Raw genomic sequence first — 72089 nt, 5'->3', positions numbered from 1 at the left:
TGATGCGTTTGTCTACTTCCTCAGGTTTTGTCATATTATATTCTCTGACGCAAATGTGAGGATTTGAGTAGTTATTTTAAAAGAAACGAATACAAAAGAAAGCGAATGCAAAAGCAAGAATAAATCGACTAGCTAGACCGCAGGGTGGTCGTAGACTAGGGCTTTCTTCATATGCTTCTTTTTTGCCAAGACGCGAATCTTTCTTTAGCTCATTCCGAGTAGGAGATATCAATAAGAAAAGCGAATTGAGTTCCTGAGCACAAATGGAGGAGGTATTTCTTCAAATAGCTTATATAAGCTATTACTCGAATGAACTAAAGGCTCTAGAAGAAATTTTACAGATAATGAAGGCTTCCCAAATGTAGGGGAAGATCCTTCTTGAAAAAGGGGCAGACTTGCTACTGGTGAGAGGCTGAAATCTAAAGTAATGGTTGGACCGATCAGGTGCCCAAGTTGTGAAAGAGAGGGGAAGATTAAATCTTCTCCATATCCTATTCTAGAAAGGGAAAAATCCATTTGGGCTAAGTAACAAAATAATTTTCTTTGAGGTGATAGTAACTTACTATAAATAAAATAAAGAGAAAAACTGTGCCAAATATGACTTCGTCCTATGGAAGGTCTGGAGTTTGCGGCCCTACTTGGGGCCCCATTTCTTTCCACAAGAAGGCCTTATATATATATATATAAATTCATCTCTCATTTTTTACCACATTTAAAGTGGGAGGCATGACCCTTGAAGGTGTAGGCATATAGAGACCAATTTTAGGCATGATCCATTTAAAGTTTGTTGTCATGTAGCCTGTTTAAGGCATGCTTAGCTCGATTATAGCCAAGCTTGACCGAGCAAATATAAAAAATACTATGCCCCTCACAATGAAAGCCCGATTAATTAAACGGGTGGACTCGGTGCAAGGTGTGGATTTGGTGAAGCCCGGTTGAGCCCAACCGAGGCCAATCCGTTGTCACCCCAGGTGGTGACTTCCTATTTCCATCATTTCCAAGAGAAGGATAAAATATTCTTTCTGAGTGGTTGGGATGAAAATCCAATATTCTCACAACATGCATAAAATAGATCAACAAAGTTACATTACTATAAATTTCAAAATAAAAGTGACATAGTTTAATAAATTTTATTCAACCAATAATTTGAGAAAGATGTATTGCCTTGTGGGCATGGACTTTATTTTAGAGGATTTTGTCGTGAAAACTCAATATGCGCACGTACAAAATCATGATTTTGGGTCTAAAATGCAACAAAAAAGCGAGGCACTCACCATGGTTGTGCTGTACTTCATTACTTTTCATATACACGTGGACCTCTGAACATTATACTCTACAATTTATCAATTAAAAATGTTACATTTTCAAATCCACGCACTGAATTCAAAAGCTAGATTACATGATAGAGTGCCTATATTATTAACATCCCCATCCCAAAAAGAAGTCCCTTTGTTCAATAATGATGCATCTAAAGATCATACTAGGTACTCCATTCATACAAATTCTAAAAAAATAAGGCGCCAAAATGGTTTTTGTAGGTTTTGTAGTATTGGCAATTATTAAGTCTTAGTAATATCTAACATACATAAAATGCTTGCATAGTAATCTCCTACTAATTGGTAACGACCCAAGAGTGAACTTCTCAACATTTATTGGACAAAATTCAATGACTTATTCGACATGGCTTTTATATCTTCTCCTTTTCTTTTTAGGGAAAAGGTTTTTAAGCTGCTAGGTATTTAACACTAACATATATAAATATATGTGTCTTTATCTCTCCTCTTTACATATATAATGATCTCGCTGCCCTTCAATGTATGATATCATTTTACCGCAGATCATTGGTGCCTCAATGTCACTTGCTCAGAGATCCCTCTCCGTTCATTCTATTATGCAAATGTGGTAGAGGCAATATTTTGAGACACTGCCCATATTTCACTAAAACAGGTAAATTTCTCAGATTCTAGTCACTTGTTTTTTCTAACATTCCTTAGACTTAAACAAGCTTGTCATGAACAATTTTGGTGGCTTGGTCACCATCCGGTAGAACAAGATTCAAAACATGATTTGAAGACTTCGCTGTATAGATTCTGTATGAATAACCAATGCAATAAATTGAAAATATTTTCTACCCAAAAAAAAAAAAAAAAAAGGATTTGCTAAGATTTTGTATATATATATATATAGTACTTTATTGGTAAGACCAATTTGTAAATAAATCCAAGTATTAAATGCGCATATACTATCAGCTTTCTTATATAAAGCCCATAGATTCAGCACTCTATGGCCTACTATTAGGTGGAAGAATTTTGGTAAGTGCCAAATGAATGATTTTTGTTATCTTTGTTTTTAGGTATATAGTTCTTTCATAACACTTTTTAGAATATTTGATAAATTCTCTTGGTCATTCCAGATGTAGGTTGGAGATGTTCTACTGCATATGGTTGGACACAAAGATCACTGTTCATGGCATTTCACTCTATTTTAATGGGAAGATGAAGAACCACTACGAATCATGTGCTCCATGTTTAGCCAAAGGAATGGTGTAGGTATGGTGACAAGCAAGAGGAGACAGATAGTCTTTTGGAAGGTTTGTCTGAGATCACTCCATCTCTTGGCTCCATATGCTTGGCAATAACAATTGCCTAAAGCAGTTTGTGCAGTTGTGGTGAGAAAGGTGCGTAAAGCCCACGTTCATCAGGAGGTCTCGAGTTCGAGTCTCTATGTTATTACCTTCCTCTCCCTCGATGACCTATGAACAGCATGGAGATGACTGATCTAGAGTACAAAAGAAGGCTTGTCAATATTATGGGATATACGATCTTTGTTAGAGATGTTAGCTCTTCTTTAACTGCTGCTTCACCACCCCGAAAGAGAAGAAGACAGGATTGCTCTGAGGAGTCTGGTTTGCCAACAAATTGAATTTTCCAAATGTGTTTTGGAAGTGGATGCCTAATAATAGAACATGTTCAGAGAAGTAACTTGTCTATGTAATATCACAAAGTGATGCATGGTAGAATTATGAAATCATGTGCAGGATTTGGTTGTCCTAGTGCTCCCTCTTAGACTAGGAATAGAGTTGGTACTTGAAGCAGGGTTTGCAGCAACATTGATGAGGCTTAAGTGGCTTCCTAAAGAACTTGGAATGAAAAAGGCACCTGAAGGTATCTACTATTTGCAATTTGGGATTTTTCTTCCTTACAAAGACCATTCTCCATTGGTCTAAAGGAAATGTGTAAATGTAAATAATTAAGTTATCAATGTAATAATGGAACACATACATGGCTAAAAAATATGTCCTCTCTATTCAACGGTTGGAATAGACATATCATTTGTCAACGTAGCAGAATAGATATTTGGTCACATTTGAAATAATACATCTTAATTTGCAATAATAATAATAATGATTCACCTAATTAATATCATTAAGGTAAAACAATCAACGTGTAAAACCCTTAAATAAAATGGAGGAACGATTTAATTCTTCTCTATTGTGTCTATTGTATGTAGTTTCATTTAGCCTTTTGGAATCCCTTCCTAGGTGGAGACCATAATCAAATATTCAAATTGATCGAAAGTATTAATAATTGATCAATTATTGGATTTGATTTACTACAACACATACGATTAATTGTCTTAAATTACAATAACACAAACATGGCCTTGGATATTTTCACCTCTCTTAATATAATCTAATAATAATCCTAGTGGCCCACTTGTTGGTCTCTGTTTGGCCAGAGTGGATTTTAGGCTGGGTAAGGAGAGAAGGCGGAGGCTGCTTCAAGGTGGAAGTGGTTTTGTGATTGCACTCTTTGATCATGTTCTTGAGATCTTCCTCAATGGTTGTGAGAGAGCTTAGCAGATAGGTCGGCAAACCTGGGGTGTCCCTTCCACCATGCCAGACACGCAACCCAACAATTCCATTAGGATCTGTCATGGAATTGGTCAAGGCTGATATCGATCTGATACTGATTCGGATAACCTGAATTATACTATATCGAACAGATGTACCCCTGTTTTTAATAAAAATCAGTTTTTATTATATATTGCCATTGGGCCTTACCTGTGTATAAGGATCGGATTGGTTAGTATCAGGGATTGATCAAGGCCGCTATGATCCGAGTTTTAGAATTTGGGGGACGTGTTACGCTCCAAAAGGGGAGAAAAAAGAATTGGCTATGAAAATTATTTTTCCAAGTTGAAATAGCATTTGCATTACTAATTTAACAGGGATAGATAAGCTTCTTCATGAATTACATCTCAAACATCATAATCAAAAGCCACACCCAACATAGAGATCGCATTGTCAAAATAGGCAACAACTGTTTCAGTTTTACAAGGACCTTATTTGATCCAAATTTAGGGCGGTTTAAGATCAGCAGCAAGAAAGATGGCGGATGTGTTAGGATTTTTATGTGGACTTAACTGATATTGATTGATCCATTGGTCCCAAGCAATTATAGGCCCACCCTGATTAAGAAACTCCTAGCCCAATCCATTGTGGGAATGAATTAGGGTTTTAGGGATTTTATTATAAATAGAAGTTAAGAGTCCCTGGAACCGTTATTTTAACACCTTCATGGTTTTGGAAGCACGGACTCCCTCGTAGGAATAGTGGATGTGAGATTATTCCAAGGGTGAAAGGCTGCAAAAGATCTTCATGACTGGGACTCCATTATGTAGTTCTTTGTTATAATCTTCATGGGACTAATCTTCAAGCACATGGGAGAGAGTTACATGATCAATACTTACGGGACTTCTAAACTTACACACTAGTATTCTTCTACTCCAATTGATTATCATGTATGGGGTAAATTTATATGTTTGTGTGTTCTTGATTTAGAGACTACACCTATGGTTAATCTTTTATGATTGATTTATGATACTTGTATTCTAATATCAATGGGGTTATTCATATGATTCTATGGTAAAGAATCCCCAACAATTGGTATTAGAACCAACCCCTATGATACTAGAATCAAGAAAAATTGATTTTGTATAGGGTTTTGGTTCCAAATCGTGGCAGTCATAATTTTACCATTATTTAAAGTCTCGGATCAAAAAAATTTCTTCACTAAAGTTGTAGAGTATAAAAAGACAGTCGTGGCGGTATGCCGCACATCGTCAGATTCCATTGGACTCTTCGGCACGTGCTGTCGAAAACCGACAGTCGGAGGAGAGAAAATAATTTTTTTTTTCAAAAACAAAATAATATTGTACAGTTATTAATGTCTATTACTTTTCTTTGAGTTTTTTATTCACAAGTTCCTATGATGTTGAATTGGTTAGTAGGTTCTTTTCTAACCTATGGGTTTAAGGTTCAAGTTTTGTTGAGAGCAAAAATTAAATAAAATTTATTTTTGACATGAATATGAATATCTCAACTTGGTTAGGGTTTTCGAGTTGGACTGGGTTGAATATCTAATGGATTGGTTCAACCCATTGGTTAATCCATAGACCTAGTGGTCGTATTCACTAACCTAGTCAAAGTTTGACCATTGACTTTTGATCTGACCCACTGACCCATATTTTGACCCATGGACCCGGATTTTTGACCTACTTGATTGAACGGTTTGGTTCATCTCGTTTGGGTTGTTCGATTGGGTTTGGTTCAAACCTAAAAGTTAAAAACCAAATTTCTGGTAACATGCTTTAAATGGCTCATACGGGCAAATGGTAAGGAATTTTTCACCCTGATTTTTTACGTTGAGTCCAGTTTTTCGTACTCTTCATTTTGATATATTATTAGCCTAGTTTTGATCAAATTTTATAATCTATTTTGTGAAAATTAAAAGTATGGGTGTTTTGTGATTCTTATTCATATTCCTCTTAATTGTAAGAAATAAAAGAAAAACCAACCCATATATTACTTGTGTATCAGCATGTGAACTTGTTTATTGACTAGTGATAGACCATGCCTTTATTTACATATTTTTTTTGTTCATGCTTAAACAATCCCACTTTTAGCTATCGGAATGAATTTGTAGACTATTGCAGTGAGGTTGGATGGAATCCATCAAAGTGGTAAAATTCAGTCTTATTGCAATAGAATACAAATCAAAGGTCTTCTTTATTTGAAAAGACATAGAAGGCTAGTTGGTGGAAAAGTTGCTAATGTTCACCCAAAGGTGACATTATCAAAGGGAAGTCAAAGTTAAAGCAAGTAAAAATAGAATAGGGATTTCTCAACCTAGAGGATGTTATCCATCCAAAGATAGCAGTATTTTTTGAAAGTTAGAAGAAGTCTCGCAGTAATAGCAGAAACTTGAGTGGACCAGTATGTTTCAGACCCAAAGGTTGTGAATGTAGTTTCGGTTGACACTCTTAAAGTAATTGATAATTGAACATTATAATGTTTATTTTGCTAATAATTACATGCGTGTTCTTTTATATGTAAAATGATATTTAGTTTATCTTTAAATAACTAACAAATTTAAGCTGCCAGGTGTAGTTGCAAGCTATTACAGTGGAATAGATGGAACCCACAAAAATGGTAAAATCAAGATTACTACAATAGGTTTGCAACTCAAAGGTTTTGCTTTTTTTCAAAGACAAAGAAAATTGTTGGTAGGAATTAGGTAATGCTTGCCTAAATGTGACATTATCAAAGATAAGCATAAATGCAAGTGTACTATAGACAGAGATTAACCTAGAAGTTTCTATTCATCCAAAGCTGATAGTAATTTTTGAAGTTGAAGAGCTCCCACAGTCATTGCAGTTTTTGAGTAGACCGGTGCATTCCAGACCCAAATGTTGAGAATGTAGTTCGGTTGACACACTGGTTATGTTTAATGGTTAGTGATGTAATATTGGTTTTAATTATATTGATGTTACATGCATTAATTATATATTAAATGGATTATTCTTCCTTTGCATTGAACCATTAAACTGAGTGTTTTTAAAAGTGGCTTAAGAATATAGAGGTCTACATATGCCTCAAAGACCTAGTTTTCTATACTAGGAAAACCAGATCAATAGTTTGGTATTATGCTTTTAAAACAATGATTTTTGCCTTGAAAGGTATTGGACAGTTGAACAATGACAATAGGGTGGATAAGTGTTTCATGATTATGACCATAGGTTATATGTTCATTTAATGTGTTATTTTTGTATTCTGATTGGATCAATTCGGATTGTTTGGGTTGGATTAATATCGATTTTGATCAATCCAATACCAAGTTCTCAAACACTGCCATTGTTCTTTGAAAACTTATTTCTGAACATTAATTGATAAAAATGTTTGACTTTTTTTTTTTGTTTTTGGTCTTATGTGAACAAGTTTTTATGTATGTCACATGTAACAAATTGTGCTATTTAATAAATGGATTAATTTGTGATTGGTTGAACTAAGTGGAGAGATAGAATTATAGACCTTAAACTGTTTTATATAGCTCGACTAGTGGGAGGATAAATTCAATATACTAAGTTGCTAGTGAGAGGATAAATTTAGTGTAATATATTGTTTTTTATGCAAAAGAATTATTTTGAGTATTGTATTGATTTATTATTATTATGATATTAAAAAATTATTTATGGCTGAAATATATAGTAAATTCATATTCATGTCATTTTGTACTTGTATGTTTTGTTTGCAATATCCTTTGATGAATAAATATGTTAGAATTAAACTGGGTGTGAGCTTCAGCATATTTTATGCTGCACAATATATTTCTAAGAAGCTATGAAAGGATTAGTTGGAATCAAAAAAAGTGGCACATCCTATTCTTTCATATTTTTTTCAAGCGTAGCAAAGTTGGTGACATTTGCCCAAAGGTGATGTCACCCAAGTTAAAGAAAATACATGTATGGGAAGGATTATAACTTAGAGGTGTCTAAGCCCATAGGTGACAAAAATAATTGTATTTTCACAGTAAATTTAGATTTGCAAGAGGACCAGTGCATTTTTAGCCCAAAGGATAGGAACGAAGTTACGGTTCTGACTCTTCTATAGTTTATTTGCTCGTTGAACATATTATATTTTCTAGCCCTATTATTTGGTGTGCATGTTTCATACCTGAGATTTTTGGGTTACTTGATCTAGTTTTAGCTCTCAGGGAACCCAAACAGGTGTTGTTGCTGATTAAAGCACAACCGAAGGGAAATATGAATAATTTTGTTACCCTATTAAGTTTATAATGATTTTGAAGTAATTTTAGAATGATTTTATCTTAAATCCTATTTTCTAAATTATTTATGTACATTTATGCTTCATTTGTTTGTGCTGTCCCTAGTTGTATAAGAAACACATTAAAGCATACACTTCTGTACATATATTCATCTCAAATGTGGAAAATATGATAGGAATGAGTGAAACCCACCAAAATGGTACATTCAGTTCAATTGTGTGTTTCCCAAGATAAATGTGACATTTGCCCAAAGGTGATGTCACTCAAGTTTATCGACATAGTGTTCAAGAGCCATGTTTCTTAACATTGGTGTTATTGAGATTTTGGTATGCTTGGTTAGTGGGAGTTTTATGATCTCATTTAACCAAAGATATCATGGTGGCAAAAGCCAAAGTTTAAAGGTTGTGTCTGCTAAGGTTTATTGGCAGTTCTTAGCGAAAGTAATTGATGATAAGTCAAGGTAATTGATGGTATTTCATCAGGATTCGTGATATATGGCAGTATTTAGCTAAAGTTTGTGTTTTATGATGGTATTTAACCTAAATCCATGGAAGTAGCAGTTAGCCATGGCGGTATGCCAATGTAAGAAAAGGGCAGTTTGCCTAAGTGTTGATTAATATCGAAGTTTTCTACCTGTGAGGTTTTCAAGGTAGGCTGATCTTTAGATCAGGAAAGGACCTATAAGGAAATGTATATTTCATGTGATCACAGGTATGATATCAATTCTTTATATATATATATATATATATGTTTCCAGGTGATTTGGATTGATAGTTTTCTATTGTTTGTAACATTAGATAGTTATATGCCGTATATTGAGGTGTATTTTCTACTATTGTTCAACAGTAGAGATTATTGATTGAATCAAAGTTTGTTTGAGTGGTGTTCAGTCTTGGGATAATTTGGCCAGGTGTCAATGGAAAGACATCAGTATCCGTGTAGCCTAAGTGGGAGATTGTTAGGATTTTTATGTGAGCTTAATTGATACTGATTGATCCATTGGGCCCAAGCAATTAGAGACCCACTCTGATTAGGAAACTCCTAGCCCAATCCATTTTGGGAATAAGTTAGGGTTTTAGGGATTCTATTATAAATAGTAGATAAAGGTCCCTACAGCTGTTACTTTAACACCTTCATAGTTTTGGAAGCACGGACTCCCCCACAGGAATAGTGCATGTGATAGTATTCCAAAGGTGAAAGGCTTAGAAGATCTTAGCGGCTAGGATTCCATTGTGTAGTTCTTTGTTACAATCTTCATGAGACTAATCTTCAAGCACATGGGAGAGAGTTACGTGATCAATACTTATGGGACTTCTAAACTTACACACAGGTATTCTTATACTCCAATTGATTATCATGTATGGGGTAAATTTATATGTTTGTGTATTCTTGGTTTAGGGACTACATCCATGGTTAATCTTTTATGATTGATTTATGATTCTTGTATTCTAACATCAATGGGGTTATTCATATGATTCTATGGTAAAGAATCCCCAACAGGATGCACTACGAACAAGAAAAATATGAAGTACATAGAGATACTCAAGAAACCATACAAAGAAGCTTGGACCATTAGGCTAGTGCTTATTGCATCAAATTTATGGTGGGAAAGGAATAACAGGCCATTCAAAAACAAGTGCAGATCTACAAACCAGACTTTTGTTATGGTGAAGAATGATATCCAGTTGTGTGAGGTTGATACCAAAGGAATGATCAAAACGGTGGGAGACGTAAATTGTTGTAGAAAGCCAATGCTTGAAGATTGAGACTAGTCAATCGAGGCCAATGCTCGAGGTTCACTGGTAAAAGCCTCAAGGTACCTAGGTCAAACTGAATGTTGATGGCAGCTCTATCGCAAAACCCGGAGTGTGTAGGTGAGATTCTAAGGAATAATAAAGGGCGAATCGTTCTCACTTTTTCCATTTATTTAGGGATACGTCCCATTTATGAAGCAGTGATGAGATGGATTTTTCGAGCAAAGGAGGTAAAATGTCATAGCCCTGTGGATTGAGTCTGATTCAGCAGCTGTAGTTATGGAAATCCAGACAAAATAGTATTCCATGATCTGTGCTTCAGAAATGGATATATGTTCAACCCTTTTTAACTCATTGAATGGAAAGTTTTGTACTGCTATAGGGAAGCAAACCCTATTGCAAACTACTTGGCTAAGAAGACATAAAAAATAAGAAGATCAAAGGAAAATGCAGCCCTTCCTCTGCACATTTCAGAGGAGGGTGCTAGGGACGCCATGTCCAGGCCAAGATTTAGGTTCCGCTAGGGCTGGTCCCCCAGCTTATGGCCATGCTGAAGGTGGGGAGATCCTCCGATTTCTAGTGGCTCTCACGTGTGTTTCTGCTTGCATTTTTTTTTCTGGTTCGATTTGATGTCATTTGTTTCTTGTATTTTGCTTTTTCCCTTTAGCAAAAAAAAAAAAACTCAATCATACAATGGTACGTTGTCTAGCAAGAGGTTCAAAATCTCTCCAAGCCCAGTTACTGAAATAGGAACATAATAGCGATTCCATAGTCTCATTCTCTTATATCATCTCTAATTTTTTAAGGTAAGACTAGCTTTAGTCCGCAGAATAGTTGGAGCTTGAGATGGGTGAAAATGCGGCTGCAAACGTGCAACTATCCCATAGTTGCTCATTTTGCAGCCACATTTTTAGCAAACTGAAGCTTTAAACTCCAACTATCATTCAGTTGCTCATTTTGGAGCCGCAATTTTAGCAAACTGAAGCTTCAAACTGCAACTATCCTCTACTTGCTCATTTGCTGCCACGGTTTCAACAAATGGAAGCTTCAAGCTCTAACTATCCTCCACATGTTCATTCACTTTTATTTATCCCATGTAAAATCACAAGCCTGGGTGGCATGACATGCCATCTGCCTTACTGTGAAATGGTGGGGACCGAAGACTAAATAAATAGATCCTGCCATGGAGATTATTGTGATGAAAAAAATCACCGTAACAGGTTAGTTTTTAACTATCTAATCTTATGGCTATTAAGAATGGATATTCCTTAGAACAGTTGAAATCATAGTTTTTTGGCTAAAGATTCAGAAAAATTCATAAAAAGGAATCAAGCCATTACACAAAACCCCAGCTGAACATTATCCACCTTCGACATTGCCATCAGTTGAAAATTGTACTTAAACTTTCCTTTTCCATGCAACTCAATGATAAAAACACACTTCTTCGGATTATTAATTGATTCTGATTTTTCCCCCTTTATAATCTATTAAATATATAGGATCCACCTATTAGTGGATCTTTGTGATTTTGATACAGGGCATGAGGTATATTATGGGTGCTCTTGGAATAGTCGGTCTGGCCCTGAACCAACATGCATCAGTCTCAGAGGTCTTAACGAGGTTACGTTCCAGAAAGAAAAAAGATAAGACGAAAAGCCTGCCATTAGAGTATGGAATTTCGCCAAGCCATTTATATATAAGTTTGAGATGGAAGAGGATCTGGAAGCCGAAAGAATGGCTGAGGGCCAACTCCTTCATGTGGCTTGTTGCTCATGGCAGACTTGCTATTGGTAAGAGGCTGAAATCTGGGAATGGGACCTGAACTGTTGTGCTCTTCTATAGCTTCTTCTACGTATGCTCCTTAACTTCTGGAATTGAGAAAAACAACTTTCAAAGCCCGCGGAAGAACTGATCGCTAAAAACTATATAGTTATCTACTAGCCATGTTTTGTTTATGTGAGAATGTCGTAGGCTTTACTGAAGATGAAGGGGGTGGGTTGGGTGCTTGTGGGCCCCTCTGCAGTAAGTTCTTGTTGGAACCCCACCCCCGTTTGTCGAGGGGTTGAAATCGTCTGCAATTCCGATCTCGTACAATTCCGTGCAATACCACCTTCAGGGGGTGACACGTGTATTGATACCAATACAATGGTCCAGATCTGGTACAACTAATAAAACATTAAATCATTGAAGAGACATTTAAATCAGATCTGGACCATTGCATTGGTATCAATACACATGTCACCCCCTGAAGGTGGTATTGCATGGAATTGTACGAGATCGGAATTGCAGACGATTTTTTTCCGTTTGTCGAGAGGAGGCTAGGCTGTGTTTCCCCAGCTATCGGCTAGTGGTGGCCCCCCAACTCATGGTTTGAGGTAGGGGTACCAAAAACTAGTCCCACCGACAAAACCGATTGAAAAAACATAAATCAAACCAAATCGATTCTTATTGGATTGATTTTGGCTGAGGTATGTTGAGATTGGTTGAAAATTGGATGTGACACCCAAGAATACAACAAGATACTAGACCTGCCTGGGAGATCGGTGAAGTATCCCCACCAACATACGACAAGTACTGGGAGATCGGTGAGGGTGTGTAAACTTAGTCCCACATCGCCTAAAGAGAGATTACTGGGCTAGTTAATAACTTCTAACCTCCTTAACATGGCACAACACATTTTAAAGCCTTGAGACCAATGGGTCAAAGGGACCTTACAAAAGGCATTACAACAGATCCCACCATAGTGGGGACACTATGTCGAAAGGGGGAAGATTGAATATGACAAGTATCAGACCCATCTGAAAGACCGATGAGGTGTCCCCACCAAGTAATTTAAGGTGTTTTCACTAGATCTTTCATCATTACAAGTTATGAACCCAAGATTTCATTATGGGTTCAATCTCGATAATAAACCGATCTAAATCGGTATCAACCCGATATTGAAAAATCGAAATAAATCAAAACTAAACCAGATCAAAATCGAAATTGGGAAAAATTGAAGTTCCTTAATGGAGTGGTTTTGGTTTCCTTCATTCCTAGAAAAATTGAAGTTCCTTAATGGAGTGCTGATCATTCAACACCCCATGTTTGAGGTATCAAACACAGATCGGATGTATAGGAAATTAAGATCAATATCGACATAGGCTGATCCCAATACTTAGCTATAATGTGTGTGTGTGTGTGAGAGAGAGAGAGAGAGAGAGAGAGAGAGAGAGAGAGAGAGAGAGAGAGAGAGAGAGAGAGAGAGAGTATTGGATAATTTGCAAGGAAGGGTAAATTTTTAAGAACTTAAGGTATTATTACAAAGCATTACCAATTGGTAAATTAATTTTCTATATGTAAATAAATCATTATATTACTTTAGATATCTCAATTTTTGTTTTAGGGATGATTTGATTATGTTGGAAAGAAATAGATCTATTATTCTTAAGAGTTCAAATATATAAGATTTGATTTGATTTGATTTTTTTAGTTAATCGATGCAAAGATTTGCAAAGATTTTGTGAATATTTCTTAATTAGTGAAATCAAATCTATTAATAAATTCAATTATTTAATGTGGCCTTTATTTGAGTTTTCTTGTATAAACATTGTCATATCCTTTATGTTTTATCATGTTTTGGTATTGTGTTGATTTCAGTACTACTCTAAAATCAATAAGTGGTTCATTCTATTTTAGGAACAATAGTTAAGTAAATTACTGAATAATGATTGTTTGTATAAATCTATTATCTCAAGTATCATGCTATTCGTGGTAAGCGATATCAATTCAACCTCTTCAGTAGAAACAAAGATATAGATAAGTTCCTACATTATTTTTAGGAGTTTATAACTACATTTTAGGTAAGTTTTGATATGTTTAGTAAGAAATTAATATATTCTTGCTAAGAGATATCAATTAGATGTCCTAATTAAGAAAATGTAAGCAAAGAAAATTTAGTATTATGCTTAGATATCTAAATATCTATTTTAGGCATAATTTGATTTGTGTAAGAAGTTATCAAACCATTTTCTATAATACATTATAGGTCAATTTCTGTCAAATCATTAATTTTTAAAAGTACCATCTCTTAGTTATTCCAATGCCTATTCGAGTTTTCAAAACATCAATTTACAATTTTCTCATTGAAATCATTCTATTTGTTTTTATAGTAGTAGTTATGGATATTATATGATTTATCTGTGATTTAAGTGTTTAGAATTATTTTTCAACTTGTAAATTCACTTTGCTCAAAATTTATGTATAAGTGAACATCTTCTTCTATCTTTTTCTTTTATTTCTGTATAATTATAGTTACAATTTTTTTTTTTGTTTTAAAAAAAAAATTAGATGTTTTTCTATATATTTGTAAATAACTATAATTTGTCGTTTGAATTTTTAATGTTATATACATAAATTAGAATCCAAGAAAATGAATAGGGCCATTGAGATTCAAATTGAATTTTAGTGTATTAATTCAGTCATCTTAAATAATATTCAATTGTTGCCATAGATGTATGCCCACTTAAGAACATGAGTAAAAGAATTTGATCCATTAATGGATATGAATCAAGTTAATGGTTTTAGAGTAAAGCCTTAGAAATTGGTTTCGACAATATATAGCGCTACATTAGATTATAACCTTCCCTTTTGCTTATATCTGATTTTTATGAATACAAAAATAGGAAGATCAACCAAATGAGTTCATTCGAATAACCTTTTTTTTTTTGGATACAATATCTACGAGAGCTGTTAATCTAAAATTAATACCAAGGCTCTGATATAAATGGTTGGTTCAAGATAACCACTTATAGGGTTTAATCAATGGTATTCGAAAATTCGAACCTAACTCGCTTATTTCCTTTAACCCACTCGTTGGTGTCATACGCACTTAACCACATAACTACACATAAAAAATATTGTAACGCCCATGCTTCATTAATCTTGAAACAATATTATCCTCTTTGGCCCGTAGGATTCAAGACTTTAAAATGCATTGTGCCATGTTAAAGAGGCTAGAGGTTATTAATTAGCCCAATAACCTCCCCTAGGCAATGTGGAACTAAAGTTTGTACACCCTCATCCATCTTCCAAACCATTTGGTATTTCTCATATTCCTGGTGGAAACAACTCATAGATCTCCTAGGCGGGTTTAGTACACTTGTCATATTCTTGGGTGTCACGTTCTTAATCCCCACCTTTGCATAGAGTGTCCCCACTGGGGCCCCACACGCTGTCGAGGTACGCTCTGATATTATTTGTATCACCTTGACCACATTAACCTTAGCACAATATTGTCTTTTTTGGCCCATGGACTTTAAGACTTTAAAATATGTTATGCCATATTAAAGGTACTCGAGGTTATCAACTAGCCCAATAGCCTCCCCCTAGTCGATGTGGGACTACAATGCACACCTTCACCAATCTCCCAAACCCCTTAGTGTGGGGACACTTCACCGATTTCTCAGGTGATTAGCACACTTGTCGTATTCTTGGGTGTAACAAACACTGGATGGCTATCACTAGCCATATATATAATACATCCTCTACAAAGCGTCTTGCAGTAGATAATATAATATACAAAGTACTTGTTCACATATGGTTTAACAGTGTGCTTACATCCATAATGAAAATAATCTTTTGGGCTACAACAAATGGTATAACGCATAATATGGGTTTGTGTTGCACCTACAACACATGAACACACTAAACCTTAGATTTGTGTTGCTGCTACGATATGGTAGCACCGACCCCTAACTATCAAGCATCCACTTGATAGCTCAAGATTACAAGATTATGAGATTATATGAAATGCCCCAAGCTCATAAGACTATAAATCCCATTCAATGGTTTATACGTAGTGACTCCAGCAATATAACAAACACATCCTACAATTAAATATATTACATGACATTTTTTTAATGATTATTGATCATTATTTTTTTTTACTAAAGGGTTATAAGATATATAAGAAAAATAAAATAAAATAAACTACAAGATTATGTTTGGGCATTCTTAGACGAATACACTGATGAGGAGAAAGAACATCCCACTTTTGGCATTACTAGTAGCAGGAAAGCCCTCAACTCCAAAACAAATGACCTATAGAAATGAAACTTGGTCTATCCTCTATCCAAAGCATCCCATGCTACCTCATCTTGTAAGTGATATATGGAACATAGACATTTAAGGAGGATAACCCAAACTTTGTTGTCTTTTTTTTTCCCCAAATTATCTACAATCAGATAAGCTTCCTTGAAATAGTGAGTAATTTTCCATTCAATGGAAGACAAAAGAAGGATAAATCACTATCCAATCCTAGTAAATTAACCATGGAATGGATTGTAATTAAACACATGTCACTAGTGGCGTAAAATCAGATTCGATTAACAAACACCTAACCCCTATCTCCATTGACACATAAATTCCATTAATGCCCCAAATTTCACATGAAAATTCATTTGAAACTGAAGAAATTTATAGAAGCTGTATATTAAACAAGCCTTGTGGTCACAAAATAATCTATCGGCTCCAACCCTACTAGAATTTCCCAAGGAGAAACTTTCCTTTTTCTTAAGGTCATTAAGAATTTATCAGAAAAGAATGAACGAATTACAGTATATCCAAACCAAAGAAACAAAAACAAACTCAATTCCTACTCCACCTTCGGCATTACCATTAGGAGAGAAGGAATCAAGCCAAAAAAAATATCAACTAACAAGCTAGATCCAAAATTCAAGAAAATATGAACCTTGGCTTCCCAACGGCGTCCCATTCTATGTCGTTAACGCTAAATCTTGGAGGAGCACTCCATTCTATAGATGTACTAGTTGTTGCAACATGCTTTGCTAGACCATCTACAACCACCTTAACTTCCTGGAGGCAATGATGAATACACCAATTGATCCTATTTAGGAAATCCATGTAGAAGAGCCATATCTATTTAAAATCCATGGGGTCTTTTTCTGCATAATACACTAGACAACAACTTGCAAATCACATTCCAAATCAATCCACTTTAGATCTAAAAGCTTCGCAATACGGATTGCTCTAAAGAGCACTGCAAATTCTGCACTAAAATGCGATGTAACCTTTTGGAACGAGGCAAAGCAAACGATAGCAAAACCTAGATGATTTCACACGAACGTGCCAGCTCCTACAAGACCTGGATTGTCTAATGAACATCCATCCATGTTGATTTTATAACAACCCACTAGCGGAGAATCCCAAAATATTTCTTTAATCACTTTAGGCCTAGGAGTGGCCCTACCAATTGAAGCTACACAGACAATTATAAATTCTTCATAGAATTAATAGTCACATGGAACATAGTAGATACATCCTTCAAATCATTAATAACTACTTTAACCACTCGAGTTATGATCATTAATAACTCGAACTTTTTTCTATGGTTCCTTCCAACCAAATCTGGTAAAGACCATAAGTAATTATAATTGACTAGATTTGCGTACAAGTAGAAGTTCGAGTTTTTCTTTTCCACCAAGAAAAAAGTTCTTGAATAGAGGGAAAGCCTTCCTCCTTATATAAAAAACTAAAGAAGCTCCTTCCACACCATGTCAACTAGCAACTTTCAATATTTATTTATTTTTGCCAAATTGGATTAGGAATACTAAAAAAAAAAATTCTAAAGCAGATTGAGGAGGGCATTTCCTAATATAAAGACCCCTTCTTGGAATAAAGCAAAATCCGTAGTCAAACAAATCGTGATTTTCAACCTTGGTTGAATTTTTCTCATATCACACAACACCATTTAGGCAATTTAATGATTACATAAACCGCTGGGTAACCGTTGGAGATGCTGTCAATATTTTTTTTCACTAAAAGATCATAAAATATGTTAAAATTGAAGAAAAGTAAAATACATGATTAACTTTTGGTATTCCTAGACGAATACATTCAAAGGGAGAATGAAACCCCACCTTCAGCATTGCCATCAATAGGGAGAATCCTAATCGAATATTGATTTATCATTCAATGAATGACTGAAAAAAGGTCCACCGTCATTAATCTTTTTTTTTTTTTTTTTGCTAAAAGTTCCAAAATTTTATTAAAAAGAAAAAAAAAAGAGCAAAAGCAGTTTCAAGTCGCCACCTTCGGCATTGCCATCAGCAGGGACCTAAAACCCCATTAAAAAAGATCTAAATCAGGGTCTAGTGAATTTATCATTCACTAGCTCTACCCACATATGACCAGGCAAATTAGTATCATTCTCAGTAATTGACGTCTTAGTCGATATATTAGCAAGGTAATCAGCGATCGGGTTTGCTTCTCTATAGCAATGTGATATCTTCCTAGAGATTAAGTTTAGGAAAGGCTCTACCACATTCCAGTCCTGCATTGCGAACCAGGGAATTGTCCTTGTATGAACTGCTGTCACAATAGCCACTAAATCCAATTCAGTCCAAATTGCCCTAATATCATACTTCATGGCTTGATAAACACCCTCCATCAATCCTTGAAATTCAGCTACATAGTCTGAATTCCCAGAAAAGTCTTGAAAGATGCAACTATGTCCCCATTATGATCTCTTAGAATTCCACCTGCTCCAGCTTTCCCTGGCTTCTGAACATCCATCCACATTTAGCTTTATCCATCCCACCTGTAGTTTACACCAGAATATTTCCAGAATTGAATTTTTACGAGAAGGGTAGGCTTGCAGCCCAAGTCTTCTGCAACAAAATAAATCACCATTGACTGAACAATACCCTTCAGATTCATTTTAACCTCTTGCAGCTTTCTAAGGTCCAAATTCAAGATCTGCCTACTGGTTTGCTGGAGACCTTCAAATTTTCTTCTATTCCGCTCTCTCCAAATATTGTCTGCTATTATAATGAAACCAGCAGCCCATGAATCCTTAATCGTCAATATCATTCTCTTCCTTCCACCATTGCGCCATTTCAGATAAAGATGTCAGCCTTGGCCAAGCTATACCGAAGCAATCCATGGATCTGCACCAAATTTCCATAGAAAAACTGCAATCCATAAACATGTGATTCAGCATCTCTCTCTCTTTCCCACAAAGATAACACTTCGATGCCAATGAAACTCCTTTTTTTGCAATCATATCGTCAGTAGGCAACTTCTTATGCATTAACCTCCAGCCCAATATAGCTTGCCTTGGTTGAAGATGTGCACCCCACACAAGCAAACTCCATGGGACTTTTGGATTTCGATGCCTAATCTCATCCTAGGCAAAGAAAGTACTCAACTTCCCTGAAGTTGAGCTTCTCCAAACACACTTGTCTTCGATATCATGCTAAGGCAACTTAATTTTTTTTTCTTCATCGAAAACCTCTTTTAATATGGTAGAGTTCACTGTAGGAATTTGCCATCTACCATCCTTAATCAAGTCAGCCACCATTAGCTCACTATCACAAACAACAACTTCTATGTCAGCCCTCTCAGCAATCGACATATCTCCCACCCATCTATCCTTCCAGACCCTTGTTGACCTCCATTCCCTATTATCCATACTAACATTGTCACCTATAAAACCTAAAACAGGGTCTGCCCATAACATCCTACATCACTTCCTCTTGTAAATATAAAGGGAGAGAGACAATAAATGAAGATATACCTGATATAGCTACTTCTTTTGTCAATGAATTTGTAATTAGATTACCTTCCTGAAAACAGTGGGAAATCTTCCAACCAATCTTCTCTTCCCTCCTTATCATTTCTTTATCTTCTTTTCTTCTCATAAACCTTTGAACTCCTTCTAGGTTTTTCCTCATTCACATCTCTCAACCCCAACTCTTGATCATGCTTGAAGCTCCTGAAGAACCCTTCCAATGGCACAAATCGATGTTGGGCTTGAAGGTAATCTTCTAGGGTTCTTCTTGGATTCTCTCTTCCCATTTTATTTTTATTTAATTATTATTATTATTATTATTCTTTGATATTTTTTCACTTATTTTCATATGCCATCTCTTTCCCTTTTGTAGAGCAAACAACTTAAAATGAAAAGACACATGCCCTCATTTTTGTCATGAATTTGGGAAGTTGTGCCCTTCTACATAACTCTCTTACCTAGTATCGAAAAAACTAATTCCAGTGCCATTAGAAAGAGTTCTCAAACATCAAAATTTCTTATGTTTTGAGATTTTAAAAATTTCGAGTGGATAACATTTAAAAATCACATAAATTAAAACAAGCTTTTGAAGCCATACATGACAATTGTATTGATAGTAAATTCCTTCTTTGGAATCAGATTTACCTGATTTTTTTTTGGTAAAAAGATTTACGTGATTGTTAGTGTAATGCCCCGGTCCCATTAACCTTGCACAATATTCTCTTTTTTGGCCCATGGGTCTCTAGACTTTAAAATGCATTGTGTCATGTTAAGAAGGCTAGAGGTTATCAACTAGCCCAGTAATCACCCCCAGGCCATGTGGGCCTAAAGTTTGCACACCCTCATAGGTCTCCCAAACCCCTCGGTACTTGTTGTATTCTTTGTAGGGACATCTTACTGATCTCCTAGGCGGGTCTACTACTTACCATATTCTTGGATATCACAATCTCCCCCCTTTCAGCATAACATTCCCTGTATGGCCCCACACACTGTCGGGGTCTACTCTGATACCATTTGCAATGCCTCAGTGTGTAAGGTTAATGGGGCTAGGGCGTCATAGTTACGACATTGTAAAGTTTACTCTAGATATAGTAATTTAGTATTGAGTTTCGTCCACTTCTCTGTTAATGACAACTCAAAACTCTTATAAAGGTTATGCTCACTACCAAGATTGCAGTCTAACTCATCTACATACTCTCTCATGTAGTTCATACCATCCATGACGATTGTAGCATTTCCTTAGCTTAAGCAATCTTCTAACCCCACTGAACTATCTTCAAGCCATCTCATTGTTGATACTATTTTTTGTCACCACTCTGACACTCTCTGCTACTATCCACTACATCATATACTCCACACTACCATCACAAATGGTACTGAATGACAATAAGACTTTTTGGTGTGCCAAACATAATGACATAGGATGCATGATAAATCCTCTTGCAGGATTCTATGGTCTAGAATTATCTTTTCCATCATAAATTTTATTATTTATAATGTTTCGATGGAGTTGAACAATTTTTCTTTCAATATACATGGGAAGCGTTCATTGGTCCACATTGCAAAATAGAATCTTTTTGTATGGTATAGTCCATTAATCATTACTCCCTTATTTTCGAATATCTGAAAAAAAAATCTTCAAATTACGGCTTTGGATGGATCCAAAATGCCTAGAAAGTGAGGCAAACACCACGCTCTGACATTATCTATAGATATAAAAAACTTTGTTACTTCTCTTGTAGACTTAGATTTCTAAACAATTATAAACTATAATTTATCAATTTGATATGTTACATCTTTAAGTCATGCATTGTATTCACAAGCTATATTACATTAGAATAAATAAGCCAATAGAGGGCAAGATATAATCTTTTCGCATGGTAGTAGTCCAATGATCACTAATGTCCTTAATTCCTAATATCCGAAAATACCTTCCCAATAAAAATTTTGGATCCAAAATGCATCAAAAGCGAGGCTCACTATAGTTGTGCTATATTTCATTACTTCTTTTGTACATGTGGACTTTCAAAAATTTATAAACTAAGATTTGTCAATTAAATATGTTACATCTTCAAGTCCATGATTGAATTCTAAAGCTAGATTACATTAGAATGAATAAGATGATAGAGGGCCTATACTATTAATATCCCCTAAAAAAGGTCCTAAGTTCAATAATGATGTTTCTAATTATCATTACTAGGTACTCTAGTCATACAATTTCTAAATAAAAAAAGCGCATAATTGTTTTTTGTAGCATTTGTGGTACTTCCAATTATCAAGTCATTGCAATTGTAACGCCCTATGTTTTGTAGTGGAGATATGGAGGTTGGTCTAAGGATCATGTCCCTTAGGGTTGGATCGTGAATCAATTGAGTGATAAATAATAAGAAGAAAATTTCAAATCTATATTAAACACAACATCAAAATAATAATAGTGGAAGTCTTTTAAATTAATGTTTAAAAGTCATAAAAATCTAAAAAATTCAATAATATCACCCACAACCAATTACATCCTTTAAGAAAATTATTGCATCCATAATTTGATTCTCTAAGATAAATAAAATGATGCAGGATCAACTAAAATAATAAATGTTCTACACATCCCCATCAATCTCTTGGTTCTTGCCATTAGCCAGCATTTAATATTGCTCTTCATATGAAGAATGATTTGGGTAAGTTTCTGGGGAGAAACTCAGCAAATAAAACTGCATGCAATATCCACATGTTTGAAAACATTGGTGTAGAATGATAACTCATGCAATAATATCTTAAAATAAAATATGCAACATTTATTGCAGTTTACAAGGTCCAATTATTCTCAATCATATCATTTAATTAATTCATTTACTTTCTTTTTCAGGTGCTCCACACGCTCTATGGCTTATACATATGCCATCGCACATGTTCTTTGGCCAATGCATATCTTGACACTCACGTGGCAATTAGAAACCAAAGCCCCTTAGATGCCCCACACTCTCTGTGGCTTGTTCATACATCATCCAACATTTTTTTGATCAATGCGTATCTTGCTTTGGGGATTGTACATATGTCATCTCACACGTGCTGTGGATAATCCATATTTTGACATACAACTATGTCCATAAAAAAAGGGGGGGGTGACTCCAAGGGTAGGAGACTTAACTTGCACCACACGCTGTGTGGGCTGAATCCATAGAAATGGGCATTTAATTTCTCTAAATTCATTAACATTTAATGTTTGTCAAACATAGAATTTGAAAGTTACACTCCTATGATTCATAGAGAATTATCAAACAACCTCCAAATTACATTTGGTCTCTTCCATTAGGATATAGAGGAAACTGAAATTTAGGGAATTTGAGATTCGAGCTGAGCCGTTTAGCACCATTTCCATATGAACATGTCTGATTCCATAATTTCTCTGAACAATTGGTTCATATAACTCATGGAGCCTAATATAGAGATAACACATGTGAAGATAAAACCCTCTCAACAGTAGAATACTATGAAAACTATGGATTTACTTTAGAGTTAAAATGTTATGAGCATCATTCCCAATGTTTAACCATTAATTAAGGTCTTAATACAATCCCGAAAGTTCAAGTGAAAAGAATCTACTCGAAAGAAAAAAAATGCCAAGTCTGGTTATTGATAGATACAACCTTTTTTGTTAAAAAAAAGAAGAAGTATTTTCTATGTATTTTATAAATAACTATAACTTGACGATTGAATTTGTAAATTTATTGTACATGCAAGCTAGAATCTACAAAAATAAATAAGCCTATTGTGATTCGAATTAAATTTTAATGTATTGATTGAGTGAGTCATTATAAATAATATTCAATTGTTACTATGGATGTATGTAAAGCATGATGCATTGATAAGTTCTCCACTTCATAGTTGAATCCATTTAAAAACACGAGTAGAAAGATTTGATCCATTATTGGATATGAATCCAAATTATTAATTTTGAAAAAAGCCATATGAAATAGTTTTGACATTATATAATGCCACATCATATTATAACTATCCCTTCTGGTTATATCTGACTTTTAATAATGCAAAAATAAAAAAATCAACCAAATGAATTCATTAGATCAATCAAATTTTTTATTTATGTACAAGATCAAATGAAGTTGTTAGTTTAATAATTAACACTAAGGCTTTGATACCAATTATTGGACCCAGATAGCCACTTAGGGGGTTAAATTTGTTGTTTAAAAATTTAAATCTACCTCAATCATTTGCTTAACTCATTCATTGATGTTATGGGTATTCAACTGTATAACTACACACAAAATACTATATGTCTATAGCCACATATTATATAACCCATCTTCGACAAAGCATTGCAGTAGATAATATAACATTCAAAATACTTGCACACCCTAAGATTGAAGAATATGTGGTCCAATAGTGTGCTTACATCCATGGTCCAAATAATCTCTTAGATCATATCCCAAATCCAGCCATAATATAATGTATAATGTGGATCTGTCTCGCACTCATAACACAAAACCGCTAACCTTTGATTTGTATTGTAGTTGCTAAATTTGAGCACCAACGTCCAACTATATAGCATCTGCTTGATAGCTCAAGATTATAAGATTAATATGATTATATAAATGCCCCAATTACAAGCTCATAACAACTATAAATCCCATCCAATTGTATACAAGTAGTGTGACTCAGACAGTATAACAAACACGTAACCTATGATTAAATACATTATATGTGATTTGTTTGATGATTACACTTTTTCTTTTCCGCTAAGAGGTCATAAGATAAATTAGAAAAAAAGTACAAGATTAATATCTGGGTAATTTTAGACGAATACACTGATAAGGAGAAAGGACATCCCACCTTCAACTAGCAGGAAAAGCTTCAACTCCAAAACAAATCAACTATAAAAATGAAATCTTGGTTTACCCAAAGCTTCCCATGCTACTTTATCATGTCAGTGAGATGGAAAAGAAACGTTTGACGAGGATAATCTAAACTTTGCCACCTGTTTCGCTAAATAATCTGCATTCAAATAAGCTTCCTGAAACATTGAATAATTTTCCAATTCAATGGAACACAAAAAATGAGAAATCATCACTCAGTCATGGTAACAAAACCATGAAATACATTATAATTGAACAAGTACCACTAGTTCTCAAAATCAGATTTGATCCACAATACTTGACCCCCATTTCCACTATTATATAAATTCCATTAATAAACGTCGCAAATTCCACAAGAAAAAATCATTTGAATCCTAAGAAATTTATAGTAGCTGTAGATTACACGACCCTTATGGTCACAAAATAATCAGCCGACTCCAACTCTACTAGGATTTCCCAACGAGTAACTCAATATTTATTTACTTTTACCAACTCAGATTAGGAAAAAACCAGCATATTTTCAGAGTGGATTGAGGAGGGCCTTTACTTTGTTGATTCTCACTCATTCCATGCAACACCATTTAATCAATTCAATGATACGTAAACAATTGGATAACCTCTGAGGATTTTGTCATTTTTTTTTTTTCACTAAACGATCATAAATATGTTAAAGATGAAGAAATAGAAAATATATGATTAATTTTGGGCATTCCTAGACAAATACACTCTCACAATGGGAAAGAAAACCCCACATTCGGCATTTTCATAAGCATGAAAAATCCTAACCCCGAACAATAGTCACCCATAAAACTTGAAACGGGCTCTATCCGTAGCATCCCACATCACTTCCTCTTATAAATAGAAAGGCAGAGAAACAATAAAAGAAGATATACCGAATCGGTTACATCTTTCACCAGCCAATCCACAATTAGATTACGTTCCTGAAAACAATGATTAATATTCTAATCAGTAGAGGACAAGAATAGAGAAAGGATTGCCAGACCTAGTAAGCGTACATGTGATATTTTTTAGTTGGACACACAACACAATTGCTGTGGAGTCCGATTTAATCCAATCAATAACGATCTTCTCTTTCATGTTATCATTTCTTTTTCTTCCTTTCTTCTCATAAATTCTTGATCTCCTTCTAGGTTTTTCTTTATTCTCATCTCTGAACCTTAACTCTTAATGATGCTTAAAGTTCTTGAAGAGTCCTTCCAATGACATAATCGATGTTGGGCTTGAAGATAATCATCTAGGGTTTTTACTTGGAGGCCCTGTCTCTCTCTCTCTCTCTCTCTCTCTCTCTCTTTCTTTCTTTCTTTGTGATTTCTCACTTATTTTCATATGTCTTCTCTTTCCTTTTCATAAACAAAAAACAACTTAAAAGGAAACGACTTACGTGCCCTCTCTTTCATCATCGAATTATCTAGTATTAGATTGATATGGTTCTAGTGCAAGGGAAACATTACTCAAATATCAAAATTTCTTATGTTTCGAGCTTTCAAGAACTTCAAGTGGAAAACATCTAATACATCTCGTAAATTAAAACAGGATTCTCGCATCATGCACTACAATTGCATTTAAGATCATAACTTCCTTATATGAAATCAGTTTGACCTGATTTAAGGCATTACAAAGCTTACTCTAGATATAGTCTTTCAGTTTTGAGTTTCATCGGATTCTCTATTAAAGACAACTCAAAACTCTCATTAAGTTATGTTCATTGCAAAGATTGCAATACAACTCATCTACAGACTCTCTCAAGTAGTTCATACCATCCATGATGATTGTAGCATCTTCATAGTTTATGCAATCTTCCAACCCCAATGAATAATTTTCAAGCCATCTCGTTGACACTGTTTGCTGCTACTACTTTGACTTTGTTTGTTGCTGGCCAATGCATTATATACGCCACACAACCATCTCACTATCATTAATGAGTCAATATGTTAACAAAAATGACAATAATAATTGTTGGTGCGCCCAACATAATGACATAGGATGCATGATAAATCTGCTGTCATGGATTTATGTTATACAATTACATTTTCCCTCATATATATATATATATATTTATTTCTAATGTTTCGATGGAGTTGAACTATTTTTTCTTTTATGTATACATAGGAAGAATTCATTGGTAGACAGTGCACAATAGAATCTTATGGTATGGTAGTAGTCCATTAGTCATTATTTTTGGCTAAATTATAAATGTATTAAAAGAAGGGGGAGAGAGAAGATATCCCTAAGGGAAGATTAGAAACCCAATAAGGGTAATCAAAGCCTAGAAAGGACAACATCCAAGGCCCGATGGCTAGACGACTAAAAAAATTTCATAAATGACATGTCCAATACATTTTTTTTTTTTTGCTAAAGGTTAGCAAGATTTTTATTAAAAAAGAATGAATAAAATACAGAGAAACCCAATTGGGCATAGTTGAAACATAAAACCAGATCGCAATTCCATCTTCGGCATTGCCATCAACAGAAAGAGACCTGGCCTAGGATAGATCAAAACCTAATCTCTAACTCCACCTTCTGCATTGCCATCAGCAGAGAAGAAGACTAAGCAAACGAAATCTATCTAAAGCCTAAAAACCAACCAATCATTTGAATCTACATCAGGGTCTCTCTGTGGTATCCCAATCAACATCATAAACAGTAAATCTAGGAGCTTCATTCCAAAATGTCGACATCCTTGTTGCTACCGCATGCTTAGCAAGGCTATCAGCTACCATATTCACCTCTCTAAAGGAGTGAATAATATTCCATCTAGAACCATTTAAATAACTCAGAAAAGAGAACCATTTTTGTCTAAACTTCCAAGGAATAATCTTATTTTGCAAACACTGAACAACTGAATGTGGGTCACATTCGACTTCAATCCAAGTCAAACATAGCTCTTGGGCAATGTGTATGGCTACAAAGAAAGCAACAAACTCAACATCATAGTTTGTTGAGATTCCTTCAAATGAAGAGAAACACTTTATAGGATTCCCTACATGATCTTTAAATTCCCCCTGAGCTTGCATATCCTGGCATTCCCAAGAGAGCATCCATCAATGTTTATCTTGATGCAGCCATTAATTGGATGTTTCCACATTAACTCCATAACTTACCGAGGCTTAGAATATGCCCTTTTCAACCGTAAAGAGGCCAATAGGACCAGCTCAAAAGCCCACATGGGCTTAAAAAGATAACAACCAATGAAAGGGCAACATAAGCCCATAAGGGTAACAACTCAAGCCCAATTGTGCAACAAGCACAAAAAGGGAAGAGGGTAATTCAAACAAGACAATTCCAAATAGGGTTCCGCCAAACCCTACTCTGCTACTCAATAAGTCTTCACACTTCAAACTCCAAGCTCCATTAGAAAGAAGGCATCACATTGGTGAGGCGCTGGCCTAGCAGAGCTCTGGTCAAGCAATGGTGATAGCCGCGGAGGGGCATCGGCCTCGCGGAGGGCAACGACGAGACGGCTATCGGCCGAGCGTAGATAGCAGCCTTGCGGGCTGCTGTCCATGCATGTGGATGGCCTTGAGGGCACCGGCAGTGCAAACGAGTCCATCTGGGAGGAGGTGGAGACTGGCAGGACCGACAAAAGATCCAGCTCTGGGCTGCGGCTTGGTTAACAGTGGAGTTACAACCGAAGCTAAAGATCCCGGTGACATCAAGGAACCATTTCTAATCTGTGGCTTGTTTGGCAGTACATTACTCCAGATGAGCAATGGCTCAAGGTCTCACCAAATCAAAGTCTACAGATGAAAGAGGCTCAATGGACTCAGCAAAGAGTGGGTTGCAACCTCCCAATCGTGTGGGATAGAAAAGGAAGAAGAAGGGGTAGTATAAGAGGGAGAGGGAGGAGAAGAAGAAGAAGAAGAAGAAGAGAGAGAGAGAGAGAGAGAGAGAGAGAGGGAGATGATTAACTCAACCTTCTCCGCAATCCATTAATCATTACTCCCCTATTTTTGAATATCTGAAAAAAAAAAAGAGTTTAAAATCATGGCTTCGGATCCAAAATTCCCAGAAAGTGAGGTGATCACCATGCTCTGACGTTGTCTATTGATGCAAAATGCTTCATTACTTCTCTTGCACTCGTGGATTTCTGAACATTTATAAACTAAAATTTGACAGTTTGATATGTTAAATCAAGTCCACACATTTTAATTCTTAAGCTAAATTAAATTAGAATGAATAAGGTGATAAAGGGGTAAATAGAATCTTTTTGCATGGTAGTAGTCCATTGATCCTTACCCCCCTGATTTTAGATATCCGAAATACCTTCTAAATAACAGTTCTGGGTCCAAAATGCATCGAAAAGCTAGGCTCTTACCATGGTCTTGCTATACTTCATTACTTCTCTTGTACACATGGATTTTTGAGCATTTATAAATGACGATTCATCAATTAAATATGTGACATCTTTAAGTCTACGCATTGAATTCAAAAGCTAGATTACATTAGAATGAATTAGCCTATAGGGGGCCTATGTTATTAATATCCCCTCTAAAACAAAGTCCCCTTTTCAACAATGGTGTATCTAATGATCATTACTAAGTATTCTAATCACAAAAAACAAAAAGGCAGAAGTCCTTTCTGCAGGTTTTGTAGTTTTTTCTGATTATTAAGTCATTGTAATACGTAACATGCATATAATGCTTGCATAGTAATCTCCTATTAATTGAGAAGACTCAAAAGTTAACTTCTCAATATTTATTGGACAAAAGTGAATGATTTACTCGACATGGCTTTTATATCTTCTATTTTTCCTTTTACGTTCTCTAGATAGTTAGTGCTAACATTTCTATGTATCCCTCTCTCCTCTTCACATATAATGATCTCACTGCCCTTCAATTATGATAGCATTTTACCGTAAATCAGTGGTGCAATCCCTTCTTTCTATTATACAAATGCGATAGAGGCAATGTCGAGACCCTGCCAATATTTCATGGCAACCTAGTGAATACTTTTCACTAAAACAGGTAAATTGTCTCTCAGATTCTAATCCCTTATCTTCTCCAAAATTCCATTGGCTTAATCTGACCAAGCTTGTTATGAACAATTTTGGTAGCTTGGTCACCATGAAAATACATTGAATGACAGAACAGGATTTGAAACATGATTTCAAGATTTAAATGTACAGATTCCTGTATGAATAACCAACGCAATAAATTGAAAAGATTTTCTATTAAAAAAAAAAAAAAAAAAGATTTACTAAGATTTTTGTGTATATGGTATTTCATTAGTGAGACCAATTTGTAAATAAATCCAAGTTTTCAATGTAGATTTACTATCAGCTTTCTTATATATACCCCATCGGAACCTTAATGTTTCATCATGTTTTGGTTTTCTGTTGATGTATTGTTTTGGCTTTCCAGCCCTGTAGAATTTATATCATAGCTTAATGGCCAGATTCAACCCATTATGGCCTACAATTAGGTGGGAGGATTTTGGTTTGTCCCAAATGAATGATTTTTTTTCTCATTGTTTTTTAGATTTATTTTTCTTTTAAAACACTTATTAGAATAGAAAATTGCTCTTACTCAATCCAGATGTAGGTTGGAGATGTTCTACTTCATATGGTTGGATACAAAGATCACTGTTCATGGCATTTCCTGCAAATTTTCTTCGTGCTCAGGCTAGTGCTCATTCACACCCTTATTCCTACTCATCTTATAAAGCTCCCCACCATGGGACGAGGAATCGGTTTCAGACCCTGTTGATACCGATTCTTGGTCAGAATGGATAGGTATCAGACCCTGTCGATACCGATTCTTGGTCGATTCTGTACCAGCAGATACCCAATCATTTCTCAGAAAAAAAAAATAAATAAATAAAATAATTACTGGGAACAAATCCATTCGAGATCGATCCTCTCCAATATATATACACCCTAAATATACATATTTATACTGCATTACTCTATTTTACTTGCAGAAAGACATATGGACAGAAGAAGAGGACAATATTGGAAGCCCACACAGAAATAGGAAATAAATGGGCCAAAATTGCGAAGAGGCTGTCACCTGGAACGCAACCAAAAGATGGCAGTTCTCTCCTCCAAATATTTGCAGATAATAATCAAATAAATGCATGTATGGAGGCCACATGAAAACTGTTAATCCCATAGTCAGTTCTTTCCATCTCAACCAAAGAGTTTTGAATATTGTGTAGGAGATCACTTAGAATGCTGTTTTGGTTTTTTAGGTTTTGGGAGTTTGTCATCAAGATTGTCCAGATCTAATGTGCCGCCACCGTCTTCTCCGGTGTCTCCTAACACTCTACTCGACCAGATCGCAGAGCGTCAGAGTCCTGCATTGAAGTTTTCTAACCCATCCTTTTGGCGCTTCAAGAGCACAAAGGGAGAACTGTTGTTAAGAGAATAAGGTGGGATTTGAGAGCTGCTTCGTTGATGAAGAATTGGGGTCTGTGATTGAATAGGTTCAATGTAATATATAAGGGGTATGTCTAAATGTAACCTACCCGGTTACAAAAACCTTGTAACCTAAATTATTGTGTCCCCATTATTTTGTCATTTTATGATTGCTTTTAAGGTCAAAAAAGTAAATTATTGTGTCCCATTTATTTTGTCATTTTGTGATTGCTTCAAAGGTCTAAAAAGCAAATTCAACCTTAACTTTTTGAATCATTACTTTGATTTAAATGGCAAAACGAGGGGTATTTTGAGAATGAATGCACTCTTTCCAAACAATCCAAACAACCCCTCGCCCCAATTGATCGTCTTCCTCCTCGCGAGTCTTTCTGTTACTTTTCTTGGTTTTTATGGTATAAAGTTTGGCAAAATCATCTCTAGTGAGTCAAGTAAAGGCTCTTTTTCTTCTCGGCATGTCCAATGCTTATGGATTTTAGGGTTTAAAACTTTTGGTGGACTTCAATTTTGTTTTTTGAAATTTAGAAAACAAAACCTCTTCCCAGAAATTCATGTATCAATTATATTGCAATAATCTCTATTATTGTGCATTAGAGATGAGGTGGGTAAGATAGTGCTAATCATGTCTCTTTTTCTCTCTTCAAAGAAATCAATTGTATTAAATATGCTAGTGTTTTTAAGAAATTTAAAATCCAGAAAGATGACAAATGGCAATATTGTATGCTTTTTTTCTTTTTTCCATAAAGTAATATCATAGGCTTGGTACTACTATAATGATAACATGTGAAATTTTGTAATTATAATATATTTTATAGGTTGATTCTAAGGGTTTTGGGATTGATTTTGGTCAATTCCAATTTGATTTGGATTTGGATTGATATTGGCAGCTATTAATTTGATCTTTGATTCTGTGTTTAAAATCGATTATAAGGTTTATAGGACTAGATCGTGGGTCTTAAGATTTGAGGGTGATTCTAGGGTTCTTTTTATCCGATTTTGATTCGATTGGATCAAAATTTATAGGAATCGGTTCCAAGGATGTAGGGGACGGTATCAGTATCGATCTTTGTCGATGCTGATTCTATACCGATCCAGATCGGATGGGATCGGTGGGTATCGGTCTATTTTACCCTTGATTTTTATAAAATGTACTACTTTTTACCTATTTTACCCCTGAAACTATCTGGATAATCGATCCGGATCGAGGATCGGTCTCAGCCGATACGACCGATCCAAGATTGATACTTGAAATCATGATCAGTTTGATCTCCAATTCCAAGTTTAAAATCCCTAGTTGATTTGGCTAGTTCGGATCAATCCCAATTCTAATCATTATAGAATGACATATCTAGGATTTTTGGGAATAGGCTATTGGTTTTTAGAATTTAGTGTCAATTCTAGCATTTTTGTGATTGATTCGGATATGATCTAGACTGGAATCATTAGGGACCAATTTATTCTTTGATTTTGAGTTAAAATTCTAGTATTAGCTGATCTGGATTAGAATTGGTCATGAATTATCCAACTCCGGAAGTTCTAGAATGGTCAATTTAGAATTGGAATCACTAGAGGGAATGTTTTGATACTCAATTTCAAGTTTAAAATCATTGGTTGAATAAACCAATTTCGATCCAAATCGACCATAGTAATACCTATCCAGGCTGTTTCAGAATGACTGATTATAAGGCTTTTGTGATTGATTTGATCCATTTCCGATTTTGGTCACTTTGATCTAGATTTTATCTAGTATTAGGCCAAATTGAAATCAAACTTCAATTTCAATTTAGACCGATTCGGTTTTTATTGAGTTGACTTAATGGCCTCTTGTAGGTAATATGTTTTCTTTTAGTAATTTTTTAAAGTTGTTATAAGGTCTTTTATGGTTTTGATTCTTTTGATCTGGTCCAATTCAATTTTTTACCGATTTGATAAAAAACTCAAATCAATAAAGGTTCGTTTCACGTTTCTCTTGATTAATCCAACCCGCTTGGACTGGAAATGGACACTCTTACTCAAAGCAATAGACCCAATCACCCAACAGTTAGTATAAAAATTTTTTTTTTTTTCAATCCCATGTTGGACTTTAGAGAGACAAAGAATTGAGATTTGAGATTCCAAACGTAGTGATGGGTCTATTTGAGGATAAAATTACATTTCTACCCTATTTAAACACTTTGTCATAAAAAGTGGAGCAGCTTTTAAGTTTTTATTGGGAATATAAATACATGAAATTACTTTTTGAATCTTCTTCAACCAATAATTTCTTTCACAGTATGACTTTTTAGGTAACTAAAAGTGGGTTACGAGCCTTTTGTAACCTACCTAGGTTACAACACAAACCCATATATAAGTCCTTGAGAACAGCGTGTAACAAAACAAACACAGCCTAAAGATTTTTGTTAATGTAATGTTTTGTTTTTGGCACTTTGATGGTTGTTTCCTTTTCCGAAAATAGAATCGTTTTGCATGGCAGTAGTCTATTAATCATTACTTTCTGAATACCCAAAAATACCTTAAAAAATAACGGCCTTAGATCCATAGTAGTGCCCCAAGAAGTGAAGAGATCAGATCAGGTTCACATACGAGAACAATTTCGTATGTCCCTGGTTTGTGGATTTGGAATCCACACTTTCTCTCTCTTCATTTAATAGATTCTAAATCCACATACGTAAACCCGATCCGATTTCAGAACTGAAGTGATTATCATGGTTTGACATTGTCTATTGATCCAAAATGCTTCATTACTTTTGTACAAGTGGATTTCTGAATATTTATAAACTGAGATTTATCAATTAAATATGTTACAGCTTCAACTTCACACATTGAATTCATAAAAAGGACTACATTAGAATGAATAAGCCGATCAAGGGAGTAATTATTAATGGACTACTACCGTGTAAAAAGATTCTATGACCCAATTTCTCTACCCAATATATATATATATATATATATATGAAACATTATGTCACGGGCCAATTTCTCTATACCGTGGGTGTGGTCACTCCACAGCCCAGTCCATCATTCCGATGGTATGGGTGTCAAAATGGGTTATTCAAGAGTAACAGTAACCCTAAGATCTTGGTTGTATTTCGTTCCCAAACGTTTAGCTTAGCGGCTGGTAGATACACAATTGGGTCAAGCATATGTCCAGGGAAGATTGATAGTTTGATCTTTTATCCCAATCTTCTTGATATAATTTAATTTAATGGGTCCCTCGTCTGGCCCTTGAGGGTCCCTATTTCTCCCAGTGTGGATCTCACAAAAAATAAATAATTAATTAAATATGCCTCATTTTGTCAGTTTGGGAAGAAATCCCCACAAAATAAGGGCCATCGGATGGGACTAGTTTCATCTCACGAGTTCGGCTACAAGGCATCACCCGCTGTCCACTGTCTACTTCTCTTCTCTTCCGCCCCAACCAATGTTTTAAAAGGGGGAACCAGAGATGGAATTGGTCCCTACCGATTCAAATGTGGATCGGATCCACTTCAACCAGAATTTGTACATATCTGAGAACCTTAGAATCTGTCAAATAACCTTTTCTTATGAGATGCATGGGTGGCATTAAAATCTCCAACAGTCCATGGATCCGAAACATTAGGAAGAGGTGCCAACTCCATCTATAGATCTTGAGGAACAACTCAAAAATGATAGATGCATGATCTTTGATGGAGGCTTAATCTCAGGGAAAGAAGTTCACATGATCAAACAATAGGAGTCAGGAGAATGTTTTAACGATGTTAGATAGGAGTTTTTGCAATGAGAGCTGGATATCCTACTTTCATGATTGTTTGCAGAGGGAGTTACAACATATATCTTCTGACCATAATCCTCTCATGGTTATCCCATAAGCTTTGATGAAGCCAAAGTTTTGCACAAGTTTTGGATAAAAAATGATGGTTTCTCTCAGGTGGTGAAGGAGCCATGGAGTGTGGAGGTTAGAGGAGCCCTTGTTTTCTTTTTTCTGGCACAAAATTTGAAGCAGCTGAAACCTATCCTTCGGTCGAAAGGTGGATCAGTGTTTAATTTCTATGTGGCCTAGAAGAATGCCAAGACTCACTTGGAGTCCATCCAAGCATCGATTGAAGTGTTGGGTATGGATGAGGAGTTGTTTGACCAAGAGGCAGATGCCAAGGCTGCTTACTTAAGGGCTCTAAAAACCCATGAAAAACTTCGGGCAAAGAAGTCTAGAATTAGGTGGATGCCAGGAAGAGATAGGAACTCAAAAATTTGTCATCTCCCAACGAAGGTAAAACGGACCAGACGCAATATAAGATCCTTAAAGAAGGAAGGTGGATCAGTTACCTATGATCAAGAGCAGTTGGTGGCTTATGTATTAAAGTACAATGAATATTTTCATAAGGAGGTTCCATTGGTTGATCATTTGGAGTTGCTCTCATGCATTCCGCAGGTTATTAATGATGTGGACATTCTAGGATTAGAGGTCATTCCGACTAATGATGAGATCAAGCGTGCTCTTTGGGACTTACACCTTGATAGTTCTCTAGGTCCAGACGGCTTCTCCGGTGATAGGATATTGTCGAAGTGGATTATTGCAAGGCAATGAAATCTTTCTTCAGGGCTTTGCAAAAAGGAAAAAATATCTTATCAAATATTAATATGGATTCGAAGCTTGCTAATTTTATGCATTTGTCAACTTGAGGAGGAGCGATAGGAATTAAGCTTGGTGTGCAAAAGGCTCAGGATTCCTTATCCTGGAATTTTTTATTTTTTTCCCAAAAGAATTTAGTTTCATTACCAAATGGATTTCTTGGGTGGAACAGGTTTGTCTACGTCAAGAATTTATGTAATTTTGGAATAGTGGCCTCATGGGACTTTTTAGCGTGCAACGAGGCCTCTGTCAGGGTAATCATGTCTCCCCTATTCTTTGTAGGGGTTTGAACCGCTTGTTGGATGAAAAAAAAAAAGGCTTATTTGTTGATGATGTTTTCATATTAATGAATAAATCTACTAGGCATGGAAGGCACTTAAAATCCTTTTTGTCTCTATATCAAGAATTTTTTGGCCAAAGCATCAATTTTCATAAGATATTTTTTTTGGCAATATTGTTGCTTCTAAAAGGCAACATATTTTTAAAGATATTGGGTGTTCCATCTTATAATTTTCCTACTCGATACCTGGGGATAGAAATTTTTAAAGGTATAGGGACGAGGGAGTCTTTGCTTCCTTTGATGGACAAAATAAAATTGCTTGTAGGGGTGGAAAAGAAGCTCCTCTCTACGACAGGTAGGGTGGAACTTGTTAAATTTGTGATTCAGGTATTATATTTTCGTATAGAAATGGATTATACGTAAACTCTTGATAAATGATAGCATCTGAAGTAAGAGGGTCCCACTACCATCTGGGTGTGAGTTGTGCCGGGAAGCTACATATTCTCTATCTCATCTTTTCTTGGAGTGCAAATATGCAAAGGCTATTTGGAACTGGTTTTTGGATTGTTTTTGAAGTCTCGTGACAATGTCAATCCTCTTTTCTGGAGCTAGCTATACAGTAGAAATGAAAGGCAATAATATATCTTTGAAGGCTGCTTGGTGTGTGGTGTGACAATTTGAACCCGGATAAGGGTAGGAGTCCCGCCCTCATAACAATGTGTGGGGTCACAGTGGGGACATTGTACTAAAAGGGGGGAAGACTGTCACACCCCACTTCTAGTGGATCCAACTTACCATTAGGAATATTGGCGGTGTGAGTAAGACACGTACCTATCTTACGAATCTACCAGGATCAGTACCTTAACATTTCACAATCTCACATCACAAACCAACCATAAGCAGCGGAATCTGAGTATAGTAGCATCATCAATAAAACTATAAAATCCATTGTTTAAACCTAAAAGTATCAAATTTTGATGTACAATCTCATGGTGCGGCGTAAGCACAGTGGTCGCAAGCATAGTCCTGATCGTGCTCCCTCACTTCTGGCATCCACCAGTCGCTCACACCATACTCTGACCCAAAAGATACTAGGTCACACGCCATAGGCATCATAGTACCTACATCATCATTTAAAAAAAGGGTGAATACGTGGGGTGAGCTTTCCAACTCGCTCAATGAGGGGTGGGGTCAAGCACATCCAAGTAAGGTAATAATAATAATAATAATAATTCATGATGCATGATAGCAGAAATTAAACATAGTCCATGATGCTCGTGATGCAGTTCATTTATTTATTATCCACCTAACAATACAAACTAAGTATGATAAAATGCTACTACGGTACATTAGGCTGTATCCTTCGTCTCAGAATCGTCATCGACTACGTAAGGATACAAATCCTAGCTGTGAATAAAAGTCTGCCGATCCTCGTATGCATCCATGGGTCACCCAGTAAAACCCTGATAACCCCCTCCTGGCTGTCATGACACCGGTACTAATCATCGGCCATGCCTGACAAGTTCCCACCTCCAGCAACAATCACATCGTACAGCAGGTGTGACATTTCGGAAAGGCACATTGAACATACCACAATTGGTTATCTAACATCGTAGCATAGGGAGTGATACCTAACCACATATATGTTATATGCCTTCATAAGGATATAGTTAGTATGAATTACATGATACCGACAAGACCTCAGCCATAAAGTGTAATCCATCTTCAAATACAGTCCCGGGTACAAGATACCGAAAACACATCGGCCACAAAGTGAAACCCGAGATCATTTACCTAATTTACCATGCATGTCATGGTTGAGTATGGACTATGTAACACTGGTACCAATCATCGACCACGAAGTGTATCCATTTTCAAATGCAGTCCTAGGGTACACGGTACCGGCGAGACCTCGACTACAAAGTGTAACCCATGACTACAATTAACTCTAATGCACATAATCAATGTATGAATGCAACATACACACAGCAACCATAGCACCGGTACCACCTTGATCATGTCGGATTCTGTCTCATACATACAACCAAACACATGAGAATAACGGTACTGGTACCACCTCGGCCACGTCGGATCACGTCATACATCTCCATACAATTCATATCATAATCGTAAAATGAAAAATGTAGCATATGACATATCATCATCATATTTGAACAATTACAATTAAACATGTAATTCTAAGCATGTGAGCAATTTAATAATAATGAACATTCCAAAAATAAACACAGTCCATCCCTCACTGAGTGAGTTAGAAAGCTCACCCCACGTGTACATCCTTTTTTTTAAATGATGATGCGAGTACTATGGTGCCTATGGCGTGTGACCTAGTATATTCTGGGTCAGAGTATGGTGTGAGCGATTGGTGGATGCTAGAAGCGGGGGAGCACGATCAGGACTGTGCTTGTGACCATTGTGCTTACGTCGCACCGTGAGATTGTACATCATATTTTGATACTTTTGGGTATAAACTGTGGATTTTATATTTTGAGATTTATATTATATGTCATAGATGAATGTAAGAGAATAACTCAGTTATTGCTATTATATTATCATTAGACGTTTTCCCATTTAATGATGATTTTGCTATTATACTCTGATTCCACTACTTATGGTTGGTTTGTGATGTGAGATTGTAAAATGTTAAGGTACTGTTATCAGAGATCTTGGTAGGTTCGTAAGATAGGTACGTATCTTACTCACACCACCGATATTCCTAATGGTAAGTTGGGTCTACTAAAAGTGGGGTATGACAACTATAGTATTAGAGCATAAAGCTCTGCCTTAACTCACAGTCTCGATCGAACTATGACTTGGGGAAATTAGGATTAAATAAAAATCTCAAGACATAATAGAAATTTGCACAATTTAGGAGACAAGTATAGGTGTCAAAGTCATTTCATTATAATAGAGAACTTGATCACACAGCTTACACTTTTCATAAGAATATTTAAAGTACTAAAAGCAGGAAATCCTAATTAGCCTAAGTCTAGGAAATTAAACCACTGAAACAAATAACAGAAAGTAAAAAGTTCAACTAAAACCTAAAACATCAAACTTAAATAAAATATAAAAAGGGAAATCCAAAAAAAAACTACAGTGGCAAACATGCCACTACTCTTGTTGCTCTTACTGCTGCTACTGGTTCTGTCCTTAGCCCTGGGCCTGGTTCAGACCATGCGTTCCCGGAGGAGGCACCGGAATACCAAGATGGAAGACCATTGCCTGCATCTGTGCCTCTAGGGAGGCCACTCTATTATCCATAAGACAATATGTCCTATCTATGCTCTTGAGGCGGCCATCTATGCTCCTCATTAGTGATGTGGTGGTGTCCAAATGGGCCATAACATCATTGAGACCGTAAGGGCTCGCACCCCTAGTGCCCTGAGATGTAGAAGTAGCCATAGAATCCATAGCCTAGGGGTCAAGTGGTGGAACACCACCAACCCCAGTAGCTCCTCTCTAATACCATTGGCACCTTTTTCCAATGCCTCCACCAACATCATCGGCATTGCCACCAACATCATCGGCACCGCCGCCAACATCATCGACACCACCACCCTTTACCTCCATAGGCTGCTGAACCGCCTCTAGATTAGGTGTCACCTCCCTTATGTTTAGGGTCATCTTCCTTAGGGAGTCTTGGTTGAAATCTATGACCTCATCACCCAAGCATGCCTCTCCCTTCAAATCGACCCCAAAGCGAAGGAAGATGTCCGTCAGTATCCTCCCATAGCATAGGTACCCAACTTGATGATCCTGCCCCTCGGACCGAGTTACCATGGTCCACATAAGGAGGTAAGAAAGACGTATCTGCACCCCCATGTACATGTAGTAGGTCACATAGGCGTGCAGTGTAGATACCTTATCGTAGTGTTCACAGGTGGGGAGAACGTTCAACTGGACCGCACGACATACAACTTTAGGAGTGGAAAAATAGTTGACTGAGCGGTTTCATCCCCTAGCCTCCTTGGTCAGTATGTCCTTTATCTCCTGAAAGGTGGCGGGTCTCTGGAAGTCATAGGCTGGAGTCTGAGGCGAGTCTCCACCATCAGAATATTGGCCAGCTGCCTCATGTCGAAGGAGTCTCCACCCCCTTCATGTAGGAGGTGATCCAAATATTTTCGGTAGCCCGATTCATGCATTACAGGTTGGAGTAGAACAACCTGACTAGTATTGTGTAGTAATACTTGTTGGGTTTCAAGATGCGGTACCATCCGATTACCTCAAACCGTTGACGGAGATGGAATGCATGGAAGTCTCTTATCCTCATATAGACTCCCGTGTCCATGATGTAGCACTCGAAGAGTTCCCAACGATCTCGCTCAGCCACAGACTGTAATAGGATTGGGTTGAACTGAGCGATGGCATCTTGCTCCTCTTATTCAATGGCACATTGTACACGGCATCCAGACATCGTTGCAATCTGATTCCTAAGGATTCAAGAATAAAAACTTAGTTCAATGGCTGAATGTAAAGCTCATAGAGAAGAAAATCACAAAACTAGGTTACAGAGAGGAGAAACGTACCTTTGATGCTTATGCGGTGCCAATCGGTAGTGAAATAGTGAGAGGGAATTGGGGAATGGGTTGGAAAACTCTCCTTGGCCATTTTCACACCTTTTTCACAAGTTAGAATGGGGCTTTGTGCAATGAAACCGAAACCCGAGCTATATATAGAGTTTTATGTCCACCGGAAACAAGCCATTGGAAACACTGGACTTGCTTCCGATGGTATATTTTAGGTGAAAGAGAAGACCCAAATTTCTCTCTGTTTTGTCCACCAGAAATAACATTGATATTTCTGATGGATTAAGCCATATTTTTGATGAAAAGTCCCCCGGTTTCTGGTGGACTAATTTGGAAATAAATTATTTTTATTTTTCAAATCTGACTTTATCTGTTGTTACTTTAATGGTGTCTCCTTTTTGGGATACATGTGCGATCGTATCCTAATATGTGTGGACCCCACTTATGCATGCCCTAACCCTAATTTTGCTTATCATATACTTGTGAGACCCACTATGTATGCATGTGTTCCAAATTACATACAACCTTGTATATGCATGTGAACTAATCAGATTCCTCCACAAGAGTCATGTCATGTTGGAACACTCGATCCCGATCTCAATCACGCCCTTTCACCTCCTGCTTCCCCTACATAGAATCGAAGTAGACCCCAAAATGCACCCCTTGCTCCATCTGTACTTACAGCCCAGGATGTGGCATTCATCATGGAAACATGATGTGGGGAGTTGAGGAAAGGCAAACCAGTTTATGTCCAGGATCGATAATAGGATCCAAGCGGCAATGGAAGCCCATAATGCACTACCCGCACCTCCTACTCCACTAGCACCCTTTCCAATACCGGTTGGATCGGCTACCCATCAAACATTTGGTGGGGCACAAGTGCATTGGCAAAGACATCAAAATGTGTATGGGCAGGTGCAAGACCCAAGGCCGGATCAAGCCCAGGCCCATGTGGAGGGCTGGACAGACTTAACCAAGATGATGGAAAAATTTCAACGGCTTAGGCCCCCTATATTTCTCAATGGTGGGTCAAGACCCGTTGCATCCATTAAGATAGATTGGTGGAATGGAGAAAGTTTTTAAACTGATGGGCTGCACTGACTAGCAGAAAATTTTGTGTGCGGGCTATCAGTTGCAAAACGAAGTAGATGATTGGTAGAGTGCCACCGAGCCTATTCTGAGGGCTAATAACCCGAACCCTACTTGGGCAGACTTCAAACGGGCCTTCTTTGAGAACTATTTTTCAAAAAGCTTCCGAGATAGGAGAGAGAGTGAGTTCTCCTAGTTGATATAAGGCTCCCAGTCTGTGCTCGAGTAACAGCAATGCTTTGAGGAGCTGTTTCACTTTGCTCCTAAGCATCTTCGCGGGGATAGGGCTAAGGCCAAGAATTTTGAGAAAAGGTTGAGGCCAGGTATTGGATCAACCATTGTGGGGTTGAAACTGCAGGCCTTTACTAAGGTGGTCTAAATGGCCAAGTTTATTAAAGACTGGCATAGAGATAATTTCACGGCCTAGCAAGGAACAAAAAAGAGGCCAATGGGGTCTACTGATTCCAGGGGAGGTGGCAAGCCCTTCCAAGTGCTTTTTATCAACCCAACTCTGATGCAATTCAGGAAGCTTGAAGCTGATCAGACTTCCCAGTCCTCCCGATCTAGTGCTATGTCTCAGTCTTTGGGATAGTGCCCAAGGTGCTTTTATTATGATCAGCTAGGCCATATGGTGAGGACATGGCCCCACCGAAGGCCAAGTGATGCGCCATACACTATGCCACCTAGGCCCCATTAGACATTTACAGTCCCTAGACCAGAATAACCCCCACAGGGCCATAGACCACAGGGCAGAGTATTTGCTATGATGGCAAAAGATGCTAAGGCTGCACCCGATGTAGTGATAGGTACATTACTGATATTATTATTCCCTACACATGTTTTATTTGACTCAGGAGCCTCACATTTTTTTTCGTGTCACCGGTATTTGTGAAGAAGATGAGAATTCCACCCAAGGGATTGACTCAATGTTTGGCTGTGAACACCCCTATAAGAAGTGTAGTAGGTCTGAACTATGTATATGAGCCTTGTCCAATGACCATAGGTGAACATGAATTGCATGCCCACTTGATCGAGTTGGATACGACCGACTTCAACGTGATTTTAGGAATGGACTGGTTCTCCGTATACATAGTTAGTGTGCTATGTGCAAAGAAGACTATCATTTTCAGACCTTGTGATGATGATGAGTTTGTGTTCTAAGGGGATAAGCCCAAGAAACCTAAGAAGGTTATCATATCCGCACTCTAGATAAAGAACCTACTGGATAAGAGATGTTAAAGCTACTTAGCATCTGTGATGGATACTAAGATAGAGATTAGGCCATTGACCTAACTTGATGTGGTGAGGGAATTTTTTGATGTATTCTCGGATGACTTGATAGGTTTGCCCTTGGACTGAGAGACAGAGTTTGCTATAGACTAACTCCCCAGCTTGGCACTAGTGTCAAAAGCCCCTTACTGCATGGCCCCCACAGAGTTGAAGGAATTGTAGATGTAACTTCAGGACTTTCTGAAGAAGGTATTCATTAGACCTAGTGTGTCTCCATGGGGAACACCGGTATTGTTCGCCAAGAAGGATGGAAGTATGAGGTTGTGCATTGATTACCGAGAGCTTCAAGAATCGGTATCCTTTGCTAAGGATAGATGATCTATTTGATCAGTTGTAGGGTGTCAAGTTATTCTCCAAAATCAACCTTAGATCGGGTTACCATCAGCTCAGGATCAAGGATAGTGATGTCAGTAAGATAACCTTCAGATCAAGGTATGGATGTTATAAGTTCTTGGTGATGTCATTTGGGTTAACCAATGCATCGGATGCATTTATGGACTTGATGAACCAGATATTTCAGGATGTCTTGGATAAGTTTGTGATTGCATCATTGATGACATTTTGGTCTACTCCAAGAGTACAGAGGAACATACTGTTCACCTGAGGTTAGTACTGCAACGGCTGAGGGAGAAGCAACTCTATGCCAAATTCAGCAAGTGCGAGTTTTGGTTGTCACAAGTGGCATTCCTAGGCTTTCAGACAAGGGTATAGAGGTTGACCCAGGTAAGGTGAAAGCAGTTCTGGAATGGGAGACTCCCAAGAGTGTAGCAGACATACGTAGTTTTCTGGGATTGGTCAGTTACTACAGGAGGTTTATTGAGAACTTCTTCTGCATTGCTACCCCGATGACCCGACTCACATGGAAGAGTGTGAAATTTGAGTTGTCTGATGCTTGTAAAAAGAGTTTCAAAGAGCTAAGGCAAAGGTTGGTATTAGCTCCAGTTCTAACTATTCTGACCGGTACAGGTGGTATGGTTGTGTATAGTGATGCCTCCAAGCTAGGATTGGATTGTGTATTGATGCAGCACAGGAAAGTCATTGCTTATACATCCCACCAGTTGAAAGATTATGAAAAGAACTACCCCACCCATGATTTGGAGTTAGCAACTGTGATATTTGCACTGAAAATCTGGAGACACTGCTTGTATGGTGAGAAGAGTGAGATCTTCAGTAACCACAAGAGCCTCAAGTGCTTCTTCACCCAAAAGGAGCTCAATATGAGATAGAGGCATTGGTTGGAATTGATTAAGGACTATGACTGTACTATCCACTATCACCCAGGAAAGGCCAATGTGGTAGCTGATGCACTTAGTCAAAAATCCCAGTCATTGACTCTTGCATCACTAACCACCAATGAGGATCTTATAGAGGAGGCCAGGAAGCTAGACTTGGAGCTATTAGTAGAAGGCGTCACCTTTTCACTATCGGCATTGGTGGTACAACCTAATCAGGTGGATAGGATCATTACAGCTCAGGGTAATGATGTGGAGTTACAGAAGCTGATAACAGAATGCCAGGAAGGAACCCAAAAGGACCCGGATTTCTCTATAAGTAAAAATAGGATTCTCAAGTTTAAGGGTAGGTTCTGTGTGCCCAGTGATGGTGAATTGAGAGACACTGTTTTGAGAGAGGAACATAGCTCTCCATACTCCATTCACCCCAGCAACACTAAAATGTACAAGAACCTTAAAGGCTCCTATTGGTGGAAATGAATGAAAAATGATGTGGCCACGCATGTGTCTAGATGCCTCACATGCCAACAAGTTAAGGCTGAGAGACAAAGGCACCATGGTTTATTATAGTCCCTATCTATTCCAGAGTGAAAATGGGAGAATATTACAATGGATTTTGTTATAGGCCTACCCTGCACACAGAAGGGCATGGATTCCATTTGGGTAGTTGTGGACCGCTTGACCAAGGCAGCTCACTTTATCCTGATCAAGATCACATTTTCTATCGATAAGTTGGCAAAGTTGTATATTGATAACATCATCAGATTGCATGGTGTGCCGATTAGTATCATCTCTGATCGAGATCCCAGATTCACTTCTAAGTTCTGGACATGTGTACAGAAAGTTATAGGCATATAGTTGAGTTTTAGTATGGCCTTTCACCCTCAGATCGATGGTCAGTTAGAAAGGACTATCTAAACGTTGGAGGACCTACTCCAAGCATGTGCCTTGGATATAAGTTATAGTTGAGATGAACACATTTTCCTTATTGAGTTCTCCTGCAACAACAGTTATTAGGCCACCATCGGAATGTCCCCATTCGAACATAGTATGGTAGAAAGTGTCAAACTCCACTCTATTGGGATGAGGTTGGTGAACGGAATATTTTGGGTCCAGACTTGATACATGCTACTAGTGAGAAGGTGAATGTGATCAGAGAAAGGATTAAGGCAGCTCAGTCCAGGCAGAAAAGCTATACAGATGTCAGAAGGAAACATCTAGAATTTAGAGTTAGAGACAATGTCTTCTTACGGATCTCCTCAGTTAAAGGGGTGATGTGGTTCAGAAAGAAGGAAAAACTTAGTCCAAGGTTTATGGGATTGTATGATGTACAAGAGATGATCGAACTAGTACCTTATCGGATGGCTTTACCACCATAGTTGGAAGGTACACATGATGTCTTCCATGTTTTTATGTTGAGGAAGTATATTCCCAACCCCACTCACATCTTGACTTACATAGCTCGTGAGTTGGACGAGGATTTTACCTACGTGGAGTATCCAGAGAAGACTGTTGACCGAAAAGAGTATATTCTCCGCAACTACACTGTTTCCTTCGTCAAGGTGAAATGGATGAACCTCCTCGAACAGGAAGCATCTTGGGATCGGAAAGATAAGATGATGAAGAATATCCTAGGTTGTTTGATTTACTAGGTGTGCTCAATTTCGAGGATGAAATTCTTGTAAGGTGGGGGGAATGTTACACTCGTGCCCTGACTTGATCTAATTTGAACTGTTGTAATAGGTTTCGGATTGGAGATCGAAACCATGGTCGAGTTTTGGCTCACGGTTGCCCATTTCCAAAGGGGGAGAGATGACCCCACATGTTCATGCCTCGCATGCCAGTATAATTGGAGGGGATTCATACCTTTTGATCCTAGACGGTAAGCTACCCGACTCCTCACATATAAATGTTGGCACGTTTTAGAGTGTTGAAAGGCCTTGAGCATGGCTGAGAGTAACCACCCGTGCAACTGGGGTAAAGGTGTTGGATAACACATTGTGATATGTTTGATGTGTCTTTTCAGAATCCCACACTAGCAGTACGATGTGATTGTTACCGGAGTTGGGAACTTGTCATGCGTGGCCGATGATTGGTACCGGTGCCATGACAGCCAGGAGGGGTTATTAGGGGTTTGCTAGGTGACCTATAGATGCATACGGGGACTGACAGGCTTTTGTTCACGGCTAGGGTTTATATCCTTGCGTAGTCGATGGTGGTTCCAAGACGAAGGATACAGCCTAATGCGTCATAGTAGCATTTTACCAGACTTAGTTTGTATTGTTAGGTGGATAATAAATAAATGAACTGCATCATAAGCATCATGGACTATGTGTTTAATTTTCGCTATCATGCATCATGAATTATTATTATCGCCTTACTTGGATGTGCTTGACCCCACCCCTAACTGAGCGAGTTGGAAAGCTCACCCCACATATACATCCTTTTTTTTAGATGATGATGTAGGTAATGTGGTGCCTATGGCGTGTGACCCAGTATCTTTTTGGCCAGAGTATGATGTGAGCGATTGTTGGATGCCAGAAACAGGAGAGCACAATCAGGACTGTGCTTATGCCACACCATGAGATTGTACATCATATTTTGATACTTTTGGGTATAAACTGTGGATTTTATATTTTGAGATTTATATTTTATGTCATGGATGAATGTAAGAGAATAACTCAGTTGTTGTTATTATATTATCATTATATGTTTCCCCATTTTATTGATGATTTCGTTACTATACTATGATTCCGCTGCTTATGGTTGGTTTGTGATGTGAGATTATAAAATGTTAAGGTACTGCTATAAGAGATCCTGATAGGTTCGTAAGATATGTACGTGTCTTACTCATACCGTCGGTATTCCTAATGGTAAGTTGGGTCTACTGGAAGTAGGGTGTGACAAAGATTGTGACACCCAATAATACAAAAAATACTAGACTTGCCAGATAGATCAATGAGATGTCTCCACCAAGTATATATAAAGTACCAGGGGGTTCAGGAGATCGGTGATCATGAGGCTATGCAAACTTTAGTCCCGTATTGCCTAGTGAGAGGTTTCTAGGTTAGTTAACCTCTAGCCTCCTTAACATGGCACAAATCATTTTAAGTCTTGAGGCCTGTGAAGACAATATTGTGCCAAGTTGGTGAGAAGATTTGAAAGGGTAGGAGCCATGGAATTTTTTCAAGCTAGTGTTGTTAGAGATTTATGAATTATCTCTAAAATTGCATAGTTTTGTTATGACTATTGTGGATCTATTATACGTAAGAAGACTATGAATTCATCTTATCTTGCGTAAGGTCTCTCGTTACCTTGGAGATTTTTTTATGTCGTCCTCCTGCGAATTGGATTAATCAAGTCCCTTGCTCATCAAAAAATTCAATCCTATTGAATGGAGGCCATGTGAGACACTTTAATGTGGAGAAGGGCCTAAGGCAAGGGGACTCAATGTTTCCAATTCTCTTCATTTAATTCTTGTGGAAGAGGTTTTGTGTAGAGTTTTACAAAGTTTGGTTCAAGATGGAAAAATTAAAGCATTTCAGGGACCTAGAGGTGAGTTGATGCCGGTTCACCTCTTATTTGGGGATGACATATTTATTTTTATGAATGCATCTATAAAACATGTTAGAAATCTCAATGTTTTTCGAAGGAAGTATCAAGAATTTTCTGGGCAGCATTTAAATCTTTAAAAAAGTAAGCTCTTTATGGGGAGAATCAGGCCTTCTCACCGAAAGCTACCGGGCTCAGGATGGGTTGGACTTAGCCCTATTTTTACGTTAGATCATTTGGTTAGTCCATTTATTATAAACTTTTTATAGGTATGATTCTTAGTGTATTTTAAGGAAATTTGATCTCATAATTCTTGGGATTAAAAACTATTTTTAAAAATTTCCTTATCCTTTATAGATATTAATTCTCTCATTCATTTCTTAAATTTAAATGTGGGACTAAAAATAAATGTATTGTTTTAGTAATTTTTCCTCCTTTGGAGAAAAAAACACTTTTTTTATTTCACAATGGAAACTTAGAGAGGGAATAGAATATGTGATGCGTATAAATAAAATTGACAATCTTCTGCTACTTTTTATTATTTTGATCCACACACTAGGAGTGTCACAACCCACTTCCAGTAGACCCAACATACCGCATAGGAATACTGATGGTATGAGTAAGACACTTACCCCTCTTACGAACCTACCAGGATTTCTGATCACAGTACCTTAACTATTCACAATCTCACTTCACAGACCAACCAATAGCAGTGGAATCAGAGTAATATAGCGGAATCATAAATAAAATGGGGAAAAACATCTAATGATACTGTAAATATCCATTACTAGTTTATCTGTTACAATTATCCAAGACTTATAACTATCAAGTTTAAAAGTATACTATCCACAATATGTATCAAAATAACAAAAATATGCTCAACACCTCATGATGCCGCGTATGCACAAACATCATAGGCATAATCCTGGTCAAGCTCCCCCAGCTTTCGGCATCCACCAGTCGCTCACTCCATACTCGGGCCCGAAGGAAAGAGAGTCATAAACCATCGGCTCGATAGTATCTGCATTATCATCTAAAAGGAGACATATACGTGGGGTGAGCTTTCCAACTCACTCAATGAGAGGTGGGGTTCATGCACAAAGGTGATTATATATATATAATTCATGATGCATGAGTATAGAAATTAAACACATAGTCCATGATGATCGTGATGCAATTCATTTACTTTATTATCCACCTAACAATAAAACTAAATCTGGTAAATACTACTATAGTACATTAGGCTATATCTCTAGTCTTGGAACAGCCATCGACTACATAGCGATAAAAACCCTAGTCATGATTGCCTACCGGTCCCCATATGCGACCATGGGTCACCCAGCAAACCCCTAATAACCCCCTCCTGGCAGTCACGGCATCGGTAACACATCGGCCACGTCGAATAAGTTCCTGCCTATGGCAACAATCACATCGTACCACGGGCGTGGCATCCCAGAAAGGCACATTGAACATACCACAAATGGGTTATCCAACACCTTACCCCTATTGGCAAGGGTTCATAGCATAGATAGTGATACCTAACCATAAAATTCTACATGCTTTTATAGTGATACAGTTAGTATGATTACACGATATCGGGAACACATTGGCCACAAAGTGTAATCCATCTCCAAGTACAGTCCCGGGGTACACGATACTGATAACACCTCGGCTACAAAGTGTAACCTGCGACCGTTTACCAAATCTAGCATGTATAGTAACAGTTGAGTATGGACTAGGCAACACCGGTATCCCCATCGACCACGAAGCATATCCATTTCCAAATGCAGTCCTGGAGTACACTATACCGGTAACACATCGGCCACAATGTGTAATCCACAACTACAACTAACTCTAATACATATAATTAATGCATGAATGTAACAAACATACAGCAATCACGGAATTGGTACCACCTCGGCCACACTTGATTTCATCTCATACATACAACAAACATGTGGTGATCACGGTACCGGTACCACCTTGACCACACTGGATCCCACCATACATATCCATAAACACTTCATATTATATTAATAAAATGTAACATATGATAGAACCTCATCATCATATGATCAATATAATTAAACATGTAAAAATCTACAAATGTGATCAATTCTAAAATCAATAAACATTCCCAAAATAAAAACAACCATCCCTCACCTTAATTAAGCTTGTGTGTATTAGGGTTCAAGTATGGCCACCGATTATCCAATTCAATTTCAGCCTCGAGGTACATGCACATCACTACCCTAGGCATGAAGGTAACCAAACATTAATACGTGTTAGGACTATCAGGAGGGGTCCACATGGGTCACCCCCAAAGGGTACAGGCAAAGTCCCACAGTGACAGTACTGTCATTGGAAACACCCACCGAAAACAGACACTGTCCACTGAAATATTAGTGCTATTTCCGATGGACATCACAGAGAGCACCTAAGGCTCGGGTGGTCACCGGAAACAGCCCACTGGAAGTAGACCCAATGTTTTCGGTGGCTTATTTTTGGTGGCAGTACAGAACTGCCTAGGTGAATTAGGGCTTTCCGGCTCGGGCCTGATCATCAGGATTTGTTCCATGGAGTTTGTGGGGGGTGCTCCTAGCATCACTACGAGATAATAAAATTCCTATTCCACCGAGCCATTTGAGAGATATATCGATCAAACGATTGAAACCCTAGGTGGTCATATGGTCAATCTTGTTATCAGAGCTCATCGAACTCGGTTTGTGCCTAGTAATGGCACCGGGGAGGTGAAACATGCAATCCCCGAGCTGAACATGGTTTGTGGCCCAAGATTACTCCTATACCTAGCTTGCCTGAGGTCAAAATGAAGAGAGAGTAGTAGAAGAGGTTGCACTTACCTTCGATAGGGATTCTGGCAACTAGGCGGACAGCCGGCACCAAGGTGAGTCGTTCCCTTTCTCTTCTTCCTCTTATTTTCTCCTCTCCTATATTTGTGCACAACTGATAAATGAGGAAATGAATTCTCATTTCCACTAATATGGTAAAATAGGCCTTAGGTTCTATTTGGTTCGGCACTAGTAGGGTCTGAACAGGTTAATCCAAATTTTGGGGATCGTGGACCCGACACTTCGGTCCATAGAATGTTTATGTGGGTGGCGAGACCCACAGACATCGGTACCTAACTAGCAACTTGATTGGTCACTGGAAACAGTCACCGGATTAAGGCCTAGGTTGTTTCCTGTGGCATATTTTCGGTGATCAAGACAGTCTACTGTCTTGACTACTTGCTGTCCTCTAATTGGTCTCGCACTAGTGGTTGCCCTAGGCTGCATTCATAGACTTTTGAAAATTTTGGTGTGTGTGAATTTAGGTGTGGGTTGTCGGGTCACTGATTGTAATACCCCGCTTCTTAAACCCAGTCTGATTTCACGGTTGAATCTGTTTACCGATGTAGGAACCGAGCCAGAGGAAATTAGAGCGGGTTCCATATGGGCTATGATGGCACGGGTGACCTTAAACACCGGCTGGCCCGACAAGTCCGAGCCAGTGCCAGAAGAGACGGGAGTGCCCAAGCCGTGTACATGCACCTACCATAAGGCCATGTACGGATAAAGCAGGTATTATATCCATATTTTAAGGTATATACATATGCTACATCGTATGCCAGGGGTGGGGTTCGTGCCGAGGCCCGAACCCTGTTAAAATCCCAAGTTTTGGCCCTCAGGTGGGCGGACAGGTGGGTGCACCCACCCACCTGAGTGACCCATCCATGTGCACTATTCACTTAATTAGGAATTATATATATAGCTTTATGTTTTTTCTTTCCTTCCATTTATGTCACCCGTACGTTGGTGAGGATAGTAAAGAGGAGAGAGAAAAGAAAGGGAAGAAGAAGGGAAGAGAAGGAAGAGGAAGAAGGGAAGGATTTCAGCGGCGCCGAAGCTTGATCTTCCCATTCCGGCACCGGGAGAGTGATCTTCAACTCTAAATCTACAGTTAGAGGTAAGCAAAGTTAGGTTTTGTGAACATTCACCATACCCAAGCTTTAAACCCTTGATTCGAGTATGGTTTCTTGAGATCTTGTAAATCCCCTTTGAAATGATGAATCTAAGGTTTAATAGATGATTTATGTGTTGATCTTGAAGGATTTGAAGAGATATTGACAAGGTGGAAGAAGCATTGTGAGTTTGAAGTGATTTGGAGGGTTTGAAGTTGTTCTTGAGCAAAGAAGGTAAGATGGTTTCCCATCACTTGAATCTAACCTAGATCTAGGTTAGAACCATCCTATAGGACCTTGAAGGTGTGAAGAATGGGTGGGGAAAAGCCCCCATTTGATTCCCCAAAGAATGGAGANAGACATTGACAAGGTGGAAGAAGCATTGTGAGTTTGAAGTGATTTGGAGGGTTTGAAGTCGTTCTTGAGCAAAGAAGGTAAGATGGTTTCCTATCACTTGAATCTAACCTAGATCTAGGTTAGAACCATCCTATAGGACCTTGAAGGTGTGAAGAATGGGTGGGGAAAAGCCCCATTTGAATCCCCAAAGAATGGAGAAAGTTGGGAAGAAGCAGGGTGTTTCCCGCCAAGACCGGTGGGTACAACCGGTGGGCCCCTACCCAACCGTGGGTACCCACCTGAGAAGGCAGGGGGCCTTCGGGCCCAACCGGTGGGCCCCTACCCGCCGGTCCTAGCAGGGGCCCCTAGCCCAACCGGCGGGTACAATCGGTGGGCCATACGGGCCCCTACCCGCCGGTCCCAACCGGTGGGTAGGACCGGTGGGCTAGACTACCCACCTGTCTAACCCACCCGTGTGGCCAGAAGGTGATCCTTATGTCCGATCGAACCCAAATCGGACGTGTGACCTTATTTTGACGTTCTAAACACGATTTTGACATCGGATTTTATTAATTTTGATCCTAAAATGGTGAAGTACTAACCCCGCTCAATTATGTTAGGTTCACCAAATCCTACCCGATTCGCACCGGATCTCACCCGTACCGAGCGGGAATCCTTGTACGCTACAAGTAAGTGGGGAGAGGATGTTTGGCCTTGTTTAAAGGCATTATTTGGCATTCATTTAATTATATCTAATCTAGTCATGTCATCATGAATATGCCATGTAGATTAGTCATTCCACACATTGATGTGCATATGTGCTATGTTTACTTTTCAAACGCCAATTGAATGAGATGTTTATATGTTAAATGTGGACATCATTGTGCATAATGCATTGATAGACTAGATGCCGTAGTCGGCTTGGAAACGAATGCATATTGGTGGCCTGTGGAATGGGACACAGTGGCACTATGCAATCGTACTAATATCATATAGGAGCATGCGGTATTAGGATTTTCACCATCCCGTGCTACGACCCTTCCCAATAGGGGTTAAGGTGTTGGGTTATCATTTGGGGGGAAGCAGTGGTCGTGGTCGTCGGGTCACTGTGGTGGTTAGACATAACGCCCGACGAGTCATGTAGGACAGTCGACAACCCCGGTGGTACATTCAAGAGGGCCAATCGTACTGCTTTTAAATTGCTGGAGTCAGCACCTTTATTTTTAGTCATTTACATTTTTGTTGAGAGCCGGTGGACGGCATTGTCTTTACTTTTCTGAGTACTCACGTTGGGCCTTCTCCGACAGCCCTATGGGCGTATCGCGGGAGGGAGTTCGAGGCTCGTACCCGGAGTATATGCGCACTGTGGTTGTAGTAGCACTAAAACCAAGGACTTAGTAATGTTGCTTAGGTGGATGCGATTTAAAATGTATCGCATGGCATGTAGTGCATATGATGTGTTGTGATGTGTGGATTGCTGTGTGGTCCATCTTTCTACTTACTGAGCTAGTGAGCTCATCCCACGTGTACATCCCTTTTTAGATGATTTTGCAGGTCATACATCTGAGGAGCATGGGGTGGGTTCCACAGTCGAGTTTCCTGAAGAGGACTGGTGGACCCCTGAGGAGTTAGAGCACGACACTGACTGCTCATGTGAGAGCTATGCTGCGGGACAGCAGTTCTGAGGCCGAGTTGAGCTCCACCTTTGAGGCCGTGCTAAGCTCCACTTCTGAGGCCGAGTTGAGCTTTTCTATGTGATGCCGAGCTGGGCACGACCCTTCATGCCGAGCTGAGCTCTAGCATTGATACCGAGCCGACCTGTGTACTCTGATTGTTTTGATGATTTCCTGTATATACTTGATATATGAATTGTACTTTTATTGTGTAATTATCATGCCTTCGGGCCCACATGTATATAATTATTGTATCACAATTCGGGTATCAAGTATATGGGATTTATTCACAGGTAAAACTTAGTCTTCCGCTGATCTGATGAACTTATATTAGTGGTGCGTATGCTGTGGTGGAATACAGTATCTGATGATCCTGGCAGGTTTGGGTTAACCGGTGTTAACTCGGTCACCACTCCGGTTCAGTGTGAATGGGGTGTGACACTAAAACCATCCGGAGCCAGAGCACGGTTCACTTTATGGGAGAGAATGGCGGAAAGGATTTCATCTTCAGAGGGAATGGAGTGAAGACTAGGAACGAGTTCATCAGGGACAAATTTGTTGAGGAGGCCATGGGGAATAAGGGGAGAGGAAGGGTGGGGAGTGGATGGGGAGAAGATACTGGAAAAATGGAGACAACTTCGGATTTAATGTCCGAGGGGGAAGAGAGCTCAGTACCAGAGGAAGAAAGAAGAAAGGGAATGGAATGTGCATTGAGCCTAGCTTTGAGGGACCGGTGAAAGAAGGTAGAATTGGAGTCATCAAGATCAAGCCATTTGATCCTAGCTTTCTGCCAGAGAAAACTTTCTTCCTTAATCAAAAGGAGGGAGTGCTCAGAGGAAGTCAGACTTTCTTTAATGGTAAGCTCAGGATTAAGGAGATCCGATTGAATTCTGAGCTAAATCGAGTGAAGCTTATCACGAGAAGCAGAGACTTGCTAGGAGAAATTGCCAAAAGTAGAGGAGTTCCAAACCTTCAAGACACCTTTGACATTTTTAAGCTTTCTGGCAAAGGAGATGAGCGAGCAAGGAGGAGAGGGGGATATGAATATTCCAGGCATTATAGACAAGTGGGAGGAAGTCCAGGTGGGAGGACCACATATCAAAGTACTTGAAAGGCTTGGGATTGAAGGAAAAGGGGGCAACAAAGATGGAGATGAGGCTGTGGTCAGAGATCCCCAGGAGATCAAAAGAATCATAAGAAACAAGGGCCATGTCAAGCTTACAAGCAACATGAAGGATTCCTGACTACCTATTGTGCCAGGAAAATTTGGTCCCAGACCATCTGAGATCATTAAGATTAAGATCGTCAAGATAGTCATTGAAGGAGTCAACAACCTAGGTCTCCATAGGGTTGCCCCTATGTTTCTCATGACTGAAGCGAACAACGTTGAAGTCACCCATAATCCCCCAAGGGCTGAATCCTATGAAGGGAGGAAAGGAGCTAAGGTCAGTCCAGAGAGGGAGCCTAAGGGAGGCCAGGTTGTGCCCATAAACAATAGATAGGAAGAAAATGATAGAGCTTGAAGGATGAGAAATGGAGAGGTGCATGGATTGAGCAGAGGAGGAGAGGACAGATAAATAAAGAGAAGGGTCCCAAAGAATCCAAATATGGCCATTAGAGTTGTGAAGATAGTTGGAGGCAAAGGACAAGGAGGGGGCAATGGAAGAGGTAATATGACTACCTTTGTCTTCTAGAACACGGGTTTCCAGAAGGCAGCAAAGATTGGATTTGGCAGATCGAATACGGGAGTGAATATCAGCTTGTTTGGCCAAAGAATTAAGCCCTTGGACGTTCCAAATGGTCCAAGGGATCATTGAGAGGGGGGTGATGGGGTAGCACAAGCACTGAGGAGTGAGGAGAGGCTTTGGAGGAAGACCTACGGCTATATCCAATGATAGGGTAGGAAGATGGTTGGGGGTGAGGGTGGGTCTTGGCTCTAGTGGAGGATCCCACGGCAGTGTTAGGTTTCTTTTTGGTTTTGGGAATAGTATGAAGGGGAGGGGAGGTGGTGGGAGTGGTAGCCAAGGGGAGGGTCGTCAGGGACAAAGAGGCTACAAGTTAGGTGGGGTCCAACACTACTGGCAATGAAGCTGGGTTGGAGTAGCCTAAAGAAGATCCTTCCAAGGTAACCAAAAGAGAAGGGGAAGTGGGCATGGTCACCAAGGCCAAGTCATAGACGAGATCCGATAAAGAATTCGGCGGCACGGGGCCTTCCAAGGCTAGAGATTCTGAGGGTAGGATTAGGGGCTGCAGTGGGTAGCAATAGATAGGAGCCATCAGTGAGCGGAGAAACAAAAAGGGGCCTAGTAGGATTCCCAGAGGGGGAGTCAGAGGTCCCCTGATGGTAGTTGAGATTGTTCACTGAAGCAGGAGCTAGAGGTGATCGACAAGGAGCAACAACAGTGGAGTCACTAGCAAGGAGCAAGCGACTATGACTGTAGCAAGAGACAAGTGTCGATGGGAAAGTGTGGGTAGCGATGACTGGAGCATCGTTTGGAGCAATGGTAGCAGTATCTGGAGCAACAACAAGGACAGGCGCAGTAGAGTAGTGCTTCAACGGAGGCGGCGATGTCAGAGGCGATGATGGCAACAGAGATGGAGAGGAGGCAGTCGTAGCAAGGGCCAAGCAGGCAGGGCTGAGAGCAACAGAAGGCCCAGGGAGGTGAGCGAAAGCATCATCTGAAGGTGAGCAGTTGACAATCATCGACAAAGGTGAGGTGGAGTCAATGGGAGGGGGCAGAGACCTAGAACCAGTCTCGGCCAAGGGAGATGATCGAAGTGGGTCAAGAAAGTGGGAGAGGATCGGGTCAAGACAGGGGGAGAGGGTCGAGTCGATAGTGGAGGCCTGGATGTGGATGGGCATAGATGGCAGGTTGGGCAAGGGAAAGGATAAAGTTGGGTTCGATGGATCGGTAGGGTTATATAAATTACCCGGATATAAAGCGTGGTCAGTTGGGAATTTAGAAAAGGTATTCAACAGTTGAACCAGAATGAATTGGTTTAGAGGAAAGAAGGTTTGAGAGGAATTGGACCGGACCAAAGGGGGGTTAAAAGGGTTTGGATATTGACTCATAGGGATGGAAGAAGAAAGAAAAGGTACAGAGGAGGTGGAAAAAGGATTCGGAAGAGGAAGAATTGGAGAAAGTCTAGGGTTTGAGGAACCAGTGGTTTCAGGGATGGCAGGAAAGGCCAGAGGAGAACCAAGCTAAGAAACGTGTGTGATTGGACTTTCCTTAACAGGCATGAAGACTGAGAACTGATTGCAACCAATAGGAAGCACAACGTCAATCGGACCAGTGGGTAAAGCCACATCAGATGTTTCTGAGGTAGTTGGCATGGAGGGCCAGGCAATCGGTCAAGTATTAGAAGCTACCAGTAGCGGCGACCAGCGGCCAGAGCCCTTCTTACGATTTTTCTATGTTCTGTGATCAACAAAGGAGGCTTCAAGAGGATGATCGGCAACAGGAGGCGACAAAACAGTTGGTGTCAGGGTATCCGTGGAAGTATTCTTTGAGCAGATCGTAGTGTTGTGACCAAAACACTTACACAAGGTGCAAATTGGGGGCACCTAGTCATAAATGACCTCCTGAGTGAAGAAGTGACCTTCACCATCTTCAACAGTAATGGAGGAGGGCAGAATCTTGTTAGCTTCAACCTCCACACATATTCTGGTGAACAAAATCCTATCCATCGCTTTCATGCGCTTGTCAGAATAGAGGGGTTTTCCTATTATAGAACCAATGTAACTGAGGCCTGTAGCACACCAAAATTGTAGAGGAAGGTTGGGGAAGGAGACCCACAGAGGAAGCGACATTGGTTCCGAGAGGCTAAGTGAGGTATGCTCATCCCATTGATGAAGGAATATGGGTTTTTTGCCTACATACCAGGGACTACCATCCGCAGTCGATTTATCAGAAGCACAAGAGAAGTTGAAGATAAATATACCATTATCGAGCATGTAAGTGGAAAGAGCACCAACAGGCTTCCATTGCTTCTATAGAGAGGATTGAACAACCGAAAAGGGCGGCCAGTTATCAAGGAAATTTTCAGTCACACAGTTTCTCCATTTAAGGATATCAGAGGCGAGAATATCAGGTGGATAGAGAGCAAAGGGGATAAAGTTATGGGATTGAGGAGGGTGGTAGAACAGGGAGTGACCAGCAGAGAGAGGAGAGGGGGATGAGGGAGAGGGAGAGGAAGGAGCAGGGGAAGAGGTGACAATAGTGTTCCAAGGCCAAGTCATAGGAGAGAGGGGCAAAGAGGAAGATGGCGTAATCGTAGAGGAGAGATAGGAGGAGAAGGATCAGGGATAGGATGACAAGAGGCCGGGGGGAAGGAGGCTGGTGGCGAGGGCCGCTAGAAGGGGAGGGGTCATATGGAGGGGGTCAGGTCATCGGAAGGGGACGGGAGCCAGGAATATTTCTAAAAAACATTATTTCCGTATGACCTGTTTAATTGCCGTACATATCTGTTTCCATATTATTGTCGTTCCCAAACTTACTAACTATGATACAGACTAATCCTAGCCTAAAAAGGACTCTCGATGAAGTAGCAAACCTTCCCTAGAAGGAAGGATATCTCACTGAATCCCCCTGGATATGGCCTATACATGGAGTTCCTATAGCTGGGACGTCCTCCATATTTCCTTTCCCATTCAAACTCTTGCTATGTTCAGACTCCTATCGATATTAAGAAGCTACTAAAGTGGGACTCTCACTCAATGACTGCCACTTTTACCTATAAATACCCAAGTAAAATTCTTCCCAGATGACCGATCTTTTTCTATTCTTACTGGAATTATCTATTCGCTAAGAAGTCTGACTTAGGCATAGAGAATCCCCCGTCGGATCAGATCGACACTCACTCCCTTGCATTCGTTTTTCTGTGCAAGACGTGAAAGCAGCCTAGGATGATTTTTGGCCGCAACACTAATTAAATGGCCAATGGGAGGTCTCGCAGAGGCATCTTCTGCACATGGTGTGGTAGGGCGGAACATGGTCTTTTCGTACCTGTATCTGAACATACGTAGAAGGAATAGGGGGCAGCATTCATTTTTCTTTAATTTATTTTGATGCCTTTGTAGTTCTATGATGTCATTAATTTGCCATTTGGAGAATGAGGAAGATATTAACCCATCAATTTTGTCTACTTTAATTATGAATGCTGTCATCTATTTCTTAGAAAAGTTGTCATGTATACTGTCTTCAACATTATCAGCTTCATACTGTAGAAGCTCTTTAAGACTCTAAATTATATAGGATAGAAATAGGTTTGAAAGGTGGGAAATAGGTTTGAAAAGTGGGAACTAGGTTTGATTAAGTCCAGGGATCCAAAATGTAGCAAGAGCTGATCTAGAAAGGTTAGGGAGAATAGAGGAAGAAGCATATTTTTAGGGTGGTTGATTTCATGGGTGCATTCAAGAGTATTTGTCACAATGGGAAGGAAGAAGATGTTAGATTCATAGATTCTAACTCAAGAATCAAACCTTTTGGAACTCAACTCTCCACTCGTTGTTTTTCTGGATGTTATTGCGGGACAGGAACAGATACCATAATGTTTTCCTGTGAGAGCTACAGAATGCACAATAAACGTCAACTCTATGTTTTCCCTTATTATGCATTTATTTAATCCCCCCCCCCCCTCTTCCCCAAGGATGACTGTAATTGGTTATTTGGTGTCATAAGCATCTATACTTTCTTTGGTCTCCCAGGAATAAGATTATTGCTTCTAATATAAAAACATAACCCTAATTCTGTTCTCTCTGATATAAAGGATAGCAGACTTGAATCTTTCTCCCTTTCACTACTGTATCCTCTCCCAACTTGAACAGTCGCATTGAGCTGGACAGGTCTCCCAGGTGCCTTCCTTCCTTATATCCTCTTGATTACCATATTCTGATATGTACTGAAAATTACCGAAAATTACCAACTCCATTCAGTGTATGGTTGGTTATGTACTGGAATTACCAATTCCATTCAGCGTATAGCTGGTTGGGTTGGCAGTGTATTTCAAAGAAAATTTGTTTTAATTGCTGCTAATAATATAACTACAGGAAGAAGCATTGACACAACCTCATGAAGTGTTCTACAAGGCCTGAAGTTGGCCAAGGATCAAGGATGGAATGTTTTGGTAATTCACTGTGACTTTGAGGAAGTGCATATAACTTGATCGTTAACTTCAGGAACTGTTCATGGCCATGGCATAGTCTCTCTTTATTTTTTATGTTTATAATTTATTGTCAAGAACTAACTCTGTATTACAAAGGGGTACTTTTGTGTAAGCAGTTGGTTTACCATGTTATGCACAAAATTCTGTCTATTTTGATTACTGGAATTAAGGTGGATCACTTTGGTTGCAATGAAAATTAAAAACAACATAAGTGAAAATTTCAAATCTAAAAAAGAAACTTTTGTCATCATAATCCCATGTGATTGTATAAAATATAGGAAAAAGAATGTTGTCCTTCAGGCTTAGGAAATGCCCAGAGATAGGGTTCGCCAAAAGACGGTATTGCCCCTACGCCCAGGGCACTGAAGATGCTGCGTGCATCCTCTCAATTGTTCGGTGCGCTTGTGTTTCCTACACTAGCAGGACAGAGTTCTTTCACCCTATTTAAATTTATTACCATATTTGGTAATGATATATTTTACATATAATTTTTATTTTAGTTTTTAAATAAAAATGGATTCAGATGCAAGTAAAGTGAAATTTAATAACAAAAAATGGAGTGATTTTGTGATTTAAAAACCCAATGCTGAAGACAGATTCTTTGATTTCAGATTCTGAAGGGAGAGCAGAAGTGAATCTAACCCGGTGGGAGTCAAAGATTCAGAACAAAGATTCGAGAAGAGTAGGATCTCTTGGATTGGAAGTAACAAAAAGGGATTAAAAGAAGTTAGGAAAGAAATTGGCTACCTTCCTTGAGTGAAAGAAGAGAGATCCATCAACTCTCTTGAGGAAATTAATGTTTTGGATTTTTTTTTTTTTTTTTAAAGTTTTGATCGCAATGTGATAAAATCTAGTGTTCTGATCACCCTGAGAGACATAGGCATGTCTAGATTTCTGGAACCAAATGTTTCTTCAGCCCTATAGTATCCAATCCAGATCCATAGGGAAGGTTGATAACTCATTCAGACCTTTAAGTCTGATAATGAGATTCCTACTATCGGTCAGGTCCCTTTTCGATTTGCAAAAATGGGGGAACCAAGTGGCTTGGAAGAGTGGCAATTTCTTGGAAGGGGAGAATGTATATCAGTGGTGGAAGGATAAAAGTTTGTGATCAGATCCGATCATCGATAATAACTCTAACCAACTGATGAATGTGGTCTTTGCACACCACAACCTCACCAACTGCGCTAGGTAGTTGTTTGTATAAAAAGACTTGCCAATCTTTAGCAAACCCAACCAATCCACACAGGTATAGCCCAATCTTCAACATAAGCATGGTTGGTTCAAGAAATGAGAATCAAAATCTAATCATCTATCGATTCCTACACCTTGTTTTGAATAGCCTTGGTTGATTTTTTATCTCCATTATTGTTCATTTAGTGTCGGCTCCCAAGTTTTTATGGATTTCTTCTTTGTTACCGATGGTCAAACAAAGCCATAATGTCTCAAAACAAAGCCATTGAGAAACTCTTTTTGTTAGGCATGCCCCCATCCCGATGGCCTAGGGCACCACTTGCATTTAAAAACTCAATGGTTCACTGGATTCTATAATTCACTCCAAGTATCGCATCTCGTTGCGTTCTTTATCGATGTGAGAGCCGAGATATCATTGCCCAAAGTTGTTAATAAGATAGGGGTTAATCAATTGGAAAAGGCCAACATCTCAAAATTAAGAGGTCATGAGTTCAACTCTCCTTGGGGCCAAACTATCCAGGGAGAAAAAACCTTCGTGAAAAACTCCATTCTATTTCTCCGTCATCATGAACAAAAAAAGTGGGGATGCTCCCAATTATACACTCCCCTTCATTCCAAGAACCCTTGTTGGCTTGGAACTTCATTCATGAAGGAATAAGAGTTTCAACTGGTCACCCCTTTTTATGTGCCACTTTACCCTCAAAAGGAAAATGAGCTTTGCTACTCTAGGCGCTAAGGTGATAATCCTAAAGGATAAGGAAGACAGAACTAGATTGGTATCCCACATCTGGAGGGAGGAGGGAAGCCCTCGCTATAACGCCTCTGACTTGGGTAATTCAAACTAATCCATTCATTCCAATCATGACTCATTATATTGGTCTGATACTCAACAACTTGCCGAAGAGATAACAATGACGATAGTAACACACACCATGACTCTCTACAGACTTAACACACACTACAACTCTCTAAAGACCAACACAACAATATCGTAACAGAGCAACTAAATGAGCTTATCATTTCCCTCCCTCTTGAGAGAGGCCTTGCCCCAAGGCTCAAAATTAGGAAAGTGTTCCTTCAAATCATGCCAATACTCCCACATGGCGTCTTTTGGAGCACGGTTCGGCCATTGAACCAGAATCTGAGTGGCAACGTGATTGTTGCGTTCCACCATTCACCAATCCAACGTATGGACTGGCTCGACCAAAAATTGTCCTTCACCATTGACCTCCAGAAGAACCGACTGGGAGACCACTTGCTGACCCAACATTCGCTGCATCCAAGAGACGTGAAATACTGGATGCACTTTCGAAACCGCTAGTAGCTCGCGATTATATGCTACGTTGCTGACACATTGCAGAATTTGGAAAGGCCCATAAAACTTCAGTGCATGCTTCATATTGGTTCTAGAAGCCACTGTTACCTGCCGATAAGGCTATAGTCGTAAGAACACAAGGTCACCTTCTTAAAACTCTCGATCTGTCCTCCTCGAGTCAACTTGTTTCTTCATGTGATGGACTGTACGGTGAAGATTCTCATGCATGATGCGAATAAAGCTATCTTTATCTTGCAATTGTTGATTAACTACTGCGACCTTGGTATTACCTAGTGTATACAAGGTAAGCAGAGGGGGTGTCTGCCCATACACAGTCTCATATTGGGTAGTCTTAATGGACGTATGGAAAGAGGTGTTGTACCCCCACTCTATTGTGAAATCCACTTAGCCACTGCTTGGGCTTATCGCCAATTGTGCATCGAAGGTACTCTAAGCTTCGGTTAACCACTTCGGATTGGCCATCCTTTTGGGTGGTATGCCGAGCTCATTCGCATTTGGGAACCTTGTAAGAAGAAGATATTTAATAAAATATGCAAGAACACAGGATCATGATTGCTGATAATTGACAAAGGCATGCTGTGGAGCTTAAATATATTATCAAAGAATATTTGAGCTACCATCGAAGCCATACAAGGGTGGCAAAGAATAATAAAGTGAGCATATTTGCTCAAACGGTCTACGACCACGAAAGTCACAGTCTTTACGAATGACATGGAAGACATGTTGGGTTTTATTTTGGGTGATCATTTGGGCCCATAATGGTTCAACTCACTTAGAGGGTAGGTCCAATCCAACTATTATAGGAGTAGTTAGGGCTGGGTGGACTACTATAAGTAGTCTCTATGGCCATGCAATCACATTATGTGAGACACAGTTTACTCACAGAGCTATGGGAGAAATCTGTGAGGGAGACTATAGAGGATTATTCGTGGGACTAAACTTCAAAAGTCAGGAACCTAGATTTGTGATCAGTATTCTTGTAGGCTTTCCAACCTACATCATAGATATGTTTTAGTCCCATTAATGCCCCATGGATTCTTTGTAACTGCTTTCCAATATTCATGAGCGTTCTAAGCACTGAAAAGGGAGAGATTCTCCAATTGATTTCCCCAACAAGGAATATCAGAGCCACCCTTCTCAGATTTATAACCAAAGAAATTGAATTTTTTTTTTTATGAAAAAAAGAGTTTTGGGGAGGGATTTCGTCGAAAAATGGCCGCTACCGACCATCGAAACCTAAAACAAATTGCATACGAGGGTAAGGGAGGTCGAGATGAACAAAACGTCTGGTGGTATGTCACCTGAAAATCACCCCGCGTGCCATCAACATACGCAAGTGACGGCCACGCGCCTGATGGTCGAGTCATCGTCCAACCCGATTGACCCAACCCAAACACAACCCGAAAACCAGACACTTGACCCAGATGACCCGACCCTCTATCTAGTCGGCCAGACCGATCTAGTTCAACCCTATTCGGTCCAATTGGTTAGGTTCAAGTCCGGTTCAAGGAAATTATTAAAAAAAAATGGTTTCTAGAATAAAATTTTAAAATTTGTAGACACAATTTTTTGCGTTGGATTCACTTTTTTGTGCTCTTTAATTTGATATGTAATATCAATATTTTTAGTGTCTAAAGGCTGATTTTCCTATTTTTTGTCCATAAGGAATCATAGATTGTTTAATCTTGCTCCCTAATACACTGTAAATTAATCGGGTCAGACCCAAAATTATTGCAAATGAAATGGATGTGCATTATTTATGTTTCATGGGTGTATTTATATTGAGTTGACATGGAACATAAATCCCCTGAGTTGTCTATTAAACTAGGGATGTGTACCATTACAATATTACTTTTTTAGTCCACCAAATTGGTAAGAATCAATATTACCATAATGAGTGCATATCTCAAAGAATCAAAACAGGACAACAAAGTTGATGATGATCACCCAAAGGTGACACTGTCTAAGTAAATACTAAATGCATTTGGATTTGGGAGTACTTTATCCTATGAGCTACTGTCCACCCAAAGATGACAGTATTTTCGAAATGATAGTATAACCCGCAACAATCGTAAAGAACAAGTGGACCAGTGCGTTTCAGACCCAAAAGTTAAGAATGTAGTTCTGGTTGATATGAATGTTTATGGTTAGGCATGTAACATTAGTTCTAGTTATATCTGATGTATGCCAATATATACATGTGTGGATGGATTATAATGTGTGGATTGTGATAGAATGTTTGATTTTCATTGAACCATTAAACAAGATGTCTACTAGATATGCACTATAGGAAATCCCAAAACTAAATGGTGGCAACTACAGAAAGTGGTTAGAAGACTTAGAAGTTTACTTGTGCCTTAGGAACCTTAATCTTTGCACTAGGGTACCCAAACCAACTGCAATGTATGCATCTAGCACATCTGCCCACAAGAGTGAGCATGAGAAATGGGTGACAGCAAACAAGAAAGCACTAGCAGCCATAGAAAGTGCTTTGCCTGAGACAATGAATAATAGCATTGAGGTAAAGGAAACAATTATTAAGTATCTGGAAGCCATCAAGGTAAAATTTCAGTATTTTAATTAGTCACGGGCGAGAGACCTAATGAATACTCTTACCACATCTAGGTTTGATGGTTTTGGCACCTTTAGAGACTATATTCTAGGGTTTGTTTCACTTGGAAACAAGATCATAGGCCTAGGAATAAAGTTTGATGATGATTTCCTAGTGACAATAGCCCTCAACTCCCTCCCTACCAGACTCCTACATGCACCTTAGGTCCACTTACAACATACTGAAGGATCAATAGGGAGTAGATGAGCTAATTGATGTGGTGATTCAGGAAGAGAATACATAGAACAGGAAGGCCAAGGTTGAAAGTGCTAACTTAATTCAGACCAAAGGTACATCTTCAGCTGGTCCAGTTAGAAACAACAGAAGGTTCTGCAAGAAGGGGAGGTACACACCATACAAGAAGAGCAAGATTTTCCAGGATGGGGGTAAAAAAAACTTGAGTGGCATTGAATGCTTTTGGTGTAAGGCAAATGCCACATGAAGAAGGACTGCTTTAAGAGGAAGGCGTGATTGGAGAAGGACATTGGTTTGAACATGCCTATGGTTTGTTTGAGTCTTGTCTTATTAGTGCTTTAGTAGACTCTTGGTGGTTGGATTATGCTTCATCTATTCACGTCACTTATTCCTTGTAGAGTTTTTTAACAGGAGAGTGTCAAGCAAGGATGAGGTGAGAAGTGTTCGTGGGAATAGAGCTCAAGTAGCAGTGGAAGCTATAGTAATCATTGGGTTGTCTTTAACTTCAGAATTGTTGATAAAATTGAAGGATGTTGTTTATATTCCCCCCCCCCATGAGGAGGAGTTTCGGTTCAATGTCTAAACTTTGTTTAGATGGATATTTAGTTAATTTAAATTTGATGAATGGCTTCACTTTATTGCATAATTCTATTGTTGTGGGTTCTAGAAGTTTGATAGATGTGCTTTATAGATTGAACTATAGTTCTATGTGGGTAATAAATGTTGGTTGAAATGGTCACTGTTAAATGAAAAAGTCTTCAATATTGTGGCACAGAAGATTGGGTCATATCTCTAGAAAGAGAATAGAGAGACTAGTGAAGGAAGGAGTTATGGACAACATACACCTAGAAGATTTGGGGACTTACATTGATTGCATTAAGGGGAAGATGACAATCTCTGGGAAGAAGGAATCTTATTGCATGTTGGAGTGTTGGATCCTATACACAAGGACATATGTGGTCCTTTTCCGACATCAACATTGAATGGTTAACATAATTTCATAATGTTCATTGATGATTAGTCCAGATATGGATACATTCTCTTGATCAGTGATAAAGAGAATAGAGAGACTAGTGAAGGAAGGAGTTATGGACAACATACACCTAGAAGATTTGGGGACTTACATTGATTGCATTAAGGGGAAGATGACAATCTCTGGGAAGAAGGAATCTTATTGCATGTTGGAGTGTTGGATCTTATACACAAGGACATATGTGGTCCTTTTCCGACATCAACATTGAATGGTTAACGTAATTTCATAATGTTCATTGATGATTAGTCCAGATATGGATACATTCTCTTGATCAGTGATAAATCTAGTGCACTTGACTCCTTCAAGGATTTCAAAGCAGAGTTGGAGGTTTTCCACTCTAAGAAAATCAAGGCTATCAAGTCTAACAGGGGTGGAGTATTATGGAAAGAGCAATGACATGGGACAATTGCATGGACCTTTTGTTTTACTTTTGCAAGAAAATGAGATAGCACCACAGTATTCCATACTTGGGACACCTCAGTAGAATGGAATAGTAGAAAGAAAGAACATAACCTTGAAGGACATGGTTTGAACCATGATTAGTAATTCTAATATACCAGAGCCATTGTGGGGAGAAGCACTCAAAATTGCCATATATATTTTCAACAGGGCGCCTAGTAAGGTAGTGACCAAGACCCCTTTCAAACTCTGGATTGGTAGGAAGCCTAGCCTTAGACACCTATGAGACTGGGGTTGCCATGCTGAGATCAAAGTTTTCAATACCCGTGAGAAAATTTGGAAGCCTAGGACTATGAGCTGCCAATTTATTGGATATCCAGAAATATCTAAGGAATACAAATTCTATTATCAGGGTGGAGGAAATAGAATTGTGGAGACTACCAATGAAAGATTAAGATCAATGAAGATACAAAAGTGTCACGCAATCTAGTGTTCGATGATGAGTTGATTAGAACCTTTGCCACATCTATCCCTACATAGTTGGAAGATTCTCCTTCCCTTGATGATGAGACTATGTCTATGGAGCCTAAGATGACAATTAATCTTGCACCGACATAGGTAGAAACACCATTACCAGTTGAGCACCAAAACCTTCAAAGAGATCCATCAGGGCACTATGTCCATTATTCATTTAGACTATGTGACCTATTTGAATGAGTGTGAGTATGACATTGGTCAAAAGGAAGATCCTACCACTTTCCTGCAAGCCATAAATCACTGCAATTTAGACAAATGGGTAGAGGTAATAAAAGAGCAATTGGTGTCCATTCTTTTGTAAGATCTGTGCCAAGTTCTTATATTCTTTCATCTCAACTTGCATGGCTTCCAAGGGATGAGCCCATACTGCCTCTGGTGCATCTCCAATGACTAGGTCCATAGTAAAGGCTTTCCATCTTGATTGGGCTCTAACAAAGGACAATATGACCGGGGTGATACTAGACTTAGATGAGTCAACTCGCTTCCCCGACGAGTCCATACGGACGACGGGGAATCTATTGGGCTTGGAATTGTGCCTGATCCACAAAGAAGTTTTGGCTTAAAAAATTTCTTTTATTTCTTTTTATTTTTTTTTTTGTTTTTGCAAACAAGCATTTCATACAAGGTTAATAAAAATATGGGTGATTTCAGCAAAAAGTGGTCTTATGAGGCATCCTATATCGTTGGTTCTACTCTCTGTTGTTTACCCACTTGATGATTCTTTCTTCTCTAGACGCTCGCAGAATGCACCTCTTTGATGATTTGGCATTCCACACAATTTAATGGGAATCACCCCAAAATTATACATGTTGAACCATCGAGATGTCATCTCCTAGTTTTGGGAAAGAATCTTTTATCAACAACCCACTTGAAAGAGAGCATATTCCCATCAATTCGGATACATCATAAGAATACTCCAGCCTCGATCTTAAACAAATCTACTCGGTTAGCTTGTCACCTTCTTAGGGTTTCTTCATCTATTTCCTACATGATGCGAGGATGCAATGGATGCAATAGGACCGAACAGGATTCCTTGATAGGATATCTTTATACTCATAGTACATGATCCTTTTTATAGACTCAAAGGTACGATATTAAGGTGTAGCGTCCTTGCCCATTACTCGTGATTACACATGAGGTTAAGCAATGGCTATGGGGGTAAATCGAACCATGTTGTGAGTGTGTGTAAAATTGTAACACAGACAGTACTCCCGTATGATCTCTGAGTGCCACAAGGTGCGCGGACCTCCCCGAGACTGCTAGCATGATAATGGTTATTCTCACCGCACGATCATACTTTAAGCATTCTTTACATGAAGCGGGTATCATGTGATCTTATAATACTTAGTATATTGTGCATTGACCTCCCTGAGGGTGTAGGTACGACATGGAGTATCCTCCCCACATGATTTCACTTCGAGCATGATGCATGATGCATGATGCATGATGCATGATGCGGTTAGGGAATACAATTACATACATGGGTTAGCAAACACGTTTTCATACATATACAATACAGGGAATATTCTTGCATTTAATGGAAGCATCTAATGTTGGAAGTTTGGCAGTCCCTAGTAGAGTTGCCATTGTGGTGAGGGTGGTCATCGAAGCCTCGCTTTGCTCGACTCGATCTATCTCGTAAGGCACCGCGCCATTGCATCCTTGCTCGAAGACACGTGGGGGGCCTATTTCGTGGGGCCATCCGCCTCAGGTATAATGAAAGACTTAAACATTTGGAGTCACCACCTAGGGTTAGGGCCTAAGACCCATGATGTGGACCTGGTCCACTGGGGCAAACACGAGATTGACTCAGTCTGGTCCAGAGATTAGGGCAAGTGCCAGATTACGAAGTTAGAAAGGTATTAGGCACCCACTTTGTCGGGTTGAACTGGTCTTCCTAATAGATGCTAGTTTTTGAATATTCCCCTTCTATGTCCTGACCCTCATACATGACTAAACTATTAATGTACAATATACTATACATAATACTTTTAATAGAAGATCTACAATATTTCTACTCTATTAGAACATATACATATACCTAACCTTGACCCCTGTTCCAAGTCAAGCACTACAACAAAATACACTTGTAGCTATGGATATCTAACTGCGATTTCAAAATCCACAGTTATAAATGTTCTATAACTGTAGTTTGCTCATGTGTAGTAATAGGAGCTATCTATTGCTGTGATATTTCAAAAAACACAGTAATAGAAGACCTTGTAACTGCAAAAACAAAATCGCACTTATAAATCGCATTAATATGGTATACTTGTTACTGCAGAATTTAAAACCGTAGTAACAGAAATCTTGTAACTATGGAAACAAATAGCAATAAAAAATCACAGTAACAAAAAATCTTATGACTACGAAAATAAAACCACAGTTAGAAAAAATGTAGTTATATGTGCTACTTATTGTTGCACTAGTTAAGACCGCAGTTAAAAAAATTTTAGTTAATATAGAAATGAAACTGCAGTTAAAAAGCATAGTAACAGAAACCTTGTAACTATGGAAACGAATCGCAATAAAAAATTGTAGGAACAGAAAATCTTGTAACAATAGAAATAAAACCATAGTTAGAAAAAATGTAGTAATATGTGCCACTTATTGCTACAGTAGTTGAGATCACAGTTAAAAAAAAAAAAAAACTTTGTTATAGAGAAAACGAAACTATAGTTAAAAAGTATAGTAACAGAAACCTTGTAACTACAGAAATAAATCACAATAATAGAAAATCTTGTAACTATAGAAATAAAACCACCGTTAGAAAAAATGCAGCAATATATGCTACTTATTGCTATAGTAGTTAAGACCACAGTAAAAAAAATCTTTGTTACTGTGGAAAGGAAACTGCAGTTAAAAAGCGCAGTAACAGTAACCTTGTAACTATGGAAACAAATCGCAATAAAAAAAGTATAGTAACAGATAATCTTGTAACTATGGAAATAAAACCGTCATTAGAAAAAATGCAGTAATATATCTTACTTATTGCTGTAGTAGTTAAGACCGCAGTAAAAAAATCTTTATTACTACAGAAACAAAAACCTTGTGTCATCGGATACCGATTGAAAAGTTTAATGGTTTAGATTTAAGATTTTTATTTTTCCCAGTCCCCTCACAATTTTATGTTCTTATTATTCAAGGACATTGAGGGTCCTGAGAATGGAATATTTTCACATGAAAATTTGTTTGACCTGATATCAGTTACATTAAATCTCGCTTGAAAAATTAAGTGAGTCAAGTTCTAAAGTTGGAATTTTTGTAAGAATTCGAAATTCTCTTGCGCTAGATTTGGATTCAAATTGGGGGCGGGAGTTGTGGGAGATTGGCTCTGATTCCTTGGTTTCTAGTAGATGGAGATTTTTTGAATGGTTCCAGATCTAGATCTTCTTTGCTTTGCATAAGTTACTTTGGTGTCTATATTTCTAAAGTGGGCGCATTAGAGGCATTATCGATCTTCTGTACTCCAATCTGCTAGCGACTCCAGCCAGCAGCCTGTCATCGCGACTCCATCAAACTCCCTTGGTTTCTCCCATTTGTTCTCTCTCTCAAGACTCGACTCCCACAGGCTCTCCTTCGCTGGATTGAGGAAGCAGAACTAGGTAAGGATGGTTGATTTCTTTCACCCGTGTGTGTGTGTGTGTGTGTTTTTTTTTTTCTAATGCTCTCTCTCTCTCTCTCTCTCCGAGTCTATTGCAACTCTTCTTTAATGATTTCTTTCACGCTATGAGATGCTATCTCAATTTTAGGTTCCACTGCCAACATTTGGCCAAGAAATCCAACCCTTCATTATTCGGTGTCTCGTTATTGCACACAATCTTGAAACTGCAACCATTAGATGCAAAAGCAGGTCTCCGCATGGAGGTCTCCCAGTAGCATTTCAATGATGGTGCATCCCAAGGACCAAATATCTGAGGAAAAATCCAATCCTTCATTTCTCAAGGTGGCCCATCTCATAAAACTTAGTTGAGGACAGGGAGAATCTGATAATTATAGCAATTCAAATAGTAGGTGAGATGATATTTACTGGAGAGATTTTCAAGATTGAACAATTACATGGTCAATTTGCTTCTCTGCCATGTATTGCCAAGAAAGGCTGAGAAGATCTAGTTAAGGGATTATTGTTCTTGAAACCCTTAGAATGAGGTCCCCTGATAGGGAAACACAAAGCAATTGATGTTGTTTGAAGAAGCTTTACTTGGGAACCGTAAGGGGTGTGGGAGGGCCGCAGTTTGGTTCCATTTCCATGTTCGGTCAGATTAAGTTATCTATTACTTGGTCTGCTGCAATAAGTTTGTTGTAACAGTGAAATAATAATACTCAAGCAAGGGAACACTTGGCTTTGTATGGGAAATATGTGGGTGATTACAAGGTTGGGGAGGTTGTTTAACTTAGAGTTGGGGATCATCTTTTGTGCTTTTTTTCTCTTCTGTATTTATAGTGTGTGAATGTAATGTATCATTGAATACACTTTCATAACTTGTGGCACTACCTCAGTGAACATTTTTAAAATGGATACAGCATTGGTCCAATGGTAAGTTACGAATATTGTGACCTCATGGACTAGGTACGTCCCCTTTTTTTTTCACTGAGCATGAATTATGAGTTACTTTTGTGCCTCTTATGATGTTTCCATCATGGATTGGAATACTTCTTTGAAGCTTTCTTGGAGATAAGAGTAAATGAGAAGTATATTTGAGATAATGCCATTGCTATATCCAAATGTATCTACTATGTCTGCTTTGAAAACTGAATCTGGTTCATGAAAAACATGAAAACCATTGTCATGGAGGGTCTAGTTCCAGTTAGAATGCGTTTGATTACACACCGGGTTTTTGGATTATGGGTAGAATTTGAATTTACAAGCTATGATCACCATTGATAAACTTATTTGTTCAATTAAGAGCCTGACAGCTCTACTGTAAATATTTTTTCTTCCAACTTTGGTATTAAATTATTCTTTTTCTCTTCCTTCTGTTTCCATACTTATATTCCCTTGAATTTCCCTTCAATTTCTTGGTTTGTTAGTTTATTGAAGGAAACATCTTTGTTAAATTGGGGAAGTAATTTAGGGGCAGCATCTTGTTAAATTGAATACCCTTTTGTCTTTATGGGTTGTGGTTGATCCTTATTCGTCACTTTCATCACGATTAAATGGGAGAGGTACTGATTTGAAGGCGAGAAATTTCCCAATTTCTGTTTTAGCTCTACTTGCTAGACTTGTCTTTTCTTTGTTAATTATACTTTGGTTGCAAGTTTTGGTTCAAATAGATCCTACATTATGAATGTACTCCAACATTGTTAATATGTGCTGGTGGATTATCTAGAAGC

The 72089-nt window shown here is 38.5% G+C and overlaps 1 long non-coding RNA gene across 1 annotated transcript; it reads left to right on the top strand.

The window, feature by feature from the left end:
* The first annotated feature begins 69920 nt into the window (after nt 1-69920).
* On the top strand, nt 69921-71304 carry LOC122071639. Its single transcript, XR_006138233.1, has 2 exons — nt 69921-70360; nt 70508-71304. It is a non-coding gene; the product is annotated as an uncharacterized LOC122071639 (long non-coding RNA).
* Nucleotides 71305-72089: the final 785 nt, after the last annotated feature.

This window comes from Macadamia integrifolia, unplaced genomic scaffold (assembly GCF_013358625.1).
Source record: "Macadamia integrifolia cultivar HAES 741 unplaced genomic scaffold, SCU_Mint_v3 scaffold_3A, whole genome shotgun sequence".
NCBI classification, from domain to species: domain Eukaryota; kingdom Viridiplantae; phylum Streptophyta; class Magnoliopsida; order Proteales; family Proteaceae; genus Macadamia; species Macadamia integrifolia.
This window is presented reverse-complemented; position numbering and strand designations above follow the sequence as displayed.